Source organism: Tuber melanosporum (genome assembly GCF_000151645.1).
Source record: "Tuber melanosporum whole genome shotgun sequence assembly, scaffold_43, strain Mel28".
Taxonomy (NCBI): domain Eukaryota; kingdom Fungi; phylum Ascomycota; class Pezizomycetes; order Pezizales; family Tuberaceae; genus Tuber; species Tuber melanosporum.
In genome coordinates this window covers 211,598-281,817 of record NW_003299088.1, presented here as the reverse complement: position 1 = coordinate 281,817, position 70,220 = coordinate 211,598, and the positions used below count along the sequence as shown (strand labels likewise).

General features: G+C 47.6%; 7 protein-coding genes; 2 read left to right on the top strand and 5 right to left on the bottom strand.

Moving 5' to 3' along the window:
* Positions 1-38,967: 38,967 nt before the first annotated feature.
* GSTUM_00008185001 (uncharacterized protein) lies at positions 38,968-40,666 on the bottom strand. XM_002839890.2 has 2 exons: positions 40,120-40,666; positions 38,968-40,042 (listed from the first exon to the last, which is right to left on the bottom strand). The coding sequence occupies exons 1-2, from the start codon at positions 40,601-40,603 to the stop codon at positions 39,117-39,119; spliced, it is 1,410 nt and encodes a 469-aa protein (XP_002839936.1). The 5' UTR covers positions 40,604-40,666; the 3' UTR covers positions 38,968-39,116.
* Positions 40,667-41,097: 431 nt separating this feature from the next.
* On the bottom strand, positions 41,098-44,009 carry GSTUM_00008184001 (uncharacterized protein; the record flags this gene model as incomplete). XM_002839889.2 has 7 exons in its annotated part: positions 43,650-44,009; positions 43,523-43,593; positions 43,237-43,469; positions 42,658-43,180; positions 42,204-42,602; positions 42,069-42,144; positions 41,098-42,014 (listed from the first exon to the last, which is right to left on the bottom strand). The coding sequence occupies exons 1-7, from the start codon at positions 43,666-43,668 to the stop codon at positions 41,098-41,100; spliced, it is 2,238 nt and encodes a 745-aa protein (XP_002839935.1). The 5' UTR covers positions 43,669-44,009.
* An 830-nt stretch (positions 44,010-44,839) lies between these two features.
* On the top strand, positions 44,840-47,418 carry GSTUM_00008183001 (uncharacterized protein; the record flags this gene model as incomplete). XM_002839888.2 has 4 exons in its annotated part: positions 44,840-45,068; positions 45,116-46,332; positions 46,380-47,054; positions 47,118-47,418. The coding sequence occupies exons 1-4, from the start codon at positions 45,024-45,026 to the stop codon at positions 47,416-47,418; spliced, it is 2,238 nt and encodes a 745-aa protein (XP_002839934.1). The 5' UTR covers positions 44,840-45,023.
* A 1,419-nt stretch (positions 47,419-48,837) lies between these two features.
* On the top strand, positions 48,838-51,073 carry GSTUM_00008182001 (uncharacterized protein). XM_002839887.2 has 8 exons: positions 48,838-48,998; positions 49,064-49,198; positions 49,274-49,294; positions 49,360-49,514; positions 49,578-50,273; positions 50,331-50,634; positions 50,689-50,879; positions 50,938-51,073. Exons 1-8 carry the CDS (start codon positions 48,914-48,916, stop codon positions 50,974-50,976), a joined length of 1,626 nt encoding a protein of 541 aa, XP_002839933.1. The 5' UTR covers positions 48,838-48,913; the 3' UTR covers positions 50,977-51,073.
* Positions 51,074-51,372: 299 nt separating this feature from the next.
* On the bottom strand, positions 51,373-53,518 carry GSTUM_00008181001 (uncharacterized protein; the record flags this gene model as incomplete). XM_002839886.2 has 2 exons in its annotated part: positions 52,591-53,518; positions 51,373-52,515 (listed from the first exon to the last, which is right to left on the bottom strand). The coding sequence occupies exons 1-2, from the start codon at positions 53,143-53,145 to the stop codon at positions 51,373-51,375; spliced, it is 1,698 nt and encodes a 565-aa protein (XP_002839932.1). The 5' UTR covers positions 53,146-53,518.
* Positions 53,519-54,726: 1,208 nt separating this feature from the next.
* GSTUM_00008180001 (uncharacterized protein) lies at positions 54,727-55,850 on the bottom strand. XM_002839885.2 has 1 exon: positions 54,727-55,850. The coding sequence occupies exon 1, from the start codon at positions 55,496-55,498 to the stop codon at positions 54,842-54,844; it is 657 nt and encodes a 218-aa protein (XP_002839931.1). The 5' UTR covers positions 55,499-55,850; the 3' UTR covers positions 54,727-54,841.
* A 546-nt stretch (positions 55,851-56,396) lies between these two features.
* Positions 56,397-59,616, bottom strand: GSTUM_00008179001 (uncharacterized protein; the record flags this gene model as incomplete). XM_002839884.2 has 4 exons in its annotated part: positions 58,626-59,616; positions 58,506-58,574; positions 57,202-58,421; positions 56,397-57,134 (listed from the first exon to the last, which is right to left on the bottom strand). The coding sequence occupies exons 1-4, from the start codon at positions 59,473-59,475 to the stop codon at positions 56,397-56,399; spliced, it is 2,877 nt and encodes a 958-aa protein (XP_002839930.1). The 5' UTR covers positions 59,476-59,616.
* Between the last annotated feature and the right edge of the window lie 10,604 nt (positions 59,617-70,220).

Here is a 70,220-nt window from a genome sequence, read left to right as displayed (position 1 = left end):
ATGATACTTAAAACAAACCAAGTATCAAAGTAATACTTAAAACAAAATATAATGCAAAACCAAGTATCAAACGATACTTAAAACAAAACATAAAACAAAACCAAGTATCAAACGATACTTAAAACAAACCAAGTATCAAAGTGATACTTAAAATAAAACATAACGCAAAACCAATAACCGAGTACCCGTACCGGTTACAGTTTGGAACAGGGGTGGGAGTGACTTCCTTCTGGGATTGCGAGGGGTCTGCTCCTAGGGTACATGATGGGGTATTGGGGAAGGCTCCATCAGGGAGCTTAAAAGGAGTGGAGAACGGGAGGTTAGGGGAACTGTGTTGGGGAAACCATCTTCCAGGTTCATGGGAGGAGCAAGGCACTGGGGCCGTAGAGATTCAGAGGAAGAACCCTCTCTGCCATCATCCTGCTTATCTATTTCTTCATCTCCGAGGGGAGGGGATCTGGGTAGAGATGGTGGTGGAGGTTGTAGGCATTGGGTGCAGGTCTGGTCAAAGGCAGGGTAGGTGGAGGAGCAGTTGGTGCAACAGGGAACAGAGTTGGAGTAGCAGTTAACAACTAGGTTAAGGTTGCCACCTTTAGGGCAGGTTGGATTCTGGTAGCGGTGAGATGTCTTGGTGTGGTTGAGGATACATATGGGGCAGATAGGGTGGTCTATTTTGCATCTTACTACTTGGTAGCCATAGTCCCAGCAATTCTTGCATTGGGTGAACTTGTTTGAGGAGAAAGCATATTTGATCCAGTATCTAGAGGCATAGAGGATGGTCCTACCCATTATGTTCTCCATATCTGTGGTGTTGAGTAGTGTTTGTATATGGGTATCTACCTAGGTTGTTGATGGTGGTTTAAGGGTATACATATATGGATGAGGATTCAATAGAGGATGCACAAATGCTGAGATTTGTATTTAACTAGCAAACACTATATGAGAAACAATGTGAACTTCCTTTCTCATTCAACCTAATTCAACACGAGGGTGCAACCATGATGATACATGAGGTATTTGCTTTAGAGAGGTGTATTTCCTCTTCTTAAACGTGGAAATGGGCTGAGAGAATCTGTACCTTCTTGACATTGAGAATGGTTTTCCACAAAACTCTGAGCAGGATTTCTTGGTCATTAGGGAGGAAAGAGACGGGGAGAGAATGGATTGCTAGCTCTACTTCACTGAGTGCTGGATAGAAGGAGAGGTAGTGATTGTCACCCACAGGATAGGATTTATTGAGACGGGAGGAGAGGGCTTCGTAGTAGGGAGTGTATACTGTGGCTAGTATATGTGGATCAAGGGGAGGAGAATTACAGTGCCACAGTCGTTGACCTTGGCTGTGAAGGCTTTAGGGAGAGGGCAGTTGGCCTCTTTAAGGACAGTTGCTGTAGTATTCAGGAAGCAAGCTGTTTTGTCTCTACTCTGGATGTAGAAGGCAGGAGATATGTGAAGTATAAAGATCCTTCTCTCTACAGAAGGTAGTGGCCATGGGGCGGGAGGACCAGTCACCTAGGAACTGTTTTCAGAACTTATACTGCTGAGGAGGTTATGTTTCCTTGCTTCTTCTTGTCTTTAGGTGGCACTGAAGTAGCAACATCTGAGTAGGAGGCCTTTGAGGTTCTAGGGGGGAGTTATCTGAGACAGGGATGCCAGGGAGGAATTCAACCAGGTCAAGATATTTCCCATCTCTCCATTGATGTGCATCAGATATTCTGGGGTATTTAGCCGTGAAGGTAGAAGGATTGCCTCAGTATTTGCCTATCGCTGTGTCGTAATTAGAGATTTCAGGATCGTACAGGGTAAGGTACCCTGAGGATAACACTGCAGAGAAGGTGGGAGCAGGAGTATTAGTGGCTGGTTCCATACCATTTCAGGAAGAAAGGTGGAGTAGGGCAGTAGGGGTCAACATAGGTGGTTGAGGTAGTATGGAAAGATTAGCCACCAACCTGGTAGACAGATCCCTGATAGATACTTGAAGGGAAGCCACTGGACTCACCAGAATGCTATTAGGATCAACTAGGCCTCTTTAGGAGGGGAGGTTGTTAGCTATTTGAGAAGAGAGGTTGTGAATCCTTGTGTTGAGTTCATTGACAGTGTGGAAGAGAGCAGATAGACCATGCACAAGTGGGGAGATGATGGGAAGCAGGGAGTACTCTTCAGTGGAGAGGTCTATCACTTCCTGGCGTCTAAGGGGAGTTCAGTGCTCAGGGGGCCATTCTGGCAGTGCTCTCACAGAGGGGATAGGTCTTCCTAGGTTTTCGTGAATAGGGAGGATTGGTATAGCTGACAATGTGTCTGAGGGGGGGGTAGGAGGTGGTGACCTGGGTTGAAACTGGGGTGCTGGAGTATGAGAGGGTGGTGGGGTCCATGTTCTAACAAGGAGAGATTGTCTCTGGATATAGGCTAGAAGAGTTGTGATATGCAAGGAGATTTTTTACCAGATGCTAATGGTGTTGAAGGCAGAAGTAGAATATAAGGGGGGGGGGATATAGGACATGGAGTATGCTGTATTGGAGGTTCTTGTTTTTTATATTTTATTATTTATTTTTTATCATCATGTATTCATTGTTAAGGTACAAGAACTCACATGTAGTGCTAGCTATAGCATAAACAAAACCTTAATTCCAAAATAAACTAAACAAAAGAAACCAAACTAGTGCCACCAAATAGCACGAACAACTCATGTCGCAAAGAGCAAACTGCTAAATATAAAGAGAATTATTTAAATTAAACAAAAAAGATAACCTATCACTGAAGAAAATAAGTAAGAAGAACTTCCTCCTTCTGTACTATTAGGAATACCTAGATCCAATACCTAGGAGTCATCCTAAGTAGGGTAACCTCACTCGGAATTGGAATCCCTAGTTTCTAACACCCTCCTCTAGCTCCCTTACAGGGTCTACAAGTCATTATACATATCAATCTTAGTTGTATCCTGTGACTATAATACTACAGAATTGAACGTGTCAGAATAACACCATATACATCACCGCTGTCAGTCCAACTAGATCCTGTTCACAGGATAGATGGGAGGGGACCTTCAGCTAGGTCTGAGAAGTGGAACAGAGTAAGTCCATCAACTACTCAGAAGGTTACTAGACTTCAAAGATGTAATATTATTAGTATGGGTGTCATGAATGTTGCTTGGTAGGAAAAAGGTTTTCACGTGACGCATGGTTATGAGTCACAGGTACGTTGTGGTTTCACACATATGACTCATTCAAGTTATATGATTTGTTATGTATGGGATTTGTGATGCTTTCATACATAGCTCAAATATGAGTTATGAGACATGCACCTGGCGAGTATACCTTACGAGTATGCCTTGCGGGTATGCCTTGTGTGTATGATTTATGTTTAGCACATAACCTGATTATGAGGTCATGTGTTTTGCACATATGACTCATTTGAGTCATATAACCTATTTATCGTGCTATGATTGGTTTATGAAATTTTGGTATAAGGCCTCATTATGAGGTCATAGGTTTTGAGCATGTGACTACTTCGGTTATATGATTAGTTTGTTATAATTTGGTTTTACCCATGGGACCACTTTAGGTCACATGACTATGAGCAGGAAGAACACTATATAAGGAGGCCAATGGAGCCAAGGAGGATTGGTTCTTCACGCTTTGTACTAAGTACTTTTCCTCCTTCTTTCACCCCGTGTCGGAACGTGAAGGTTCGGTGTCGGTCCAATCAGAGCCCTTGATTTCTATCTCACGATAGGATTCAAGTCTTTAACTTAGATCACCTTTTGGGGGCATCGTTGTTAATCCCTCCCATACGATTGCTGGAAGTTCTTTCTTCCTTCTACCTATCTTTACGTTTGTTCGTTTACGTCGCCTCCTCACGGTCGCAATGGCTACGCGAGCCTTGGTCCCTTCTGCCACGTCCGCTTTACATTTGTCAGTGGTTCTGTCTCGTGCCGTTGAGAAGAACTTCGCCCTGGAGGCCGAAGTCTCTCACCTTCGGCATCACATCTCTGTCCTTTCTCGGCGATTTTATCGCGCTGAAAAGGAGATATCTACCTTGTCGGCTGCCCTGGCCTCTGAACGCGATACTGTTCACGGTTTGGTCACGATTTTGGCTGCTGAAGCTCCTACAGTTATCCCCTCTTCACCTGTCCCCTCAGTTCCTTCGGTTACTACTGTGGTCTCGGTTGGAGGGGGGTGGGCTAGACCCTGAGAGTTCTCAGGGTCATGGGGAGGAGCTCCCTCAGGAGAATGTTGCGCCGGCGGTTATCCCTGTTCCCCCTGCAGCTATGGTTGTGGATGGTGGTATGGGTGGTCTTGTTCCTGATTCGTCAGGATTGGAGGAGGCGTTTGCTCCTGGTGTGGGTAGGGTGGATCCTGGTGTGGTGACACCAGCTGCGGTGGTATCACCCCCTTTGGAGGGCAGGTGCCTGAGTCCTGTGTGGCTGAGCCCGTGGCTGGTCAGGGATGCGCCTCCAGTGGCGTCCCTCCTGTGGTGGTGGGTGGTGATGAGGGCGGCCCGTCCACTCCTGTTGCTAGACCTGCGCCCAGGGTGGGAAGAGGAAGAGAAACAAGAAGTGCCGGGTCAAGCAAGATCAGACCTCACCTGTGCCACTTGTTCCCGACTTGGAAGGGTCATCACCTTCGCCAGTTCGCTATCGCGAACTGGCTGCTACAGAGTCCGCGGTGGGTTCACCGCCTGCGGAACGGGCCGGGGAGTTGGAGGATGAGTTGAGTACTTGGGTATGTTCGGTCAAGTACTGGCGGCTTGGGGACTATCTCGTTCAGGCTACTTCCGTCGAGGTTTTTGGACTGCGCTGCCGGTGTGGTGCACCTCGGATTCTCTGCGATGGTTCGTACCCCCTCGGTTAGGGAGCCCTTGCCCTTTAAGTCGGCTTTCCTGTTGGCTTTACGCGCTTGGGCTTTGGGTGTTTCTTTTGTTTGGGATTGGGGGTGGGTGCCTGGCGGTTGGCGGGGATGTCCCGAGATCATTGAGTGGGGGCATTCGGGAGGGTTTTTACTGTGGAGGGGGTTATTGCGGGGTCACATTTAGGTGGCGGTAGTGGAATTTTTGTATTTTGTATGGGTAACTTGGCTGGCGGGTAGGCTGGGCTGAGGAGGATTTTCTTTACCAATGATGGTTTTTGTACTTAGTGTTCGTGTTGGGGCATGGCGCAGGCATGTTTGAAGTATGGGGCTGGAGGTTTAGTTAGTTTGTAGTTAGTGGTATCCGGGATGCGACAACCTGGGGGCCCGGCGCTGGGGCTCGTCGTATGCCAGTGTTGGCGGTACGAGTTTAAATAAAATTAGATTGATTTCTAAGTACTTTTCCTATTTATTACTTTAACAAATATAAAAACACCTTTACGATCTTTATCTTTATTGCAATGTTATCGTTATACCAAGGAAAGCTGTTCACGAAGAAGAGTGAGAGAAAGCTTCCGATCGGTGTTCCCAATAGAAGACGCAGGTCTTGTATTATCGGTAATATAGGCAGAGGCCTAGTGCTATCATACGACTAAGGAAAGAAAGAGAAGAAGAAGAGAAGGATTGTTCCCCGTCGCCAAGAACTAAGTATCCAAGGAGGGATCATTACATTACAAAGTATCACCTAGTTTGACGCCAAATGATACAAGACTGCATCCTTCAACCCAGACAGGGAAGAAGATATTGACATCAACGATCAAAACCTTAACCTAGGAGGATTCAGCGACGCCTTAGATCACATTTCAGCAGAATGCTCAAGGACAGCAAGCCCAGTAACCCCATCGAAAGGATCACCAGTCGATAGCTCTCCTGCAGGAACTCCACAACCCGAGAGAATATTGGGATCAGTAGTACCTAAGCTACCAGCCCTAGCCGCTCGCGCACCAGGCACTAGTATACTTGGAATGACTGACAATCAGTTTCAGACATTTCTAGCAGCAACATGAAACACAGGACAAGGAAATATCCACCAAATAAAAGCAAAAGAACTCGACACATACCAAAGAGCTGAAGACCAGCCGCGAATATTCCTGGCACAATGCAAAGGGTATTTTGCCGTTAAGGAATATGGAGAACACCATGATGAGATCAAGATTCCATATATGGAATCTCTACTAAGAGGACTCATGGGACAATGGATTATGCCATTCCAGGATGGAAGGAAGCAAAAGGAATGGGTCATGTACAAGGAGTTCGAGGCGACAGTCTTCGAACAATTTGAAGATCTCAAAGTCAAAGAGACAGCAAGACAAAAGTTGGAAAAACTCCAACAAGGAAAACAGACCTTTTTGGCATACTGGAACAAATGCCGACTATTGGAATACGATGCAGAGTTTGATGATGCTAGCCTCTACATCATCCATATGAGAAATTACAGTGAAAGAATCCGAGAAGCATGGGGAATCTCCGACTCGTGTTGCACAGCGGAACGATTTGCAAGATGGGCCATCGATAAAGAACACAAGCTAAACATAGTTCGAAACAACTCAGAAAACACCATAGCACACAGTGTTGCTCAATCATCTAGGAGCGTGGATGGGACTTTCATACTACAAGTAGCTTGAGGTAAAAGTCGAGCTTTACCACCAAGCGAGCCAATGGAATTTGACTAATCAAGGGAAGGACCTGCTCTGAACCTGTCTAAGAAAGAATACGCTAGAAGCATGAATGGGAAACTCTGCATAAGGTACGAAAAAGCAGGATATCGGATATGACAATGCAGAAGCCGACCTGATAATTGATATCAAGGCACCTGGGCTGCCGGAAATAATCGCTTCCAAACTCAAAAGAGGAGCAACATTCACGAAATCATCGCGGAAAATATAGCGGCGGAAAACGACGAGGGTCCACAGTAAATGGTGGTCTGGGAGACCTAAGATGTAGACCTGGAAAGCCCATCAAGTTAGCGAACTACTACATGGTACTATACATGGAAAGAGGAGAAGGAGACAGAGATCCTGTGACAATCAAGACGAAGATAAACAATGAAAAAGACGAAGAAACAACAATATATGCAATGCTCGACTCAGGAGCAACCGAAGATTTCATCAACAAAGAAATTTGCGACAAATATGAACTTCACACCAAAGAAGCAAAGAACGTGTAACAAGTCTACCTAGCAGATGGAAAGCAAAGCGTAATGGGTCCTATAACCCATACGGCGACAGTATGTATAGACATTAACAGCCATAGGGAAATGGCAACGGTTCAGGTAGCAGATCTCAAGAACCATGAGATAGTCCTAGGGATGCCATGGTTACAAAAACATAATCTGACAATTGATTGAAATGAGAACAGGATAATCTTTACCAGTGAACTGTGTGCGACACAATGTCTCAACAGTTCACTTGTGGTTTACTCGACAATAATTTGAGAAGCAGAAGAAGAAACTTTGCATGCAAAGTTTGCCAAGATGTGGCAAGATAAGAGAGTCAGGATACAAAAACTGGACCAAGAGGCAAAAGTGCCTACCAAGGGTTCCAAAGGGGCCGCAGGATACAACCTGTATGGCAACTAAGGAATCAAGATACCTGCTAATGGGCAGGCAATGATAGCGACAGGAATAGCTATCAGACTACCAGAAGGCACCTATAGATGGATAGCAACCCGCAGTGGTCTAGCAGTCAAACATCGACTTATTACCATGGCAGGGGTGATCAACACCGACTATACAGGTGAAATCAAAGTGGTCTTGGCCAACCTGGCTTAATAGGACTAGGAAGTCCAGAAAGGCGATTGAATCGCACAGTTGATCATCAAAAAAATCAACAAAGAGGATCTACACAAAGTAGATCAATTGGAAGAAACCACAAGGGGGGACAAGGGATTTGGAAGTACAAACCAAAACCAGCCTAATACAACAAAAAGAATTGAGATCAAGGAGATTACAGTACAAGTTTTTGGACTGTACTATCGAAGAGGAGATACAATGGGAATTCTGAAATAGACATACGAAGACGAAATAGCGGTCCTAGCAAAAATCAAGATCATCACAGAACTAGCAATCAAAGACAAGAAATACTAAAGCAAAAAAGGAAGGAAAGAATTGATTCCAAAGGAATATCATTAATTCATGAACCTATTCCAAGAAGAGGAAGCTACAGAGCTACCCCCTCGAAGGCCAGGAATCGATCACGAAATTCAGGTAGACAAAGACCTGAAAACGGGAAAAACAAAAAAGATTCCCTACAAGCAGTTATACCTACTAGGAGAAGTGGAGTATGAAGAACTTAGGAAGTACATCGAGCAAAACCTAAAGCGAGGATGGATCAGTGACTTCTTTGCATCACGAGGATCTCCAATACTATTCGTCAAAAAGAAAGATGGAAAAATGAGACTCTGCATGGACTACTGAGCCCTCAATTCGGTTACCAAGAAAGATAGACATCCTCTACCTTTAATTGGAGAAGCACTGGATAGACTACGGTCCGCAAAATACTTCACCAAGCTCGACATCAAGAACGCATACCACAATATACTCATCAAAGCAGCAGACGAATGGAAGACTACATTCGCCTCAAGATACGGAATATTCGAATACTTGGTTATGCCTTTCGGGCTACCAATACACCAGCTTTATTCCAAAAATGGATCACCAAGGTACTCAATAAGTACCTCCACATATGTTGCATCATATACTTGGATGAAGTACTCATCTACTCAGAAAACATGCAACAATACCAGAAGGATATCAGCAATATCATGGCCGCAATACAAGAATTAGGAATGAAGATTAAACCAACCATATGCGAATTCAATAAAGAAGAAACAGAATACCTGGAATTTATCATCAATCAAAGCGGGGTCAAGGTCGACCCAGTCAAAATGGCAGCAATATGGGATTGGGCCAAACCAAACAAGAAAACAGATGTTCAATGCTTTATGGGATTCTGTAACTTTTATCGAAGGTTGATAGAGAGATTTAGCAGGCTTACAAAACTACTCTGTAACCTAATAATGAAGGATAGGAAATGGGAATGGGGAGAAACGGAACAGAAAGCTTATGATGCAATACGAATGCATCTAACATCGGCATCTATACTGGTTCATTTAAATCCAAACCGAAAAACACTGATTGAAACGAACGCCTTATAATATATATGTTAAGGCATACTATCGCAACAATTTGAGGATAGAAAATGGAGGCCAGTGTCTTACCGATCCAAGACAATGACTGCGGTAGAGTGCAACTACAACGTTGCGAACAAAGAACTATTGGCAATAGTTCAAGCATTAAAAGAATGGAGGAAATACGTTGTGAACAACAACCATCCAGTCCGAGTTCTAACCAACCATAAGAATCTGGTCCCGTTCATTACCACGAAGGAACTTAGCAACTGCCAGATAAGCTGGATGGAACACATCAGCCAATACAACTTCAAAATTGAATACCGACCAGGCAAAGAGAGTGGCAAGCCAGATGCTCTCACAAGAATTGCAAGCGACAAACCACAAACAAAAGAAGATGAAAGAATCAAACAAAAAACATGAACACTATTACCAAAAACCTACTTTGAGGCAATAGAGGTTATCCAATTCACATCAATGGAAGACAAAGAAATCAAGAAGGCAAATGAAAAGGACAAAATAATTCAGACAATAAAAGAAGTATTGAAGGAAGGAAAAAAGGAGATGAAGGGAATTGCTCTAGGTTTATGCCAATAGGAGGGTGGAAATATGTGATACAAGGGAAAACAATCGATTCTGGAAGAAGAAAAGATAAGAACAGACATCATACGACAACACCACAATATCCAAACAGCAGGATATGGAGGAATGGCTAAAACTACAGAATTTATCACGAGGTCATTCTATTGGCCAGGACTACATGAAGATGTCAAATGATTTGTCAAAAACTGTGACATATATGAAAGGACAAAACCGGCTAAAGATGCACTATATGGATTACTGAAATCGAACTAAGTTCCCGAACGACCCTGGGAAAGTATCACTATAGATTTCATTACGGAGATACCAGTATTGTAACGATCCCCTTTCAGATAGTTAGTTCTTGGCGACGGGGAATGATACTTATCTTTTCCCTTTCTTTCTTTGTCTTACAATAGCTCTAGGCCTCTGCCTATGTTACCGATAGTACAAGACCGTTGTCTTCTATCGGAAACACCTATCGTAAGCTTTCTCTAAATCGTCTTCGTAACGAGCGCTTCTTGGCGTAATAATAACGTTACACTAAGGATAAAGATCGTAAAGGTGTTTTATATTCGTTAAAGTAATATGTAGGAAAAGTACTTAGAACAAAGCGTGAAGAACCTATCTTCCTCGGCCGCCTCGGCCTCCTTATATAGTGTTCTTCCCGCCTTTAATCATGTGACCTAAAGTAGTCACATGTGCAAAACCAAATCAAAACAAACTAGTCATGTGACCAAAGTGATCACATGCTCAAAACCCATGACCTGATAGCGAGGTCATGTGCGAAACTCCTAAACCAATCATAACTCAATGAACAAGTCATAAGACTCGACTGAGTCATATGCACGAAACCCCTAACATCATAATGAGGTCATGTGCTAAATTTAAATCATATACGCAAGGCTTGCCCGTAAGGCACACTCGTAAGGCATACTCGTAAGGCGCATGTCCCATGACTCATACTTGAGCCATGTGCGAAAGCATCACAAATCCCACACATAACTAATCCTACAACCCAAATAGGTTATATGCGTGAAACAATAACATACCTGTGACTCATAACCATGTATCACGTGAAAACCCTTTCCTCGCTAAGCCACGTTCGTGACAAGTATGGGAAAATTGCAATAGCATCTTGGTCGTGGTGGATCGTCTGACCAAAATGAGTCATTGTATTCCGGTTAGAAAAGATATTGACACGAGGGATTTTATACAAACATTCTTTCAAGAAATCTTCTGACTTCATAGCATCTTAAAGAATATCATTACCAACCGAGGAACACTATTCAGGTCAGGATTGTGGAAAAAAGTGACCGGAAAAATGGAGATACAATACAGGCTAAGCAAGGCATTTCACCCGCAAACAGATAGACAAACGGAACAGGTAAACATGATACTCGAGTAATATTTACTGGCCTATGTCAATTACCAACAAGATTATTGGTACAAATTGCTATCAATGGTCGAATTCGCATACAACAATGGAATACAAGAAACAAGCGGCACAACACCCTTCTTCATGAATTACAGACAACATCCAGAAAGTCAGACCACAGATCATACAATTAACGGTATAATACTGGACAAAAAACAGATATGGGAAAACTACACAAGACATTACAATACGAAATGAGTCAAGCACAACAACGGCAAAAAGAACAATATCATAAGCACCGAAGACCGGATCCAAACATACCACCAGGAAATATAGTAGGGCGAATACCACACAATATCCATACAACGCGACCATCAAAGAAAGTGAACTACAAGAAAATCTGACCATTCAGGATACTGGAAAGGGTGGGTAGCTGAGCTTATAAACTGGACCTTCTACCCTCAATGCGAATACACAACACATTTCACATCTCACTCCTTGAATTACACAATGATAATAAGTTCCCCTCACAAACAATTATTCCTCCTCCTCTGATCAAACTGGATGGAGAACCAGAATACGAACTCGACAACATAGTTGATTCTCACTTCTTCCACAGTCGCCTCCAATACCGAGCCAAGTGCACGGGATACTGGCCCGAACACAATAAAACTTGGTACTATTCACAAAACTTCGAAAACGCACAAGATGTCCTCTCCACCTTCCACTAATGATACCCAGGCAAGCCCGGCCCAGGTGACGATCACATTCAACTAAGACAAAGGCAAGCAAAAACCTCCCACTCTATTGCAATCACATGAGGGATGGGGCGACATCCCCCACCAAACCACATCAACCAGCCCCGAATACTCATTCATGAGGCCGACCAACGAAGAAATCAGGAAAAGGGAAAAACAAGCACATCGTAAGGCCATGTCATGGCCGGTATGCTACGACCATAGATGTCCCACATACCATGGGAACAAGAAGGCTTGGGATGGTTTCTAAGGGAATATAGAAAGTTTGGTCCACGCCCGGACCATACCCTAAAGCGCTGGAAACAGTACTTCAACAATACATGCAAAATGTACGAGATGAAGAAAATCACTGCAGGTTACTACGTGCAGAAGGATAGGACAAAGAAAGAGTTGGAAGGAAAGGATGCTACAAGATGGCAGAGGCCTAGGGCCTCAAGGATGAGGCCCAGGTAGGGGGGAGCCCAAAACTCATCCACAGAGATGGAAGCGGATGTCAGGAGCCTACACAGGTAAATCCGAGAACTCCAGGAATAACTAGGTCAGACTGCAGCCACAATTTCAGCAAACGACAAAACTATTGTGGAGCTACTACAGTTGAATGATGCTCAGAGGCACACAATCAAGATGGTGAACCTCACCTTGGAAACAGTGAGTGTAAGATAGAGGGAAATGTACGACAAGTTCAATAGGCTTCAGAGGTCTATGCATTCGGCAGGACAGTAACTATTGAAGCTTGGGTAAAAAGCCTGATGGGATTCAGGCTTAGATGGAGAGGAGCTAATGTCATGAATGTGGCTTATCAGGAAAAAGGTTTTCACGAGACACATGGTTATGAGTCACAGGTATGTTATGGTTTCACACATATGACTCATTCAAGTCATATGATTTATTATGTGTAGAATTTGTGATGCTTTCATACATGTCTCAAATATGAGTCATGAGACATGTGTCTGGTGAGTATACCTTCCGAGTGTGCCTTGCGGGTATGCCTTGCACATATGATTTATGTTTAGCACATGACCTTATTATGAGATTATGGGTTTCATGCATATGACTCATTCGAGTTATATAACTTATTTATCGCGCTATGATTAGTTTATGAGTTTTTAGTATAAGGCCTCGTTATCAGGTCAAGGGATTTGAGCATGTGACTACTTCAGTCATATGATTAGTTTGTTTTGATTTGGTTTTGTGCGTGTGACCACTTTAGGTCACATGACTATGAGCAGGAAGAACACTCTATAAGGCGGCCGATGCGGTCCAGGAGGATAGGTTCTTTATGCTTTGTTCTATGTACTTTTCCTATTTATTACTTTAATGAATATCAAAACAAATTTACGATCTTTATCTTTATTACAATGTTATCGTTACGCCAAGGAAAGCTCTTCATGAAGAAGAGTTAGAGAAAGCTTACGATAGGCGTTCCCAATAGCAGACAAAGGTCTTGTACTATCAGTAATGTAGGCAGTGGCCTAGTCCTATCGCAAGACTGAGGAAAGAAACAAAAGAAGAAAAGGATCGTTCTCCGTCACCAAGAACTAACTGTCCAAGGAGGGATAGTTACAATGGGCTGTAGGTAATAGGACATTTTTGCACCAAGAGATGGTATAAAATGGTAAAGAATCTCAGTGAGAGACCAATACATTCACATTTCTTCTACAATATCCAGAAGAGCCTAGAACTCGGAGGAACACTACCATAGAAGCTAATGGACTTCACAGAGTGTTGCAACTAGGTTTCAGAATACGTTGTAGTTACGAGAATAACTTCTAATACTATAACAGTAATTGAAATCCCGTTATCTAGAGCAATCAAGAGTTGCTGACCAAGAAAATATTTGTAAATCTGATGGAATAGCTTTCTACAAATTAGTAGGAAGTCCTCCAGAAAATATCTATCAGTTGAGTAAGAAGTTATGAAGGTTTAAATTCAGGTGACCTAAAAAGATTGTAATTACGACTACCTTCCCAGATGCAACCCGCAGATGAAACTGATTATTTCATCAATGACAAAGACAATTAGAGCCAACTCAGTTTAACTTGAGAACTAGGCCACAAGTCTAATGACTCTAATGATCAGATGACTACTATTGGAAATAGTATAGTTCTGAGTTAGTTATATCAAGATACTAAAGAGGGTGTGGTGACTTCCAGGATCTCCAGGTGTTCATAACCTGTAAAGAATACTCAACTTTGCGAGTCATGATCAGAGAGGTATATAGTTTTATGATTAATAGATATAGTCTGCGAAGACTCAGATACGGGATATAAATATTGCAGTGCCTTCTAAGCTTTAGACATCATCAAGCATCGGAGAAGAGACCTTAACAATATAATATTGTTTTACAATTCTATCTTACTTTACAGAATTTACTTCGCTCTTAGTAGTCAAAATAAAACAAGTGAACTCAAGACTTCTTAGACAATGTACGTCTAGTGAAATGACTCTTGGTTAGTCCAGACAATTCTGAAGTCTATCAGATTTTCTCCCTCTAACATGTACTAAACAGAAGTTAAAGAGTTTAATGACGGAATAGGACTGCTTCTGGGCTGGGACAGAGTGCCGAGATTCCTAAATGCAGGCATCTCAGAGGGGAAACCAATTGAGGTTGCAGAGATATAGGCAGACAAGCTGTGTAGGAGGGCTAGTGATGACTGAGGGGCTCTTCATAGCACTGGCTCTCAACCCCCATGAGGTGGAGGTTCCAGGCTCTTGTATGAGAGGGGCAGGTGAGAATAGCATGATGGAAAGTCTCAGGTTCTACCTTGTAATAATGGCAAATTTCCAGGGCATCCAGGTCTCTCCAGGAGTAGTACATGGCCAGGTGACTCTTTCCTGACCTCCTCTAGTAGATGCATCCTGCAATGAACTTCCCGAGTCCCATGAAGGGGTGGGGCATCAGTCTGGGGAAAATGCATAATGGGGAGGAGGTGGGTACTAACTGGTTCAAGTATTTATGAGACACTGGTGGAAGCCCCTTTTTGAAGATAAGGAAAGGGAGGTCACCTGGGGCTGCAGAAGAGAGTAGCAAAGGGAGGAGAGCGGCAGATGCTGGGGGAACATAGGGGAGATGTCCAACAAGCTTGCCCACTCTGCGGGCTACAGCGTCTAGCAGAAGGTGTCCCTATACTGGAGGAGTCGGTTCTAGCTTTTTCTATTTCAGAGGCTGGTAACCTGGTGTGAGGCCTGTACCGGAGGTCTGTTTTTTTTCTTTTTGTTTTTTTTATAACTATTTGGTTACTTGTTTAAAGTAAAAGAACATTGCATGCAGTACGAGCTATAGTGTTAAAAAAATACCTCCACCCTGGATCAAGAAAAAACCTATACAACCAAGACTTACTAGTATGGACCCAACCATACACACTCTATAGGCAATCAACTCAGGTGCCTGGCCTACAAGCCTCATGACTTAAAAGCGAAAGGGTCCCGCATAAAAGTCAACTAAAAGTTCGAAGAAGATTCCTTGTCCAATATGGACCACAAAGGAAAGTAACATCTACCTACTCTACTGCCAGATTTACCACTTTTAAAGAACTACCCACGAAGTGAGTAGCCGGCGAAAAGCCCTAAGGCTAAACACCCCCAACGAGCTGTACCATAGATATAGTGCAATACTATGACCCACCAATAGAAAATAGAGGCCATGGTACCAGGCTAAAAGAGTGGATAGTTGGAAGAGCAGATAGCATCCAGTAGAAGGATGCCAGCCAAAGATTGCCCGTGGGCAGGCAGCAGGCCGAAATCTCTGAATACCACACGACAGAGGGAGGAGGTAGAATGGTACCAGCAAAATGAAGTGAGGTAGTAGGATGCGAGGTAACGTAAATGAAGTAGGGAGGTGGAGGGAGGGCCCAAGGCTCCAGAGCAAACCCGACTATAGAAACTGAACTGTTGCTATATTACTGCATCTCGCATGTATTCCCTTGTTCTGGGAGAGATAGTGTCACTTAGTGGAGAGTATCCTACCGGCGGAAAGAAATTGGAAGGGCAAGGGTAGAAAGGTGGTTGTAACTTAAACTGAACGACTAGGCGTATATGATCATATCTCACAGTGAGACAAATCCTGAAGTTACTAGCTGAGGTGTTCCCCAACAGGGATTGTGCAAGTAGGGAGAAAGACTTCCACCACTGCTGGTACAGACTGGAAACAAAGAGAGAAAGCCAGCCATGCTAAAGCTAAGCGAGCCCCCAAGGAGGACAGGACTACTGGGTGAGACTCAGATAACTTTCCCATCAAGTGAACAGAGAACAAGCTACAGAAAGGCAGGGGAGGCAGTTGAAGAGAAACTATACCTCTAGGGAGGAACCGTCAAGGGGGCAGATATGAGGGTGGATAGCTCACGATAGTTGACCATGATGTTGTTAAACTATATGGGAGGAAAATGGAAGTGACAAAGTGTGCTATATCGGAGGTTCTTTTTTATTTTATTTTGTTTTTATTTTGTTTTTTTATAATCATTTAGTTACTTGTTTAAGGTACAAGAACATCGCATGCAACACTAGCTATGGCGTTAAGAAAACCCCTCCACCCCGGACCAAGAGAAAACTGGTACCCCCAAGACTCTCTGGTATGGGCCCAACTGCATACACCGCAAGAGCGACCAGCTCAGGTGCCCAGCCCGCAGGCCTCACGACTTGAACGCGAAAGGGTCTCGCCTAGAAGCCAACCAAAAGCCCAAGAAGATTACTCGAGCGAAAGAAAACCCCACCCACTAACTACACGTAGCCAACAGGAAGAAAACCAAACAAGCTAGGCAGGAAAGCATAAGGAAAAACTCTATCCCGTGAACTACTAGACCTGTAAGGGCCACAAAGAAAAATAACAACAGCCCACCATATCACCAGATATGCCGTTATTTAAAGAACCGCCCCCGAAGTGGGTGGCCAGCGACGAGCCCTAATGCTGAGCGCCCCCAGCCAGCTAAGCCATAAAAGTAGTGCAATACCATAGCCTGCCAACCAAGAACAGAGGCCACAGTGCCAGACCCATGGAGTGGATGTTTGGCAGAGGGGGTGCCGCCCAGCAGTAGGGTGCTAGCCAAAGATTAAGCACGGGTAGGCAGCAGGCCAAAACACCGGAACACCACGCGGTGGAGGGAGGAGGTAGTAGGGTACCAGCCAAGGAGGGAAGGCAGTAGGGGGCGAGCCAATGTGACAGAAGTGGAAGTAGAGGAAGGGCCAAAGGCGCCTGTGCAAACCTAACAGTAGACTGAACCGCTGTATTACCACTTCTCTCATGTAGTCCCTTGTTCTTGAGAGATAGCATCACTAAGTAGAAGGGATCCCACCGGCGGTGGGGTAGCAGAAGAGAGAGGTGAGGAAGGTAACTGAAACTTGAAACGTGTGACTAGGAGAGTATGGTCAAATCTCACCACGAGACGGACCCCAAAGTTACTAGCCGAGGCTTTCCGCAACAGGGATCGTGTAAGTAGAGAGAAGGACGTCCACCACTGCCAGCACCCTCTGGAAGCAAAGAGAGGAAGCCGACCATGCCAAAGCTAAGCAAGCCCCTATTAGCAAGACCGGACTACTGGGCAAGCCCAAATAACTCCCCCATCAAGCAGACAAGAAACAAGCGAGGCCAAAGTGGGAGAGGATGAAAGAGTTAACCATGCCCCTAGGCAGGAACAATCGAGGAAGCAGAGGAGAGTGGGGGGGGGCCCACGATAGCTGACGTGGTATAGTCAAACTATGTGGGAGGGAAATAGAAGTGACGGAGCGTGCTGTATCGGAGGTTCTTTTTTTTCTTTTCTTTTTCTTTTTCTTTTTTTGTATATATAATCTTATTTATTTATCCATTTTAACGAAAGTAAGGCCGGGGGTCATATCAGCTCGCGCCATGTAGACCCGCACCTCCTTCCCGCCTTGTTCTCAAGCAGCCAGAAGAAAAGCTATGACCCCAGAAAGGCTAATACAGGCAACCAGGTGCCCAACCCTAAGGTCCCACGACTTGAGCGCAGAGGGGTCTCGCCTAGAGCCACCAACACCCAACCAGCCCTCGGTTTAAAAAACTCCCCCACAAGTCTCCCACACAGCCATCTACAACCAGTAAAGACAGAAAGCCCAGAAACCCATGCTTCAAAGCAAGGAAAACCCCCATCCCGACAGCACACCCTCTACCGAACAGAAGAAAACACAAACCAAAGAAACCCCAAACCAAAGGCCGAAACCAATCCCTCACCTACAACAACCAAATTCCCAGACAGACCAGTTTGGATCCACCCATGCCGCAGGAAGTCGAAATAGAGAATAGGCAGGTCTACCTAGGTGGCATAAACGTATGCCTTAGGTATATAGCCCTTCGATCGCGAGCAGGAGAAATCAGAAGGAGTGAGCACCCGCTGTAAGCAGGAGGTATTGGCAGAATAAAAGCCCCAAGCCGTCCATCCGGGAGGGCCAGGAGGGTCTGCCCCAGGCAGTAAAAGAGAGTGAGGCAGTGGGATGCCAGCCAATAGTAGTAGGTTATCAGCTGACGCGACCAAAGAGAAAAAAGAGAGCAAGGGCCAAAGGCCCCAGTACTGACCCAACTGAAACCAAACCATTGCGATATTACCACGTCTCTCATATAGTCCCTTGTTCTCTGAGAGATAGCGTCATTTAGTGGAAGGGATTCAACCGGTGAGAGGGAGGCGGAAGGGCGAGGAGAAGAAGGCAACCGTAACTTGAACTGAGTCACTAGGATGGTATGGCCTATCTCACCGCGAGACAGACCCCAAAGTTACTAGCCGAGGCGTTCCCCAATGTGGATCCTGCAGGTGGGGAGAAGGACATCCACCACTGCCAGCGCCATCCAGAAACAAAGAGAGGAAGCCAACTGTGCCAACACTAAGCGAGCCCCTATTAGCAAGACAGGAATACTGGGTGAGCCCAGATAACTCCCCCATCAAGCAGACAAGAGGCAGGCGAGGTGAGGGCAGAAGAGGATGGAGGAGTTAACCATGCCCCTAGGCAGGAACCATGGAGGGGGCAGAGGGGAGTGGGGGGGGCCCACGATAGTTGATGTAGTGTTGCCAAACTATGTAGAAGGAAAATAGGAGTGATGGAGCTTGCTGTATCGGAGGTTCGTCTCTTTTTTTTTTTTTTATAATCATTTAGTTACTTGTTTAAGGTACAAGAACATCGCATGCAGCGCTAACTATGGTATTAAGAAAACCCCTCCACCCTAGACCAAGAGAAAACCCGTACCCCCAAGACCCTCTGGTATGGGCCCAACTACATACACTCTTAGAGCGATCAACCCAGGTGCCCAGCCCGCAGGCCTCACGACTTGAACACGAAAGGGTCTCACCTAGAAGCCAACCAAAGGCCCAAGAAGATTCCTCGCCAGAAAGAGAACCATACCCACTAACTGCACATAGCCAACAGGAAGGAAACCAAACAAGTTAGGCAGGAAAGCATAAGGAAAAACTCCATCCTGTAAACTACTAGACCCGTAGGGGCCACAAAGGAAAACAACGACCCCCACCGTACCACCAGATTTGCCGTTTTTAAAGAACCACCCCCAAAGTGGGTGGCTAGCAACAAGCCCTAAGGCCGAGCGCCCCCAACAAGCTAAGCCAAAGAAGTACTGCAATACCATGGCCTGCCAATCGAGAACAGAGGCCATGGTGCCAGGCCCAAGGAATGGATGTTAGGCAGAGGGGATGCCACCCAGCAGTATAGTGCTAGCCAAAGATCGACAACGGGCAGGCAGCAGGCCAAAACCCCAGAACACCACGCAGCAGAGGGAGGAGGTAGTAGGGTACCAGCCAAGGAGAGAAGGCAGTAGGGTGCGAGCTGACGCAACCGAAGTGGAAAGTGGAGGTAGTGCCAAAGGCCCCAGTGCAAACCCGACAGTAGACTGAACTGACATAGTACTGTGTCTCTCATGTAGTATCTTGTTCTCCGAGAGATAGCATCACTTAGTGGAAGGGATACCACTGGCAGTAGGGAGGCGGAAGGGCGAGGTGAGGAAGGCAACCGAAACTTGAACTGTCCGACTAGGAGGGTATGGTGAGATCTCACTGCGAGACAGACTCCGAAGTTACTAGCCGAGGCGTTCCCAAACGGAGATCGTGTAAGTAGGGAGAAGGACGTCTACCATTGCCAGTGCCGCCAGGATGTGAAGAGAGGAAGCCGACCATGCTAAAGCTAAGCGAGCCCCTATTAGCAAGACAGGACTACTGGGCTGTATCGGAGGTTCTTTTTCTTTTTTTTTCTTTTCTTTTTTTCTTTTTTTTTTATAATCATGTATTTATTGTTTAGGTAAAAGAACTCGCACTCAGCGGTAGCTATGGCGTAAACAAAACCTTAATCCCAAAACAAACAAAAACAAATGAAACCAAACTAGAGCCTCCAATAAGTACGAACAACCCATATCGCAAAGTGTATAAACAGCTAGCTATAAAGGGAAACTTTCAAACTAAACATAAAGAAATCCTACAAACAAGGAAAACAAAAAGGTGTATCTTCACTCCACGGCTTAGGCCAAGAACGAGAAGCTGAGTGAGGAAGTGGGACTGGTGATAGGATAGGCCATGGAGGGGGGATCTCTGAGTACAGGCATTTCCGGGGGGAAGCCGACTGAAGTGGCTGAGATGTAGGCGGATAGGCCGTGAAGCAGTTCCAGTGATGTCCAGATGGATTCCCCTTTGTCCAGGCACTCGACTCCGGGGAGGTGGGTGTCTCTGGCTCTGTCATGCGAGGAGCATTCGAGCTTGGCATGGTGGAAAGAGTCAGGCTCCTCCTCGCAGTAGGCGTACGTGTTGAGGGAATCCGGGTCTCTCCCGGAGTGGTGGCAGACCAGGTTGCTCTTTCCTGACCTCATCTGGTGGATCCTGCCCGCTATGAATTTCCCCAAGCCCATGAAGGGGTGGGGCGACAGAGTGGGTGAGTAGACATATCGGGGTGGTGGCGGGTACTGTTTGGTCCATATGTTCAGGAGGAACTGACGACAGCCTTTCTTGAGGGCTGCGAAAGGAGGGTTGCCACTGGCCACAGGAGGCAGGGGCTCAGAGAGCAGGGCAGATGATGCTGGTGGGACTCTAGAAAGATGACCAACAAGCTTTCCCACATGGTAGGCTATTGCGTTAAGTGGGAGATGCCTCCTTACCGGAGGGGATGGCTCAGGGGTTTTCCAATTCAGGGGCCTGTAGCCAGGCGTAAGCCCGACCGTCAGGGTGCGGTGGTCCTCCAGGGAGCATAATAAGAGGTAGTAGGGAAGAAACAGTACAGCCATGCAGTGGCCGGGTTTCTTTCCGGGGGGAAGCACACTAACCTAAGCGCCGCCAGGCACTGACGGTGTTCAATAAGGCATTGTATCGGGAGAAGGGCTGACTCACAGGGGAGAATACCAGTAGGGATCTCAGAGTAACAGTTGGTGACCCATCTCTGGACCTGTCTCTAAAAGACAGCAAGCCGGTCAGTCATGGCGGCAGTGGGTGAGAAGAGATCTGCACCGAAGAGGAGTATGGATATGAGAAGGGAGGATGCTAGCCTGTAGTAGAGGAAGGGGACGAGCCCCTTACCGGGACCTGACAGCCTCTTAAGCATGGAGAAGGCACCCTGGGCAAGTGTCAGACGTTTCGAGAAGTGGGTGTTGGTAGCCCACCGGAGAGAATAGGAAGCCGGCTCAAACCAGTGTCCGAGTCAATGGACCACTCTGGAGGGGCGGAAAAGTAGTCCATCAATGATGATTGGTAGAGTCGATGCGAGGTCCCCTTGCCTGTGCATCCTCCAGTGTATGAGTTCAGTTTTGGGTACAGAGAAGGAGACCCCAAGACGCCTACCCCTTTGAATCAACATCTTGACTAGATGTTGGCGGCGTTGGACATTCCTTCTGTAGGAGTTGGAGGCAACAGTCACCACAAAGTCGTCCACATAGGACAGGATTAACCCACGTGGTACCGGGAAGTGGAGAGACGAGACATAGATGACGAACAGAAGAGGTGATATTAGCGAGCCTTGTGGAGTGCCAACCTGAACCGGTTTGAAGACCCTGGGCGATCCCTGGAAAACAAGATGGCATTGCCTCCCTGTCAAGAAGGACCTAACCCTGGAGCAGAGGTATGGAGGTATGCCCTTTGAATGCAGCATATCGAAGAGGTCATTCGGGGAGATATTGTCAAAGCCTCCCTTGATATCAAGGAACAAGGTGGACTCAACCAACTGGGGCCATTGCAGCATTTGAACTTCATGAGCCAGAGTTACGCAGGCATCTGGGCTGAATCAGAGGTTTTTTTTTTTTTTTATAATCTTATTTATTTATCCGTTTTAATGAAAGTAAGGCTGGGGGTCATATCATCTTGCACCATGTAGACCCGCACCTCCTCCCCGCCTTGTTCTCAAGCAGCCAGAAGAAAGACCGTGACCCCAGAAAGGCTAACACCAGCAGCCAGGTGCCCAACCCGAAGGTCCCACGACTTGAGCATGGAGGGGTCTCGCCTAGAGCCACCGATACCCCACCAGTCCTCGTTTTAAAAAACTCCCCCGCAAGTCTCCCGCATGGCTATCTACAAATAGTAAAGACAGAAAGCTCAGAAACCCATCCTTCGAAGCAAGGAAAAACCCCCATCCCGACAGTACACCCCGCACTGAACAGAAGAAAACCCAAACCAAAGTAACCCCAAACTAAAGGCCGAAACTAATCCCTCACCTACAACAACCAGATACCAACCCAACCCGTGCCCCGCGCTTGGGACAAACCAATGGCCAGGCCTCGTCCGTGAAGTCGAAAAAACAAATAGGTATGCCATATAGGTGACATAAATGTATGTCTTGGGCATATAGCCCACGGTCGCAAGTAGGAGAAACTGAAAGGAAAGAGCGCCCGCTGTAAGCAGGAGGCTGTATCGGAGGTTTTTTTCTTTTTTTTTTTTATAATCATGTATTCATTGTTTAGGTACAAGAACTCGCATGCAGCAGTAGCTATGGCGTAAACAAAACCTTAATGCCAAAGTAAACAAAAACAAAAGAAACCAAACTATTGCGTCCAATAAGTGCAAACAACCCATATCGCAAAGCGCATAAACAGCTAACTATGAAGGGAAACATTCAAACTAGACATAAAGAAATCCTACAAGTAAGGAAACCAAAGAAGTATGCTTTCACCAACTGCTTAGGCCGAGGCCGAGGAAACAAGTGAGGAAGTGGGGCTCTCAACTGGTCGGGCCCCGGAGGAGGAGTATCTAAGTGCAGGCATGTCGGGCAGGAAGCCAACCAAGGTGGCGGCTATGTAGGCGGATAGGCCGTGAAGCAGTTCTGGCGATGTCCGGAGGGGTTCCCCTTCGTCAAGGTACTCGACTCGTGGGAGGTGGGTATCTCTGGCTCTTTAATGGGAGGGGCATTTAAGAATGGCGTGGTGGAAGGACTCAGGTTCCTCCTCGCAGTAGGGGTACGTGTCGAGGGCATCCGGATCTCTCCATGAGCAGTGGCTGGCCAGGTAGCTCTTTCCTAACCTCATCTGGTGGATCCTGCCCGCTATGAATTTCCCCAAGCCCATGAAGGGGTGAGGCGACAGAGTGGGCGAGTAGACGTATCGGGGAGGAGGTGGGTATTGTTTGGTCCAAGTGTTTAGGAGGAACTGACGACAGCCTTTCTTGAGGGCTGGAAAAGGAAGGTTGCCAGGGGCCGCAGGGGACAAGAGCTCAGGGAGGAGGGTAGGCGATGCTGGCGGGACCCAAGAAAGATGACCGACAAGCTTGCCCACAAGGTGGGCTATTGCGTCAAGTGGGAGATGCCTCCTTACCAGAGGGGATGGCTCGGGGATTTTCCAATTCAGGGGCCTGTAGCCCAGCATAAGCCCCACCTTCAAGATGCGGTAGTCCTCCAGGGAGCGGTAGCAAGAGGTTGTAGGGAAGGAGCAGTGCAGCCATGCAGTTGCCGGGTTTCTTTTTGGGGGGAGGCACACCATCCTCAGCACCGCCAGGTGCTGTCAGTGTTCAATGAGGCATTGTATCGGGGGAAGGGCTGACTGGCAGGAGAGGATACCGGTAGGGGTTTTGGAGAAGCAGTTGGTAACCCAACGCTGCTGTATCGGAGGTTCTTTTTTATTATTATTATTATTATTATTATTATTATCATGTATTCATTGTTTAGGTACAAGAAGTCGCATGCAGCGGTAGCTATGGCATAAACAAAACCTTAATCCCAAATCAAACCAAAACAAAAGAAACCAAACCAGTGACTCCAACAAGGGGGAACAACCCATATCGTAAAGCGCATAACCAGCTAGCTATAAAGGGAAACACTCAAACTAAAACATAGAAAAATCCTATAAGCAAGGAAACAAAACAAGTGTACTTCCTCGTTCCGCGGTTTAAACTGAGGGCGAAGGGCTGAGAGGGGAAGTGGGACTCCCAACGAGTTGGACTCCGGAGGAGGGATCTCTGAGTACAGGCATGAGCAGTGGGAAGCTGACCAAAGTGGCGGAAATGTAGGTAGATAGGCCGTTAAGCAGTTCCGGTGATATCCAAATGGGTTCCCCTTCGTCCATGCACTCGACCCCAGAGAGGTGGGCGTCTCTGGCTCTGCTGTGGGAGGGGCAGTCAAGAATAGCATGATGGAAAGACTCAGGCTCCTCTGCGCAGTAGGGGCACATGTCCAGGGCATCCGGGTCTCTCCAGGAGCGGTGGGCGGCCAGATAGCTTTTTCCTGACCTCATCTGGTAGATTCTACCCGCTATGAATTTACCCAATCCCATGAAGGGGTGGGGCGACAGCGAGGGCATGTAAGTGTATTGGGGTGGTGGTGGGTATTGTTTGGTCCACACATTCAGGAAGAACTGATGGCAACCTCTTTTGAGGGCTTGGAATAGGAGGACGCCAGGGTCCACAGGTGGCAGGGGCTCAGGGAGGAGGGCAGGTGATGCTGGAGGTACAGGAGAGAGATGACCTACAAGCTTGCTCACACGGTGGGCTATTGTATCAAGTAGGAGATGCCTCCATACCGGAGGTGACGGCACGGGTGTTTTCCAATTTAGGAGCCTGTAGCCCGGTGTAAGCCGCACCGTCAAGACACCATGGTCCTCCAAGGAGCGGTAACTAGAGGTTACAGAGAATGAGCAGTGCAGTCGTGCTGTGGCCAGATTTCTTTCTGGGGGGAGGCAAACCATCCTCAGTGCCGCAAGGCGCTAACGCTGTTCAATAAGGCATTGTATCAGTGGAAATGCTGACTCACAGGGGAGGATGCCGGTAGGTGTCTCTGAGAAACAGTTGGTGACCCATCGCTAGACCTTTCTCCAAAAGACAGCAAGATGGTCTGTCATGGTAGATGAGGGTGAGAACAGGTCTGCACCAAAGAGGAGTATGGGCGCGAGAAAAGAGGACGCTAGCCTGTAGCAGAAGAAGGAGGCGAGCCCCTTACCAGGACCCGATAGCCTCTCAAGCATGGAGTAGGCACCTTGGACAAGTGCAAGATGTTTCGAGAAGTGGGTGTTAGTAGCCTACCGGAGGGAGCAAGAGGCAGGCTCAAACCAATGGCTGAGCCAACGACCACTCCTGAGGGGCAGAAAAGGAGTCCATCAATAATGATGGGGAGATTGGATGCGAGGTCCCTTTGTCTGGGCGTCCTCCAGTGCATGAGTTCAGTTTTGGGTACAGAGAAGGAGACCCCAAGACGCCTGCCCCTTTGAGTCAACATCTTGACTAGATGTTGGAGGCGTTGGACATTCCTCCTGTAAAAACTAGTGGCAACAGTTACCGTGAAGTCGTCTACATAGGACAGTATCAACCCACACGATACCGGAAAGTGGAGGGACGAGATATAGATGACAAACAGAAGAGGTGATATTGGTGAGCCTTGTGGGGTGCCAACCTGAACTGATTTGAAAACCCTGGGCGATCCCTGAAAGATAAGGCGGCACTGCCTTCCTGTCAGGGACGACCTAACCCATGAGCAGAGGTATGGAGGTATGGCCTTCGATCGCAGCATATGGAAGAGGTCGTTCTGGGAGACATTGTCAAATCCTCCCTTGATATCAAGGAACAAGGTGGATGCAACCAATTGGGGACATTGCAGCATTTGAACTTCGTAAGCCCAAGTTGCGCAGGTATCGAAGGTGCTAAGCCCTGGAAGGGAGCCGCATTGATGGGGGTGGAGCAGACCAAGTAATCTAGCCAGGGGTGAGAGGCGGTTTGCTATTATCCTCTCAAGTATCTTGGAGACCGTTTCAAGGAGGACAATTATCCGGAAGGAAGCAGGGGTATCGTCAGAGGGCTTGCCTAGTTTGTCTAGTACCACACCATTCGCCATCTTGAGTGATGCCAGGTGGAAACCGAACGAGAGCAACGGAGAGAGAAGCTCAACCAGTAGAGAGGGACAGGATATATTAATCTGCTTCCAAATGGAGTATGGAAAAAGGTCGGGACCAGGGGCCGAGGAGGAAGAGGACTTGCTGGGAGCCGCTGCTATCTCTGTCTCCAACAGTGGGGGTGCATCTTTGAAGGCCCTGAGGATAGGGGGGCAAAAAGGAGGAGGCCTAGGAGGGAAGAAGTGAGAAAGAAGGGCGTCGTTCAGCTCCATTAATGAGGTTGCCTGTAGAAGGGATGGGAAGCATTCTGGGTGTTTTCCGAATGCAAACCTCTTGGCCGTCCACACATTTTGGGGGGTAGCACTCTCAAGAAAATGTGACCAGTGCTCCTTCTTAGCCCTCTTGATAGCCTTGAAATAGGCGTTTTTGACCAAGCAAGCAGAGGCCCGAGTGTCATTTGAAGGAGATATACGGGCCTCTCGGGCATGAGAATTGTAGACTTTCGTCAAGTCAGACAAGGTGTCAGACTACCAGGGCTTTGATCTTGTAGAGGGCTTTTTCATGGGTGTATGCCTGGCCAGGACTAACCGAATCCTGCCAAGGTTGATGTCGAGCCCTGTATTGGAGGTTTTTTTTTTTTTTTTTTTTTTTTGTAATCTTATTTATTTATCTGTTTTAACGAAAGTAAGGCCCGGGGTCATATCAGCTTTCGCCACGCAGACCCGCACTGCCACCCCGCCTTGTTCTCAAGCAGTCAGAAGAAAAACCGTAACCCCAGAAAGGCACACGCCAGCAGCCAGGTGCCAGCCCCTAAGAGCCCAGGACTTGAACATGGAGGGGTCTCGCCTAGAGCCACCAACACCCAACCAGCCCTCAGTTTAAAAAACTCCCCCACAAGTCTCCCACGCAGCCATCTACAAACAGTAAAGGCAGACAGCCCAGAAACTCATTCTTCAAAGTAAGGAAAACCCCCATCCCGACAGCACACCCTCCACCGAACAGAAGAAAACACAAACCAAAGAAACCCCAAACCAAAGGCCGAAACCAATTCCTTACCGACAACAACCAAATTCCCAAACAGACCAGTTTGAATCCACCCACGCCTCGGGAAGTCGAAATAGCGAATAGGCGGGTCTACTTATGTGGCATAAATATATGCCTTGGGCATATAGCCCTTCAATCGCGAGCAGGTGAAACCAGAAGGAGTGAGCACCCGCTGTAAGCAGGAGGTATTGGTGGAATGAAAGCTCCAAGCGTCCGTCCGAGAGGGCTGGAAGGGTCTGCCCAAGGTAGCAAAAGAGGGTGAGGCAGTAGGATACCAGCCAACAGTAGTAGGGTACCAGCCGACGCGACTGAAGAGAAGAAGGGAAGAAGGGCCAAAGGCACCAGTGCTGATGCAACTGAAACCAAACCATTGCCGTATTACGGAGTCTCTCATATAGTCCCTTTTTCTCTGAGAGATAGCATCACTTAGTGGAAGGGATCCCACTGGTGATAGGGAGGCGGAAGAGCGAGGAGAAGAAGGTAACCGTAACTTGAACTGAGCGACTAGGAGGGTATGGCCATATCTCACCACAAGACAGATCCCGAAGTTACTAGCCGAGGCGTTCCCCAATGGAGATCATGCAAGTGGGGAGAAGGACGTCCACCACTGCCAGTGCCATCCGGAAACAGAGAGAGGAAGCCAACCATGTCAAAGATAAGTGAGCCCCTATTAGTAAGACAGGACTACTAGGCGAGCTCAGATAACTCCCCCATCAAGCAGACAAGAGACAGGTGAGGCGAGGGCAGGAGAGAATGGAAGAGTTAACTATGCCCCTAGGCAGGAACTATCGAGGTGGCAGAGGGGAGTAGAGAGGGCCTACGATAGTTGACGTGATGTTGCCAAACTATGTGGGAGGAAAATAGGAGCGACAGAGTGTGGTGTATCGGAGGTTCTTTTTTTTTTCTTCTTTTTTTTTTTATATATAATCTTATTTATTTATCTGTTTTAATGAAAGTAAGGCCTGGGGTCATATCAGCTTCCATCATGTAGACCCGCACCTCCACCCCGCCTTGTTCTCAAGCTGCCAGAAGAAAAACTGTGACCCCAGAAAGGCTAACACCAGCAGCCAGGTGCCCAACCCGAAGGTCCCACGACTTGAGTGCGGAGGGGTCTCTCCTAGAGCCACCGATACCCAACGAGTCCTCGGTTTAAAAAGCTCCCCCACAAGTCTCCCGCATGGCTATCTACAAACGGTAAAGACAGAAAGCCCAGAAACCCATCCTTTAAAGCAAGAAAAAAACTCCATCCCAACAGTACACCTACCACCAAACAGAAGAAAACCTAAACCAGAGCAACCCCAAACCAAAGGCCAAAACCAATCCCTCGCCTACAACAACCAGATACCAACCCAACCCTTGCCCCTCGCTTGGGACAAATCAATGGCCTGGCCTCACCCATGAAGTCGAAAAAACAAATAGGTGCGCCGTATAGGTGACATAAACGTATGTCTTAGGCATATAGCCCATGGTCACAAGCAGGAGAAACAGAAAGGAAAGAGCGCCCACTGTAAGCAGGAGGTATTGGCAGAAAGAGAGTCCCAAGCCGTCCATCCGGGAGGGCCGAAGGGGCCGCCTGAAGCAGCAAAAGAGGGAGAGGTAGTAGGGTACCAGCCAACGCGACCAAAGAGAAAAAGGGAGAAGGGGCCAAAAGCCCCAGTGCTGACGCAACCAACCAAAACCTATCACCATATTACCGCTTCTCTCATGTAGTCCCTTGATCTCTGAGAGAAAGTGTCACTTAGTGGAGGGGATCCCACCAGCGGTAGCAAGGTAGAAGGGCGAGGTGAGGAAGACAACCAGACTTGAACCGTGCAACTAGGAGGGTATGGACAAATCTCACCACGAGACAGACCCCGAAGTTACTAGCCGAGGTGTTCCCCAACAGGGATCGTACAAGTGGGGAGAAGGACATCCACCACCACCAGCACCGGCCGAAAACGAAGAGAGGAAGCCGACCGTGCCAAAGCTAAGCGAGCCTCTATTAGTAAGACAGGACTACTTGGTAAGCCCAGATAACTCCCCCATCAAGCAGACCAGAGACAAGCGAGGCCAAAGCTGGAGAGGATGGAAGAGTTAACCATGCCCCTAGGCAGGAACCATCGAGAGGGCAGAGGGGAGTGGGGGAGGCCCACGATAGTTGATGTGGTGTTGCCAAACTATGTGGGAGGAAAATAGGAGCGACAGAGCGTGGTGTATCGGAGGTTCTTTTTTTTTTTTTTCTTTTTTTTTTTTTTTTTTCTTTTTTCATAATCATTTAGCTACTTGTTTAAGGTACAAGAACATCGCATGCAGCACTAGCTATGGCATTAAGAAAACCCCTCCACCCCGGCCCAAGAGACAACCCATACCCCCAAGACCCTCTGGTATGGGCCCAACCGCACACACTCCAAGGACGATCAACTCAGGTGCCCAGCCTGCAGGCCTTAGGACTTGAACATGAAAGGGTCTCGCCTAGAAGCCAACCAAAGGCCTAAGAAGATTCCTCACCCGAAAGAAAACCCCACCTACTAACTACAAGTAGCTAACATGAAGGAAACCAAACAAGTTAGGCAGGAAAGCATAAGGAAAAACTCCATCCTGTAAACTACTAGACCCGTAGGGGCTACAAAAGAAAATAACCACTGCCCACCGTACCACCAGATTTGCCGTCATTTAAAGAACCGCCTCCGAAGTGGGTGGCCAGTGACAAGCCCTAAGGCTGAGCGCCTCCAACCAGCTAAGTCACAGAAGTAGTACAATACCATGGCCCGCCAATCGAGAACTGAGACCACGGTGCCAGGCCCAAGGAATGGATGTTTGGCAGAGGGGATGCCGTCCAGCAGTAGGATGCCAGCTAAAGATCGACCACGGGCAGGCAGCAGGCCAAAGCCCCGGAACACCACGCAGCAGAGGGAGGAGGTAGTAGGGTACCAGCCAAGGAGGGAAGGCAGTAGGGTGCGAGCCGACACGACCGATGTAGAAAATGGAGGAAGGGCCAAGGGCCCCAATGCAAACCCGACTGTAGACCGAACTGACGTATTACCGTGTCTCTCATGTAGTCCCTTGTTCTCCAAGAGATAGCGTCACTTAATGGAAGAGATCCCACCGGCAGTAGGGAGGCGGAAGGGCGAGGTGAGGAAGGCAATCGAAACTTGAACCGTGCAACGAGCAGGGTATGGTCAGATCTCACCACGAGACAGACCCCGAAGTTACTAGCCGAGGTGTTCCCCAACAGGGATTGTGCAAGTGGGAAGAAGGACGTCCACCACTGCCAGTGCCGCCAGGAAGCGAAGAGAGGAAGCCAACCGTACTAAAGCTAAGCGAGCCCCTATTAGCAAGACAGGACTACTGGGCGAGTCCAGATAACTCCCCCATGAAGCAGACAAGAGACAAGTGAGGCCAAAGCGGGAGAGGATGGAGGAGTTAACTGTGCCCCTAGGCAGGAACCATGGAGGGGGCAGAGGGGAGTGGGGGGGCCCACGATAGTTGATGTGGTGTTGCCAAACTATGTGGGAGGAAAATAGAAGTGACGGAGCGTGGTGTATTGGAGGTTCTTTTTTTCTTTATTTTTTTTTTTTTATAATCATTTAGTTACTGGTTTAAGGTACAAGAACATCGCATTCAGCGCTAGCTATAGCGTTAAGAAAACCCCTCCACCCCAGACCAGGAGAAAACCCGTACCCCCAAGACCCTCTGGTATGGGCCCAACCGCACACACTCTAAGGGCGATCAACTCAGGTGCCCAGCCCACAGGCCTCACGACTTGAACGCGACAGGGTCTCACCTAGAAGCCAAACAAAGGCCCAAGAAGATTCCTCGCCCAAAGGAAAACTCCACCCACTAACTACACGTAGCCAACAGGAAGGAAACCAAACAAGCTAGGCAGGAAAGCATAAGGAAAAACTCCATCCCGTAAACTACTAGACCCGTAGGGGCCACAAAGGAAAATAACCACTGCCTACCGTACCACCAGATTTGCCGTTATTTAAAGAACCGCCCCTAACCGGCTAAGCCACAGAAGTAGTACAATACTATGGCCCACCAATTGAGAACAGAGACCACGGTGCCAGGCCCAAGGAATGGATGTTTGGCAGAGGGGATGCCGCCCAGCAGTAGGGTGCCAGCCAAAGATCGACTATGGGCAGGCAGCAGGCGGAAACCCCGGAACACCACGTGGCAGAGGAAGGAGGTAGTAGGGTACCAGCCAAGGATAGAAGGCAGTAGGGTGCCAGCCGACACAACCGAAGTGGAAAGCGGAGGTAGGGCCAGAGGCCCCAGTGCAAACCCGACCAAAGACCAAACTGACGTATTACCTTGTCTCTCATGTAGTCCCTTGTTCTTCGAGAGATAGCGTCACTTAGTGGAAGGGGTCCCACCGGCAGAAGGGAGGCGGTGAGGCGAGGTGAGGAAGGCAACCGAAACTTGAACTGTGCGACTAGGAGGGTATGGTCAGATCTCACCCTGAGACAGACCCCAAAGTTACTAGCGGAGGCATTCCCCAACAGGGATCGTGCAAGTGAGGAGAAGGACGTCCACCACTGCCAGTGCCACCAGGAAGCAAAGAGAGGAAGCCGACCGTGCTAAAGCTAAGCGCGCCCCTATTAGCAGGACAGGACTACTGGGCGAGCCCAGATAACTCCCCCATCAAGCAGACAAGAGACAAGTGAGGCCAAAGCGGGAGAGGATGGAGGAGTTAACTGTGCCCCTAGGCAGGAACCATCGAGGGGGTAGAGGGGAGTGAGGGGGCCCACGACAGTTGACGTGGTGTTGTCAAACTATGTGGGAGGAAAATAGGAGCGACGGAGCGTGGTGTATCGGACGTTTTTCTTTTTTTTTTTCTTTTTTTTTTATAATCATGTATTCATTGTTTAGGTACAAGAACTTGCATGCAGCGGTAGCTATGGCGTAAATAAAACCTTAATTCCAAACAAACAAAACAAAAGAAACGAAACCAATGCCTCCAAAAAACGCGAATAACCCATATCGAAAAGCGCAGAATAGCTTACTATAAAGGGAAACATTCAAACTAAGCTTAAAGCGAGATCCTACAAATAAGGAAACCAAACAAGTGTGCCACCTACTCCTGCCTAGGCCGAAGAGGAGGAGCTGAGTGAGGTAGTTGTACTCCTGACATGGCAGGCCCCAGAAGGGGAATCTCTGAATGCAAGCATGTCCGGGGAGAATCCGGTTGAGGTGGCGGAGATCTATGCGGAAAGGCCGTGAAGCAGTGCCAGAGAAGACCAGATGGGCTCCCCCTCCTTCAGCCACTCAACCCCCAGGAGGTGGGCGTTTCTGGCTCTGACCCGGGAGGGGCAGCTGAGAATGGCGTGGTGGAAGGACTCAGGTTCCTCCTCACAGTAGGGGCAGGTATCTGGGACGTCTGGGTCCCTCCAGGAGCGGTGGCTGGCCAGGTAGCTTTTTCCTGACCTCATCTGGTGGATGTGCCCTGCCACAAACTTCTCCAGCCCCATGAAGGGGTGGGGCGACAGTGTGGGCGAGTAAGGGTAATGGGGTGGTGGTGGGTACTGTTTGGACCATACATTTAAGAGGAACTGCCAGCAACCCCTCTTAAGGGCCAGAAAGGGGGGGTCTTCAGGTGCCTGTAGGGGCAAGGGTGAAGGGAGGAGAACAGGTGACGCTGGTGGGACGCGGGAGAGATGTCCAACAGGTTTGACCTCTCTGTGGGCTATTGCATCAAGCGGGAGATGCCTCCTTACTGGAGGGGATGGTTCGGGGGTTTTCCAGCTCAGAGGTCTGTAACCCAGAGTAAGCCCTACCGTTAAGGCTCGGTGGTCCTCCGGGGAGCGGTAAGAGGATGTCGTAGGGAAGGAAGAGTGTAGCCGTGCAGTACCTGGGTTCCTTTCTGGGAGGAGGCATACCAACCTCAGTGCCACCAGTCGTTGGCGGTGTTCGATAAGGCATTGGACCGGTGGAAGGGCCGATTCGCATGGGAGGATCTCAGTGGGGGTCTCAGAGAAACAGTTGGTGACCCATCGCTGCACTTGTCTCCAAAAGACAGCAAGACGGTCTGTCATAGTAGATGAGGGTGAGAACAGGTCCGCACCAAAGAGGAGTATGGGTGCGAGGAGGAATGACGCTAGCCTGTAGCAGAGGAAGGGGGCGAGCCCCTTACCGGGACCCAACAACCTCTTGAGCATGGAGAATGCACCCTGTTCAAGTGCGAGGCGCTTCGAAAAGTGGGTGTTGGTAGCCCATCAGAGAGAGCAAGAGGCCGGTTCAAACCAATGGCCGAGCCATCTGACCACCCCAGAAGGGCAGAAAAGGAGTTCATCAATGACGATGGGGAGAGCGGATGTGAGGTCCCTTTGCCTGGGCGTCCTCCAGTGCATAAGTTCAGTCTTGGGTACAGAGAAGGAAACACCAAGCCTCCTCCCCCTCTGAGTCAACATCTTGTCCAAGTGCTGGAGGTGTTGGACATTCCTCAGGTAAGAGTTGGAGGCAACAGTAACCACGAAATCGTCCACATAGGACAAGATAAGACCTCGCGGTACTGGAAAGTGGAGGGACGAAACGTAGATTACAAATAAGAGAGGAGAGATTGGTGAGCCCTGCGGGGTGCCCACCTGAACCGATTTGAAAACTCTGGGCGAACCCTGGAAGACGAGACGGCATTGCCTGTCTGTCAGGAAGGACCTAATCCAAGAGCACAGATACGGTGGTACTACTTTCGAGCGCAGCATATAGAAGAGGTCATTAGGTGAGACATTGTCAAATCCTCCTTTAATATCAAGGAACAAGGTGGACGCTACCAACTGGGGGAGTTGTAGTGTCTGGACTTCATGGGCCAGAGTTGCGCAGGCGTCGAAGGTGCTGAGCCCCGGAAGGGAGCCGCATTGATGTAGGTTGAGCAGGCTAAGAGATCTAGCCAGTGGTGACAGGCGATTCGCTATTATCCTTTCCAGGATCTTAGAAACTGTCTCCAGGAGGACGATTATACGGAAGGAGGCAGGAGTATCGTAGGAGGATTTGCCAGGCTTGTCTAGAACCACGCCATTTGCCATTTTGAGTGACGCCGGGTGGAAACCAAACAAGACCAGCGGAGAGAGGAGCTCCACCAACAGAGAGGGATGGGATACATTAATCCTTTTCCAAACAGAGTACAGGAAGAGGTCGGGACCAGGGGCCGAGGTGGACGAGGACTTGCTGAGTACCGCGGCAATGTCTTCCACCAGCAAGGGGGGTGCGTCTGTGAATGCTCTTAGAATAGGCGGGCAGAAAGGAGGGGGCTTGGGAGGGAAGAAATGGGAGAGGAGGGCTTCCTTTAGCTCCATTGGTGAGGTTGCCTCTGGGAGGAACGGGAAACATTCTGGTGGTTTGCCGAAGGTGAACCTCTTGGCCGTCCACACATTTTGGGAGGTTGCGCTCTCAAGGAGCCATGTCCAGTGTTCCTTTTTAGCCTTCTTGATAGCCTTGAAATAGGCATTCTTGGCCAAGCGAGCAGATGCTCGGGTGTCATTCGATGGGGATTTACGTGCCACATGGGCACGAGAGTGGTGAACTTTCCTCAAGTCAGACAAAGTGTCTGACCACCAAGGTTTCGATCTTGTGGAGGGTCTTTTCATAGTCGTATGTCTGGCCAGGACTAGACGTATCCTGCCAAGGTTGATATCAAACCACATGTTAAGTGCTTGCTGTGTCAGGAGGGGGGGAGGTGGTGGAATCGTGAGGGAGCCGAGGTCCTCCAGGACCTTGGTCCAGTCTGTAGCTTTCCAGTATGGCATAAGTTTGGGGGGGGAGAGAAGTGGAGACGTCAAGGTTACTAATATTGGGACGTGATCCAACCCAGTGGACTGGAGGGAGGCATCCCATGTTTCCACATAGGGTGCGAGGTGTTGGTTGGCGAAGGCTAAGTTGATCACAGAGGGTGCATGGTCTTGGCCCAGTGAGAAACGGGTGAATACTCCAGGGGTATTCAGGAGGGAGAAGCAGCATTGCTGGGACAGATCCGCATAGGAAGTGGAGGTTCGGATTTCCAGTTTTCCTTAAGGGACAGTCGGGATCCCACTGGGGATAGTGGATATTGAAGTTGCCCACCACAAGGGTGGGGAAGTCGAGAACAGGGAAAGCTTCCTCTGGTGAAACAGAGCGGTAGAGTGATGATGACGTCCAAAGAGAATAAAGATTAACCAGACGAAACCTCTCATGGGAGGAGTCAAACAAGCTAGATGGTATGTAGACATCCACTGCCATCAGGGCAGGGTTGTCGAAAAACATAGAAACCAATGAAACAACATCAAAAAAGGAACTTAGTGCAAAAACTGCCACCCGTGGCTTCTCCCCTAGAGCCATTGGGGGAGAAAAGGACTTGAAGCCAGCAAACTGTAGTAGCTTTCCACGAAAGAAGGGGGGATCTTGAAGAGCAACAAGCACAGGAGGGGAGGACAAAGCAATTAAAGAATTAAAGAGAGAAAGAAACATATTCCAGCTACCCATGCAGTTGTGTTGAACGAGGGAGAAAGAGCTAATGCTCCGCTGAGGAGTAGTAGAAACCGGGGAAGGAGGGGGAGTAGAGTGGTCATCACGCATTAACGGGATGAACCCGCCGGTGGTTTGGGGACTGGGGTGGGAGTGACGTCCTCCTGGGTACAGGAGGGGTCAGTTCCTTGGGGGCGCAATGGAGTGCTGGGAATGGGGAAGACACTTCCAGGTCTTCTGAAGGGGGTTGAGAAAGGGAGGCTAGGGGGGGCTCTGGTTGCAAGACCATCTCCCAAGTCCACGGAAGGAGTAAGGCTTTGGGGCCGAAGAGGTCTGGAGGAAGGACCCTCTCCTCCGTCGTCCTGCGTATCCATTTCTTCCTCCCCGGGGGGAGGGGACTCAGCGGGTGGTGAGAGAGGGGACTTCAGATATTGGGCGCATGACTGATCAAAGGCGGAGTGGACTGAACAGCAGTTGGTACAGAAGGGGACGGAAGTGGGGCAGCAGTATGCCACTGGTCTGAGGTTACCACCTTTGGGGCTTGTCGGGTTCTGACAGCGGTGGGATGCCTTTGTGTGGCTGAGGGCATATATCGGGCAGACCAGGTGGTCGGTCTTGCACCTGGGTGCCTGGTAGCCGTAGTCCCAGCAGTTCTTGCATTGAGTGAATTTGTTCGCTGAGAAGGCCAGTTCAATCCGGCAACGGGAGGCGTATAGGTTAGTCCTGCCCACCATCTTGTCCACATCTGTGGGCGCGACCGTGATGATGCATGAAGTGTTTGCTTTGGAGAGTCTAATCTCCTCGTCCTGGACGAGGAATCGTGCTGAGAGGATCTGTACTTCCTTGACATTTAGGATAGTTTCCCTTAGGGTGCCCAGCAGGGCCTCCTGATCGTCAGAGAGGAAGGAGACAGGCAGGGAGTGGACTGCCAGTTGCACCTCATTGGGCGCAGGGCGGAAGCAGAGGTAGGGGTTTTCGCCCACAGGGTAGGCTTTACTGAGACGGGAGGAGAGGGCCTCGTAGTAGGGAGTGTATGCGGTCGCCAGTGTGTGAGAATCAAGGGCAAACAGGGTTACCGTGCCTTGGTCATTGACTTTGGCTGTAAAAGCTTTTAGGAGGGGGCATTTGGCCTCTTTAAGGACCGTTGCCATCATGTCAGGGAAAGAAGCCGCAATTTCTCTACTCAGAGCATGGTGAGCAGTGAGGGAATGAGGTGTAAAGAAACTTCTTTCAGCAGCTTGCAGTGGCCGAGGAGCAGGAGGACTAGCCGACCTGGGAACTGTTTTCGCGACTTGTGCTGCTGAGGGGGCGGAGCCACCTTGTTTCTTTTTAGACCTTGAGGGCCCTGAGGACGTGGCCTCAGAATAGGACGTTCTGGTTTTACCAGGGAGGGGGTCCTCTGGGTTGGGAATTCCTGGGAGGAACTCAGCCTGGTCAGGGTATTTGCCATCCCTCCATTGCTGTGCTTCCCATGTCCTGGGATATTTGGCCGCGTAGGCAGCAGGGTTGCCCCGGTACTTGCCTATCGCAGTGTCGTAGTTGGGGAGGTCTGGATCATAGAAAGCGGGGTATCCCGAGGGTAATACCTCAGGGAGGGTGGGGGCAGGGGTGTTGGTGGCTGGCTCTTTACCCTTTCGGGAAGGCCTAGGAAGTAGGGCAGTGGAGGCCAACACAGGCGGTTGGGGTGGAGGAGCGGGGTTTGCCACCAACCTAGTGGACAGATCCCTGATGGATGCTTGGAGGGAGGCCACGGAGTTCGCCAAAATGTTGGTGGCATTGGCCGGGGTGTCATTGGATAGTAGTGTGTTGGCAATCTGGGAAGATAGGTCGTAAATTCTCGTATTGAGCTCCTCGACTGTTCGGGAGAGGGCAGACATTCCATGCATGAGAGAGGAGACTAGGGGAAGCATGTAGCACTCTCTGGTAGAGAGTTCCAGCACCTCCTGACGGGAGATCGGGGGCAGGCTTTCGGGGGGCCAGTCTAGCAGGGCTCTCGCAGAGGGGATCAGTCTGGCTAGGTTTTCGTGGATAGGGAGGATCGGGGCAGCCAACGATGGTCGTGTAGGAGGGTGTGAGGCAGCGCCCTGATTGGACACAGGCGTGCCTGAACGTGAGTGTGCGGAGGGGTCCATGGCCCAGCAAGGAGAGATAATCCCTGGTTATAGGCTAGGAAGATCGTGAAAGTATAAGGGGCTTGTTCACCAGATGCAGATGGTATTGAGAGCAGAAGTAAAACGTAGGAGGGGGGAAAGAAGAGGGCGCGGAGCATGGTGTATCAGAGGTTCCTAGACCTCGCTATTTATACAGACAGCTCACTCAACCCTAACCCTGTGTGACTCATACCTTTATATCACTATATCCTATAACTCATAATCATGAGTCATATAAAATCCTTAGTTGCCTTGTTATGAGTCAACTGCGCAACATACCTAAACCAATCATAATCCTTATAATAAGTCATGTGTGCTAAATGCATCACATGCGTGAGACTCATGACTTATAAATATGAGTCACGTGCAAAAGTCATAACATCATATGACTCACAACTGTGAGTTATCACATAACAATAAACCCCTATGACTCCCAAGTGCAAGTCATGTGAAAATTCTTTGTTCCTCCTTATCAATCTGCCTTGTCACAATCTGGTTTGTGACAATCCTGTACAACTAACATTTCCTGTACACTAGACTTTTATTATGATAATCAACTAAAGTAAGGGATAGTATTTCGATGTAGTTGAAATTTCTTTAGAAGATAAGGCCTTTACTATTAGCCAAGCATATGTAGTAGTATTTTCCAGTACTTTAAATTTCTACAAGCTTAAAGCTTTAATAAGTAAAAATATATTATGAAATAGTATTACAAAAAAAAAAAGTCTTCAGAAATCCTATATTTCTATTAAAAGTTATGCCTAACTTTGTGATAGGAGACACTATGATAACACAAATGACTCATACCAGTAAAACAATTTATCACCAATTGCCAGTATGACTACTTAATTCATGATCTACCTGGGTGGTAACACACGGGTACTCACTTGTGATAATAATTTTATTATTATTATGGTGCCGGTCCGCCAAAACTTGCCCCTATCATACTCAAAGTTCTTTTGGAACCCCCAGACATACTGAATTATTAACATTATACTCGAGGGAAGACCTTAACAGCAATTCCTCTGGTAATTTTGCAAAGAATCCCTTTTCGAAACCTCCAATTACTTTATCTTATCCCTATTTTATCAACACACCCAGGATAACAATTGGAATCATGTTTTAGTAAGCTTTTCGATAAAGTTGCGCAGCATCTGTAACAGCGGCAACTTCTGCATGACCTTGGATGAGAACAAAAATTATGGACTGGTCCAAACCTATGATTTAAGTAACCTTATCAGAAGAAACCCAATTGTATGTTCTCAACAAGAGGTTGTTCCGGGTTCAGGAATTTTGGATTGGCTGAGGGCAGGATTTGGCTGTCCGGAACCGTACTAGCCAATGTTCTCTCCATTCAAAATCACGGGTATTAGGAAACAAGTTAATGCTCTAGCAATCATGGAACTCGTTATACCACGCTATCATCCGCGTATAACTAATCTAGCCTACACACACATATACATAATGGGCGCCCAATTGACCCATACCGATATCCCATATCCAATCCCTATGCGATAAAAACTGGAAAACTGTGCATCATGCAATATTCCCACTTTCTCCACTCTCATCCTCACTCTCGTCCTCTTCATCTTCCCTATCCTCATCTCCATCCAACCCCCAAACATCCACCCTATCCTCCATTTCCATCCATTCATCACCCTCGCCCTCTTCTCCTTCTGTTCCCCTACTCATCAACCCTACCTCCTCATCTACTGCCCTCTCCTTCGCCACCTCAAGCTTCTCCGCCTTTTTCAACCCCACCCAAAGCACGCTCCCCAAAATACACCCGCTCCCCACCAAACTCCCCCACCCAGGCGTTGTCCCCCAGACAATCCGCTCCCACACCAGTGCAAAAAGCATCTGCGTGTAAACCATGTTAGTAGCACGACCAGCTTTCTCGACCTGTAATCCCAGAGTGAGAAAGTACTGTGTCCCAAACCCGCTAATACCGACACCTAGGAGAAGTGCCCATTGAAGCAGCGTATGCGGCCAGATTAGCCCCCCAATTGAAGGTATGAGGAGTGAGGATGTGAGGGAGATGATGCAGCACCAGAGTGAGAAGTAGATCATTACTATCAGAGCGTGTGCACGGTGACCTATCCAGCGAATAGTCGTGAAGGCAGTTGAGATGCCGAGAACGCCGAAGAGGGCTACCAGGACTGCGATTAGGCGTTGGTGAGGGGTCACTGTGGGAATTTCTCGAGCAAGGAGGAGTGAGCGTGGGGTCGGCGGGGAATGGACGGTACTGGGATCATCTGGAGAATCCGTAGGGTCTCGGGAGAAGAGGGAAGTGGGGCGGGCGATTAGGACAACACCAAAGAGGGAGAATATAGATGCGAGGAACTCAGTTTTGGTGAATGACTCATTCAGGTAGGGGATCAGCGAGCAGGCCAACGTGGTTACAATGGGTTCTAGGAAGGTAATCACCGCCGCATCTGAGAGGTCGAGGTATGCTAGTGAATCTACGGTGTTCCACAACTATCAGCATCATATTCCCAACCAAGCACCGGGTGGAGGGAGAAAAGAAAATGCTACAAACAGTATAACCCAAACACTCCGAAAAATCCCCCAAAACCTCTCGCGAGCAGCAACCACCTTACCCCCAATGGACCCCACGGCGCATGCTCCACACTCCGGGAAACTATTAATATACCAACAACAACCGTCGTGACACTCTGCCTGAAAAATAATATCTGCATAGCATGCATTTTCTGCTCCGGGAATGAAGCTTCCAGCACCCTAGTGCAAAGACTCATTGTGGAGCCAAAGAATTGCGAGAGTAGGACAAGTAGTAATCCCCGGCTATTGTATATGACGGACTTGCTCCATATCCATGCCCTGTGCACTCGAAGTCTTGGTGGATGGCGAGGAGGGAGCACACGGTCGGCGAGCGAGAGTGACGACGTTGAATGTGTGGATTGTGTGCATAAAGGTATCAATACGGAATCATTGTCTATCTCTACCGCAGTCGGTGTGAGTGATCGTGAGCGGGAGGATGAGCCCTGTTTTGGTTTTCGAGACATGTCTATTCTTCTCTCTATGCTTTAGTGATGTCTTTTGAGAATTGGTCTTGAAGTAATCGGGTGGTGGGGGTGGAGTCTCAATTTTCCCATGACTCCGTCGCTTTCTGCATTCCCAACTAGCCATCATTCCCCTACCGTACTGCTTCAATAACTCTGCTTGGTCTGGTGGATTTGCTAAGGGTTACGCTACAATGTCGGCAACTAAATTAGACTGAGTGTGGATGGAGCTCCTCAAACCTGTTGGGTTGTGTGGGGCAGGACCACCGGATTGTAGGAAGCTTGTGTGCGGTATGATACAAATGGTGTTGTACATCATGGCACAGGTATGATATCATACGAGAGAGCAGCCAATTGGAGCTTGACCCTAGCCCAGCGAGTGATTTAATGTGATTTTACATGCATGGTATTTTGGGTCTCGAGAGTGTGGAGTCCAGAAAATTTCACATAGTACATTCCACTTCCAAGATAACAGATTAGAAGATTTGCGTTCAGCTTTAGTCTACGTAACCTTTTCTATCCCTCAGCATAAAATGAAACATGAAATACCAGACCAAACTCCGCCGGGGGCTTATAGAGAATCTGCGAAAGAAAATTGAGATGAGAAAACGTGGTGTTTGTTTTTGGATGTTTAAGGTTAGACTAGTCAATGTTAATGTATAGATATCCGAAAGAGAAGGAACCAACTCACATCTGAGATCCCACCCGATCTTGGGCCCAAGACTGGGGAGTTCTTCAGCGACGCTCTGGACGTCTTTATCCCCTCTGCCGGATAGACAGATGACGATATCCTCGCAAGGTTTCATTGTCTTTGCCAACTCCATTCCGCCAAAAATTGCGTGCGCACTCTCGAGGGCAGGAATAATACCTTCGAGTTCAGAGAGTGCTCTAAAGCCTTTGAAAGCCTCGGCATCGGAGGCAGAAATGAACTTTGCACGGCTGCTATCTTTCCAGCTTGCGAGCTCTGGCCCAACTCCAGGGTAGTCTAGCCCAGCGGAAACGGAATGCGTGTCAGAAATCTGACCTTCAGAATTTTGAAGAATATAAGTGCGGACTCCGTGAAGGACACCCTTGCTACCACCAGCAAGTGTAGCTGAGTGTCTAGTAGTATCTAGACCATCTCCGCCAGCTTCTACACCCAACATTTTTACCGAAAGATCCTTCGCAAAGGGGTAAAACATTCCTGCGCAATTCGATCCACCTCCCACACAAGCTACAACCGCGTCAGGCAGTTTCCCCCGCTTCTCCATGAGTTGTTGTTTGGTCTCATTCCCAATGACGCTTTGGAAGGTTCGAACGATTGTAGGGAACGGATGCGGGCCAATGGCTGATCCAATCAGGTAATGTGTTGTCGAAAGGTTGACAACCCACGAACGAAGCGCCTCATTGACAGCGTCACGTAGGGTACGAGATCCTGAGAAAGCAGGTATAAGCATCTTCTAGTCATTAGGGGGGAGAGATTTCTTACCAGCTTCTACAGATATGACCTGAGCCCCTAGAAGCTTCATTCTGAAAACATTCAAGGCTTGACGCCTCACATCTTCCTTTAAAAGGTTAGCGGACCTTTGAGATATTAAAATTCGTCAAGACCAGTTCAACTTACAGCGCCCATATAAACTGTGCACTTCATACCAAACTTGGCACAGACAGTTGCGGTTGCTACACCATGCTGCCCGGCCCCAGTTTCTGCAATAATCTCGGTCTTACCCAGCCGCTTAGCAATAAGAATTTGTCCGATAGCATTATTGATTTTATGAGATCCTGTGTGATTGAGGTCCTCTCGCTTCAACCAGATATTGGCGCCTCCGCACCTCTTGGTAAGATTTTCTGCTAGATGAAGTTGCCCTGGGCGACCCATATAGGGGTAGTGCGACCGAAACTCTTCCCAGAACTTAGGATCGTTATTCGCTTCGATAAAGCCACGCTCTAGCTCTGCAAGGCAATCCATTAAAGATTCTGGTACGTATTGACCGCCGAATTCGCCAAAGCGAGAAGGGATTGACTATCACTGTTAGAAAACTTCTAGTAATACAGAAAAGGTGCCTATCTAGACTTACCTGAGGGCTAGCTTCACTACCGACGTTCAAAGCATCGAGCTGGTCCATTAAGCCTGGGCCTGTCTCCACATCCTTTTCAGCGATGACACCTGTAGGATGGACATCAAGTGGTTCTTTGGCCTTTCCCATGGTTTCCACGATCCCGACTTCACGGGTGGTTGAATCTTTGCCATCCCTACCAACCACCATTTGGCAATACTCCTTAACTTTCTCATTGATCTCTTCGGGTTTTGATTGGGAGATAACATTGATCACTTGTGAGCCAATAACGATACCCTCAGAAAACTGGCCAACCGAAACGAAGTGATCACGGGTGGAAACTCCAAAGCCGACTGCGATGGGAACGTTTCTAGATGCCACATGTACACGCCTACATAGATCACCAAGGCCAACGTTCAATGCACCCGATGCGCCAGTTGTCCCCATACGAGAAACAACGTATATGAATGAGTCGGCTATACTGCAGAGAAACTTCAAACGGGAAGGCTTTGTAGATGGAGCTATAAGCGGAACATAACTCAAACTATGAACACCCTGTCAGTCGGAGCAAATCCATTGATCCCTCGGAGCCAAGCATACCCTTCACTATTACAGAATCCTCTGAATTTTACAGCTTCCTCGGGAGGTAGATCGCAAATGATGAAGCCATTAACACCGGCCTCCCGACAATCCTTGACAAGTTGTTGCTCGCCGTAGCTCAAGACCGGGTTGTAGTATCCCATGAAAAGGACCGGGACTTTCAATCCTTTCCCACGAGCGTCGCGAACTACCTTCAAGGCTGTAGTAGCTGACATACCGTTTTCCAAGGCAATCTATAGCACACATTAACTACCGATAGGAAAATGGATGATTTTTTTTTACACACAGTATTCGCCTTCTGAATAGTCGGTCCATCGGCAATTGGGTCGGTGAAAGGTAGGCCAATTTCAATTATATCTAATATCATTAGGTTCACAAACCAGAGTTAGGATTGTGAAAGGAATCAATCATACCAGAACCCCCAGCCTCCATTGCTAGCATCAGACCTACAGTCGCCTCAGCTGTCGGAAACCCGGCAGTAACATAAGTCACCAAAGCCGTCTGTTTTTGCAACGATTAGCGGCGGCAATTGAAATTTTTTGGTATGCTCTAGAGAAAAGGGAAACTTGCTCTTCCTTCTGCCTTGCAAGTAGCGAACGCCTTTTTAATTTCTTCCATGATAGATTCCCTGGCCCCAGACGATTAATTTTGTTATATAGAGGGTTTTGGAAAAGTATGATAGGCGAATGTTTGTTGCGGAGTAAAAAGAGGGAAGGGGGAAGGGGGCGGTGGGTCGGGAAGTTTTGGGCAGTGTTGGAGGGGCAGAGTACTATACTCGTAGGGGTTTTGGAGGGGCAGAAATCTAGTAGGTGGCACTTATCAGTACGGTACCCTAAGCTACCGTACCATACCAGACTGTATCATACTGCGAAAAAGCGTAGGGTTAGGGCCGCTACGCCCCTCGGGGACCGGCCCGGAGAAAAGTTACAGATTCATAATTATGATCATAGTCAGGTAAATGTCTTAGGTTCTATGTACCGTACTATTTCTTGCGTAAAACCAATCCTCCGGTTCATGGCCTACAGCATTTAGAGTACTGTATAGTCTAAAGCTCTCTGTGTCGCTCATTTTGAGATCCTATTTTCCTCCGAGTTTTACAATACCGTAAGAACGTAAGCCCACCGCACGGCGCTGGAAACAGGATGTACTACACTAACCCGGTTTTCGCCAATATGGTCGGGAGTCCGTCACCAAGTATCACTATCTATTTATCTTCCATTGTGACAATTTGCTGTGGAATACTTGTACAAAATGACCGTTTCCTTCCGTTTGACCATCATTTTTACAGCAGAGACAGTCAAACAGACACTTAGGTTTCACTATCATAATAACAGTTATGATACTATGATAACCTCATGGTACAAATAATATCACAGATTACGATACCGGTATTGTGACACTACTCTCAAGTGAGGAACTTCAGTCTGAGCTTCTTTCCCTTCCTCTTGGGGCACTAGTCCGAGTGATGCCCCATGACTTTAGGGCTGAGACTCTCCCTTAAAATCTGCGCCAAGACATTTAGGAAAAAGTATGACTGCTTCGGGATAGCCGGGTTCTTAAATATATTTTTTTCGGCCCTCCGAAAACACCACATCCACGCCCCCCAGGACTCAATTGATTAGCCAGCAAAGATGTTGTCCTCAGCATTGGTTACGCGGTCGAGAGGGGTGAAGATGAGCCTCTGCCTCTGTTGTCCCCCTCGAGCTCCTGGGGTGTCTGGTGCTTCCCCGCTCCGGGTTCCTGGCGCGACTCGTTTCCGGAGTAGAGGTTCTTCCCGGTATAAGAATATGGCCCATAAGAATCTCCCTAGCCAGAGGATGACCGCTTTTAGAGTGAGTATCGTCACTTGGGCTGGCGCATGCAGGGCTGATATTTGTAGACCCCTAGGAATACTGCATACAATGGTCAACCAATACCCACAGTCGAAGGATTCCTCCAAGCCAGAACTGCCCTGCAGGAGAGAGGGGGGAAACCTGTTGAAAAAAGGGCCGACAAGGCACCTGTGCAAGACTACCGGGGGGTATACACACTTACGGAGCAGGTGTTGAGGAGATTGATCCCGCCACTATGCCATTCGCCAGACATGCATTGCTGGTATAAGGAGAATCCAATGCCCCCAGAGGAGCTCCGAACTCGCTATCTTGCCTTTGTCGATGAAGTTTTGGCAGGATTTACGGTCCAAGATTATACAGCTACGGGCAGCTCTTTGCCAACGCCAGAGAAAATCGCAACGATACACAAAAAAGGAAGTGGATTGGACAACTACTTTGTTGATTCCTTTCTACAATATATTGGCCAAAAGGATTTAGCCAAGAAGGACATTCATATGATCAATATTAAGAAAGCTGCAGATATGAGGTTCCCTCAAGAATGGTATCCGATGGCAAGGCAGTTTAAGAGAACTTGGCATTTACATGTTGGCCCCACCAATTCTGGGAAGACCTATAACGCGTTGAAGAGACTGGAGGAGGCCGCAGATGGAATTTATGCCGGCCCGTTGCGTTTGTTGGCTCATGAAATTTTCGAAAGGATGAATTCCAAGGGAATCCCGTGCAACCTTGTTACGGGAGACGACATGCGGATTGTCTCTGAAACAGCAGCTATATCTTCGAGCACCGTTGAGATGGTGGATTTGAATCGGGAAGTTGAGGTTGCTGTTCTTGACGAGATCCAGATGATTGGAGACGAAGACAGAGGATGGGCATGGACCCAAGCACTTCTTGGAGTACGGGCAAAGGAGGTCCACATGTGCGGAGAAGAGCGAACAGTAGATCTCATCAAGAGCCTTGCGGCTAACGTGGGAGATGAGTGTATAGTCCATAACTACAAGCGCTTAGGGCCGCTTGAAGTTATGAAGGAGAGTCTAGGGGGCGACTTGACGAAGATTCAGAAAGGAGACTGCGTCGTTACGTTTTCGAGGAAGAGCATCTTCGCAATGAAGAAGGAAATCGAGAAGGTTACGGGGTTGAGATGCGCCGTTATATATGGAAGTCTGCCTCCAGAAACTAGAAGCCTGCAGGCAAGGTATTTTAATGATCCCGAGAGTGGCTACGATGTATTGGTGGCTTCTGATGCTGTCGGAATGGGGCTTAACCTGTAAGCTCCCTCTCACTTGTTTCAGGCAATTTTCTCATCTATTATAGGAGTATCAAGCGTATGATATTTGAAACCACAATCAAATGGAATGGCTCAGAATATGAACCTATCAGTGTTCCTCATATCAAGCAGATCGCTGGCCGAGCTGGTCGTTACAAGGTAGCTGTGTCTAAACACAACATTCAAGCCGATGAGACTATCGCCCCACTACCTGCTGCTCCCTCAGTAGGTCTCGTTACAACACTGGACGAGGTAGACTACAAATCTCTCAAATATGCCATGTCAGTTACTCCAAAGCCGATTGCAACAGCTGGTATCCTCCCAAACTCATCTCAGATTGAGGAGTTCGCATCCCTATATCCCCCGGATAAGGAGCTATCTTTTACCCTCAAAACAATGGATGAGGCCATGCACACACGGAAGTTGTTCCACATTTGCCGGGTAGAAACGCAGATCAAGACTGCGAAGTTACTGGAAGGGATAACGGGCTTGAGAATTCTCGAAAAGTTGCAATTTTGCATGGCCCCTATCGGGCGCAACGTAACAGTCCAAGAAGCAGTGAGGAAGATGGCAGAGTGTGTGGGTTACAATAAGGATGGGAGTCTTCTGGAAATCCCGAACCTGGATTTGGAAGTTCTGGATATCGATAACCCGAAAACTATGCCAGTCTTACAGCGCCTGGAGTCATTGCACAAGACCATCTTGGTGTGGCTTTGGTTGTCGTATGTGATACTCCTGCAGCCTTACTTTCGATAATAGAACTGGTGTACTGATAGAACAAACAGCTGGCGTTTCCCTGCTACCTTCGCTCCGAGAGAAACAGCTCAGGAGCTTAAGACGATTTGCGAAGAGAAAATTGATATTGCACTATCTAACGTACGTTTCGAAAGAGGAAAGAAGCCCAGGTACGAGAGGATAACCCTCGGAGCCTCGATGGATGCGGAGGAAATTGGAAGGAACACAGATGTAGAAGGGCCTCTTAGCGACCTTGGCGATGAAGGCGGGTTCGAAGAGACGGTTTTGCCACACCTGAACAACAATCTGGTCGACTCGGGGAGGTTAAGGCGAGTAGCCGCGGCTAATTGAGGGTGTAACTGGGGGATCCGGGGAAGAAAAGTTGAGCACAGGGTTTGTTTCAAGTGATAGATGGCGTACGGATTTGTTTTACAGCGGGGTGAACCGCAATTGCCCTTTGATAAACTTTTGGGGGATTTGACGGTCAATATGTATATTTATGTACTCCATTATTGTATTCATCGGGTTGAATGAGGATTCTGAAGCATTATTTATTCTTGAAAGCACATCTCTCTCGACTTTGGGTAAAGCTTTGGAAACTTCTTTACGTAGTACTATATATAAAGGTAAGTTTCTTGCCTTCAATTCACTATTATTAGTGATGTCGATACTGGTAAGTTACCACGCACATTCCTACAAATATAATGTATGATTTGATGATAGAATCTGATGTAGGTAACTTTTTAGTATTATGATCGGCACTCGGGTAGTGTTTCGACCAAGCCGAAGATGCAAGAAGAGGGCACACCAGAAACCCTGTTCTCAGACACCTGTGGCGAGTGCTATGATGCCGCAAAAAGTGCTCAAACTACGATAATTATGGTACTGTACATTACAAAAACGTGAACGGAAATAACAAAAACAAGAATAAAAATAGGTCACTGGAGAGGATATATGCCGTACTACCAGGAATTTATGAGAATCTGATGATAGTAACCCCATCCACAATCGGAATTGAAGTTGGGCTTGATAAATCCTTAATTCGATATTGACCTAACTCAGGTAGACATGGAGGGGGTAGACTCAAATACACATATATACCAACTTACCGTACTGGCATCCTACTTTACCAACCACGGCCTAACTTCAACGGCATTCGAGTACTCGTATAAACTATTAGGAAGGCTGGGCTAGGCTAAGGCCCGCAATCTGGCTTCCCGTTTAAGAAGGAGGGCCCGACTGCAAGCATGGGGAGAAAGCTTCAAGTTATCAATAGGAAAACCAGACAAGAAGTACAGTACTTTGTACAGTACAGCTTACTACCGGTGAACCGTTCTTGTGTTCAAGAGAATCGTGGTATCATATGACAACGCACATGAATGCGAAAGGGGGTGCTTATCTGTGCACAGAGCAAAGTTTAAAAAGGGTCATGTATAGAAGTACGGCAGAAGGAGTCATAATCTATGACATAGTCGCAGCCCCGTAAAGGGAATCGTGGACTCTCATTCGTAGTGGGTCGGATGAGGTGCCTCATGGGGGGAGAGTTCATGTCCCGGCTGTGGATAAGTTAATTTACATAAAAATGCAAAGCTGTTCACCTACCATATTCAAACTATTCCTAAGCAAAACGGTATCATACTGTAGCTTGAAACAATCAATTTAGTCCGTGCGCTTGTAGACTATCCTGGTGTAGACTACAAAGGTTACCCTCCCGAATGCGGGGCTCCCAAATACCCCAGAAAAGTTCAACCCGAAATCCTTGGCGCCCTCCACGCAATATCCACCACAGACGACAAGGCCACCCCCTACAGCCCGACAATCCCTCTCTTCCGCTGCATCGATAATAATGTCTGCTACTAGTCTCTTAAATCCTAAAGCTGAATCAGTCCGTCGCGGGGAAGCTCTCCGAGTGAACATCGCTGCTGGTGAAGGTAGCTTCCGCTATATTTATTTGCTCCTGTTTTAGTTGTCATAACTAACTAATTGGGACGGATAGGGTTGCAGGATGTTTTAAAATCGAACCTGGGCCCCTCGGGGACACTAAAGATGCTTGTTGATGGGTCGGGTCAGATTACATTGACTAAGGATGGGCAGAAGCTGCTGCGTGAAATGACAATTCAGAATCCTACAGGTATCTTATCTGCACTGGGATGGGTGGATATTGGAGCAAGGGCTTGAGAATCTTGCTAACGAGTTGCAAATATAGCTGTGATGATTGCGAGGGCAGGTATGGATTTCTATCTGCCGTAGGTTGCTATAAAGCGCATGTTGATGCTAACTCGAGGGTTTTAGCAACGGCCCTTGATGACATCGCTGGTGATGGAACTACTAGTGTAGTACTATATGTCGGGGAGCTCCTGAAACAAGCAAGAAGATATATCGAGGAGGGTTTACATCCCCGTATTATCACTGAAGGTTTTGAGCATGCTAAAGTCGAGGCGCTTAAAGTTTGATCCACCCAAAGACATTGTCATCACCAAGCGTTGCCTAACTTATCTGGCCATGTATAGTTCCTAGATGGCTTTAAGATCGCTCGCGAACCAGACCGCGAGCTCCTACTCTCGGTGGCTCGCACTTCCCTTTCCACCAAACTTAACAAAACCCTTGCCGAATCTCTTACCCCCGCTATTGTCGATGCTGTTTTGACAATCTACAGTCCTCCAGCGAAACCCGATCTGCACATGATAGAAATTATGAAGATGCAACACCGGACCGTCTCGGAGACACAATTGATTCGTGGTTTAGCGCTGGACCATGGTGCCCGCCACCCGGATATGCCGAAACGTGTAGAGAATGCACACATCCTTACTCTCAATGTCTCCTTGGAGTACGAGAAGAGTGAGGTAAACTCCGGCTTCTTCTACTCATCTGCAGAGCAGAGGGAGAAGCTTGTTGAGAGCGAAAGGAGGTTTGTTGATGAGAAATTGAGGAAGATTGTTGAATTGAAGAAAGAAGTTTGCGGAAATGACCCCAAGAAAGGGTTCGTTATCATCAATCAGAAGGGAATTGATCCTTTGAGTTTGGATGTTCTTGTAAAGAACGGTATCTTTGCTCTTCGACGGGCCAAGAGGAGAAACATGGAGCGTCTACAGTTGGTATGCGGTGGTGTATCTCAGAACAGTGTTGACGACTTGACCCCCGATATCTTAGGTTGGGCTGGAACCGTTTATGAGCATACACTTGGCGAGGAGAAGTACACCTTCATTGTATGTCCACCTAAGGTCACTCTTGGCTTTGTTCTCGGAAGCTAACCGAAGGAACAGGAAGACGTCAAGAACCCAAAATCTGTCACTCTACTCATCAAGGGTCCCAACGCACACACCATTACTCAAATCCAAGACGCAGTCCGTGATGGGTTGAGGAGTGTTTATAACATGATTGTCGACGGCTCGGTCGTTCCAGGAGCTGGCGCTTTCCAAGTTGCCTGCGCAGCGCATCTTACCGGCGAAGCCATGCGAAAGTCCGTCAAGGGCAAAGCAAGAATGGGGGTACAGGCATTCGCAGACGCTCTATTGGTTATTCCCAAGACCCTTGCGGCGAATGCTGGTTTTGATATTATGGACTCCTGTATTTATTCGGTTTACCTCACTTCTCAGAGCTAGATGCTAATGATGGGTGTAGTGGCGGCTCTGCAAGACGAACAGGCGGAGGGCAACATTGTCGGAATCGACCTCAACAGTGGGGAGCCCATGGATCCTGTATCGAGAGGGGTTTTCGACTCTTTCCGCGTTCTCCGGAATTCGATTGCTAGTGCGTCAAGCATTGCTAGCAACCTTTTACTCTGCGACGAGCTGCTTAAGGCAAGACAGATGGTAGGCTTGATAGCACACTTTCCGTCGCTGAAGGACCGGTTGCTGACAATTAACAAAGGGTTCGAAAAGTGGACCGGGCGGTGCACCGGAGGAATAAGTGCGATGATGATATGATATGGAAAATTTTAGACTTCAGATGGGAAAAGGGCTTAAAACTGAACGGATAAATAAAAGGCCTCCCCACATTTGCTTGGTTTATGGCTCCTTCTTTCGTCTCTTCGTCGTGACCTCATTGATCGAGCTATATGTATGGGACGAAATGAATAAATAAATAATCCGTGGATCTGGCGCGCTTTTCCCTGCACTGCTCATGCCCAAAGAAAGACTCATCTCATCATCCCCCACCACAAAAAAAACCTACCGTACTGAAAGATGCAACCCAAAAATAACACAATAAAAAAATTAACATGAGAAGGCTAAGTAGCAGCACACAGGAACCAAAAACGGATCGTTCAATAGAAGAAAGAAAGTAAAAGAGGGAAAAAGAAAAAGACTAGTCCCCCTCCACCTCTTCCCCACTCAACCCCCTCCCAAACTCCTTCTCACTAGCACTCCACTCTTTCCTCTCCTGTACCATCCTCTCGACAAATGCGCCCGTGAACTTCCACACCTCAGCGCTTCCCAAATTCCACGCCTCAACAGCCCACCTAATCCTAGCAACCTTCTTGTCTTCCTCCATTTTCCCCACCTTCCCGCCAAGCACCTCACCAACCGTCTTCCGAAACACGACATTCCTACGCTCGTCCCCGGCCGGCTTTTCAATCTTCAACTCGGCCTCGGAGGCGAGCGTGAATCCGAATATCCACGGGATCTCCTCCTCGAGGACGGGCGCCTCAGCCGAGACCCACAGACTCGAGAAGTTCGCCCCAGCGTGGGCGGCGACGATCTCCTTGATGGCGACGACGCGGGTGCCGGGGCCCACAGCCTTGTCCAGCGGGGGCGTGGTGGCCTTGTGTAGCCATGCGTCTCGATCCCGCGTCTGAACGCGCACGTAGCGGATGCTGCGTTGGGTGTTTTCCGATAGACTAAAGGTCGTGTCCATCAGCGCGTAGTAGGTGTACGGATGCGGCACGGCGGCGAGGAGGAAGGTGGAGGGGTCCTTAGAGATGAAGGGTTTGACTGCCACGGGGGGGTTCTTGCAGAAGTTGCAGGGGCGGTTGGATGGGCAGGAGCCCGGGATTGGGTTTCCGGGTGGGCAGAGGGAGAGGCGAGCCGCTAGGGTTGTTATGGCCGCGTAGGCCGGTTGGAGTTCGATGGGTAATGGAGAGAGGAGGGTTATGCTAGCGTTGTAGATTGACAGGAAGGTTTCGTGCAGGTGCGAGTTTATGAGGTCGGGGAGTTGGGTGGCGCTCAGGTCTGGCCAGCGGTCCGCTACCACTGATGGGGTGTAGTCGGCGAAGGAGCGGGGGTGGGGTTCGATGCGGATTAGGCCTTCTGGGGCGGTCTCTGAGATTTCTTCGATGGATGAAGTGTTGTTGGTTGCGGTGTCGGTGATATGCTTTAGGAAGGTGTCGATTGAGGACTTGTCGCCGGCGAACAGACGGTTTCCCCAGCCTTCGTACCTGGTCACGCCGTCAAATTCACAGCGACGGAGGGCAGTGAGTCCGTAGTCGTCGCGGGAGGCCATCGGTATGATCTATCTCGAGAACAATTAGATGAACTCCCAACCTAAATCGCTTCCCCCTATAGAAAAAACCGATATCACACATACCCTATAATCCACCAAAGCTCCCCCCGTCCCAACCCTCCCCCAGGCCAACCACTTCATAACCTCCCTCTCAAACCCCTCGTTAAACCTCCCCCTGACAAGCCTATAAAGCCCATGCTCCTCCGCCTCCGCCCTCCCAAGCACCAACGGCCTAAAGCCCTGCGCCCAGAACGCCCGCCTCCACGCTAACAACACCCTATCCTCCTTCGCGTTGCTATCATCGAAGAAGGTATAAACAGGACACCTCTTCTCCAGCGGCGGCAGCGCACTCCTCTCCTCGTTCTTAGCAATGTTACTGCTAAAGGGATTGAGCCACTTCCAGCTGGAGAACCAGCCCTCGCTGGATGCCGTGGAATTCGACGGCGGTGGCGGCTTGTGCGTTGCCGGCTTGAAGAGGTTCAAGCCGCTCGGCGCGTGCTGTTTGATCTCGGACTTTAGGTTTGGGAGCGAGAGCTTCCGCGCTTTTTGCGGCGTCAGATTTGTGGGAAGGAGGAAGTTGAAGGTTAGGCTTATTATGGAGATGGTGCCGAGGAGGAGGATATAACGTCTCGCTGCCATTTTTTGGCGGGGTTTTTTCCGGTGGGGGGGAGTTGGTTTTTTGATGGAGAGACGACGATGGGGGGTGGAGGGTGTATATTGTCTAGTACGGTACGATTGCTATCGTACAAGTACCGGTATAGTAGCGCTATCCTATGATACCAATCCCGCAGCTGGAGGTGGTGGTGGTGGTGGACGCAACTGGAAGGGGTTAGCTCAAACGGTAGACCCTTGGGGTACCGGTGCTTGTTGTGTCTTGAGAACTGGAATAATCGTGCCTCACACACCAGGAAGTCCAGAATCTCCCCTCTCTGGATAAAAGGGGGGGAGGCACCCCGAAAGAAATAGTCTAAATAAAAAAACCCCAACTTTCAGCCCTCCGCCGAGACATATGATACTCGCATTTTCCCGTGGTTATGGGTCCCCGCCAGGACAGGGCTTTATAAGACTCAAGGTTGTTCTGGGTGCCAGGCATCTGGAATCGACCAATCAACGGCAAACACACTCTAAAAAAATAATTAGCAAGAATAGCTTTTCCTTCGATCCCGTCGACCGGTGTCAGGGAAGAGAGACACAGACTTCGCATGAACGATAGGTCTACTCGAGCACCGGTACGAGTACTGGAGTATGTGTCCCGTCAAATATAAACCCCAACTCTCTGGGCAAACTCCCGCCCGGCGCTAGAGTCGCCTCAGCAGGGAAAATGCGGGGTCGGAAAAACCATGTTGGCTTCGCCACTGGGGGCACACAATAGTCTAACATGTCATGGTTGTCTCTTCCGCATACCGGTAGGCGGTGTCTGTACTTGTACTAGTAGACTATGTGCTATTTCAAATTGACTGGTGTCGATTTGCATACGAGTACTGTACAGCATCAAACGAATTCAATAACCATGAGTACTCGAGTATCAGAGCTCTCCTCCTCCTCCAGATGGCGACCTCCTGCTCCAAGGCTGAACCTTCCCCAGATCTCCAAGTGCCAATGGTGGGATCGGTTGGGAAGCCACTGATACCCGTAGACTATTGAGCTCTGAATCGCGGCTCCTATCGGCGGGAGCCCCTATTGGATTAGGTGTGACAGTTAAAACACGCCTAACATATCATATCTTAGATATTCCAATCCTCCAGCTCCAAATCGCGTAAATGGATGGGCTTCGTCTGTAAAGTCTCGTACTGTACAGTACATCAATCATCCCCTTCAGACTAAGGCTTATTGGTGGAAGCGTCCAAGAGCCACTGTAACGTAAGACCTTGTGCATCCGTCAGAAATAATTGGCGGTATGATAACCGTACAACCAAAAATGGCTGATATCAAGCACTCACGACTAGCCCTGGAGCAATATAATACAATAGACGAAGTCAATGTCATAACGTACCGTAGGCAATTTCCCAGAGTTTCTGGGCATGATATCATAGAAACCATGGATTTCACCCACTCCACCATGAGGGCTATCATAACAGCTCAGGATCTATGAGTGGATTTGGGCAACAGCCTGTCTTGGTGGAAAACAGCGAACGGCAACTAGGAAAGTTAGCCGCACTAACGGGAAGAGAGTAACTATACTTCTGAAAAACCTATATAATACCAACGGGCCAAATCGCTAAACCCCCCCCCCCGACCCAAGCATAAGCCTACTGTACCGATCCGTCAATTAATCAGGTTAAAATCTAATAATATTACATGTTGCAAATCATCCCCACTCACTCGCTTTCAAATCCTAAACGGTGCCCCCGAGCCTCCTAATATCCCTCCCGACACTCTCAATCCTGCGCAGGAGCGCGGCGTACCTCTCCACAAGCCCAGCCATATCCGCCCCCGCAGCGCCATACCGCTCCAACTCCCCCTCAGCAACCCTCTTTCTAGCCACAAGCCGCAGATTCGTATCCGTCAAGTGCACCCTATAATTCTCTAGCGCGCCAACAGCCTCCTCATCATACACCTCACCCAGTGCATCAAACCGCACAACCCCAACCTTCCCACGCATGCTCTCGGCAAGCAAGGACAAATACATCGCCTTCGCCAACGTCCCCTTCTGCAGGGCTCCGCACGCGCCCCCGTCAGAAGCGGAATGCGAGAGGGCACGCAACGAGAAGGCGGCGTAACCATCCGCAACCTCGAGGATTAGCCTGCCCAGTCGGCCCCGCTGCGCGACGAGCGATTGGTGATTGGCAAATATCTGGGTACGTAGACGGGCGGCGTTGGCCGGGAGGTGGTCTATCGCCATGGCTACCCCCCCACCCCCTGTTCCCACTTCTACATCTAGGTCGGGCTGGACAAGTGAGATTAGGTCTTTAGCGGACCGATCTAGGAATAGAGAAATATCGTGCGCGATGGGTTGGATGTTATCATGGAAAACGGATAGCGCTTCGGACATGCTTGCGCTTGCGCTTTTGGTGTTGGTGCTTGCGGAGGAGGAGGAGGTGAGGAGGTCGAGGACCTCTGAAAGGTCTTCTGGTAGTTGTCGGGTGCGAAGGGTAGTGTGCTTTAAGGAGTTTTGGAGCAGGTGTTGTTTTGCTAGTTCGGCTCTGTAAGTGCGGAGGGATTGGTCAAGGGTCGAGGAGGTGGGGGGTTGTGAATTGTGTGAAGGTAGTGGGGGCGGATGACGGGTGCTGGCGTCTGGGTTCAGGTGGTTGGTTGTTAGGTCTGTGTAGAGTGTTGAAAAGAGGGGGTTTGCCGAGAGGGTTTCGGGGGAGATTGGGGGGAGCATTGTTGTGATTGTCGTGTGGTGTTAATGTTTGAAATGAAGGTGGAGTTTGAAGGCCGGAGGAAGGTTTGGGGGGCTGTCTAGCTGGGTGTTTGGCGGTATTATGGCAGGGCCTTGGCAACTTTCTCGCTTACTACTCATACAGGCATGCATACGAGTACTGTAATATGGTACCATACAGCGTGAGCGCTCCCAAATCTCCGATCAAGCTCACTCTACAACTTGACAGCAGAATTAGCTACCGTAATTCCAATACAATCCCCCCCCCCAAAAAAAAACACAAAAAAAACAAAGACCAACCATTTTGCCGTACCAACCAGCCCTGTCCTATCCTGTCTGTCCTCTACAAAATTTAGTCTAACCCACGAGCAACTTTCTCGAAAAAGAAAAAGAAAACAGAGAACATATAAATATATATACTACACATGATATTACAAATAGATATCATATCCCCTGTAGGTAGAAGAAAATAAAAAAAATAAAGGCCAAGATCAAGAGTGAGGAAAGAGATGAAGGGGGGGAACTTTTCTAAACCAATCTATACTGCTCCAATCCAATCCAATCCAATTCAGTCTACTCTAACCCTTCCAGTCCCCTTCGACTCCGTCGGATCTCCAGTTCCGAATCCCCAGTGAGGCTTCCTCTTCCTCTTGCCAGACTTTTCACCATACTTCTCGTCAAACTTGCGGATTGCTGTGAGCGAGGACATGTCGTCACTAATACTCGCCGTGATCTCTTGCAGCGCTGTTTGGAAATGCCTGTCATCCAAAGTGCGCTTCTCAGGGAAGGTAAATGACTGCTTTTCAGCTTTTGCTTTCGTAGCCGCAGCGTTCTCCTCACGGACACAGGCTAATGCGGCGGAGACGCAGAGGTTCTTCAGATCTGAGCCGGAGAAGAGGGTTGTTTGCTCAGCAAGTGATTGGAGTGATACCGATGGCGCGAGGATTTCGGCTGCGAGGTGTATCTTGAGAATCTCTTGGCGGTCTTCGACGGTAGGCAAGTCTACTAATATTCTCCGCGGGAGACGGCGGAGGACTGCATCGTCGAGGTCGAATGGACGATTCGTGGCAACCATGATGAAGGCGTTGGATTGCATATCTGCCCATTCTTTCAAAAACTGGTTTATGATTTCTCGGTGGGTGGTGCGGGTAGAGTGACTGTGGCGGCTACCGAAGATTGCATCGGCTTCGTCGATGAATACGACACAGGGTGAGAGTTTCTTTGCTAGGGAGAAGATGGCTTTGACATTTTTCTCGCCCTCGCCGACGTACATGTCGAAGACTTCGGAGCCGGAGACCTCTAATACCTATATTGTTCAAGAATCCGATATTAGTATTAATTCATGCAAATTTGGGAGAGATGATGGAACGTACTGTGGCCCCACTCTCCTTTGCTACCGCCCTTGCTAGTAAGGTCTTTCCGGTCCCGGGTGGCCCATATAACAGCACACCCGGTATCCGGTCAGTAGCCAGTACACCATATTTGAAGGCCTCGGGTCTTATCAAGGACAACGAAGTTAACGTCTTTAATGCCTCAATGGTTTCTTCTGGAGCTCGGACGGACGAGAATACCGTGTGAATCTCGGCCGGGTCGATGACACCCCCCAGTAACTTCTTTTCGTGCGCAGTGCAATTCTTAGGTATCTTGGGCCTCTTCCTCAACGGCTTTCCTTCTAGTGCTGCAGCCTTCTCCGCTTCATCCTGCTCAATCTCATTCATCATCTCCGCCAACTCCTGTTCCGCCCGATCAGCGGTCATAGCCCATTGAATCTTCGCAGAATCACTGCGATCGAGAATCTCGATAGCCTGTTTAATATCATGTCGAGTAGCTGACGTCCTCCCATTCAATTCACCAAGTATTAACGTACAGAGCCGGTGAACGTGCTCAAAATTCCATATATTGGCGCCAGCACTTGGAACGGTAATGCCAAACTCCTTCTCTGCTTCCGAGCCGATAGGCATAGGCTCTATTGTTACCGACTGCCCGTTTTCCCCACTCTTCCTGCGCAGTAAATCACCTAGATGTCGTATGTTAACTTCTCGGCAACGGGTCATCTTATCGTCGCGATACCTCGGATTCAGTGGATGGGCGGGCACGATAATAGTTCTCTCGAAGGAGCTACCAGACTGCAGTTGTGCTGTCAATACACCGGACTTTGTGAGGTAGTTTTCAACCCCCTCTTCTGCTGAAGAGGTGCCGATGACTACTATGTTTTCCCCGTTGTTTCGTCGTTTCAGTACAACTTCATAGAATATTCGGAGTATTGCCTGGCCGGAGTTGTTTCGCTCAAGCTCACGAAAGTCCCGTACATGGATGATGGTTTTCTGATTTGGTGGCACCCCTGAGGATTGGGTATCACTAGTGGGCTGTCCTTTTGTCCGTTTGATCCGATTCGCAGAAATCACAGATTCAAGAATGCTCCATATCTTTTGCTCGTTCGCCCTCTCAATAGATTGTTCAGAAACTTTTTCCGGATCCGGCGGAGCCGTAATAGAGAAGAGAGGAGAGGCAAACACTGGAACTTGTCCGAATCCTAACAACTGAGTCAATTGGGTCCAGTTCGTTGGTGCCCGCTGAGCAGGAACGAATGTTTCTTGTGGTTCAGTCTCCTCCTCGTAATCCCCCTCCTCCCCCTCCTCCTCCTCCTCCTCCTCTGCGGATTCTTCAGCTTCTTTACTCTCTTTTGGGGCAAAGATGTCGTACCCCAAAGAGCGGATGGAAAACGATGAGATAGGAGAAGAAGTTCCTAAGAAGCTTTTAGACTTTCCTGAAAAGTCAAATGGTAGAGTATACCAACCCAACCGCGAGTCCCCCACAGACTCCCCAAGCAATTCCTCAAGATCTAGTGGGTCAATCCTGATCACGTCCGCCCCCACATCCTGGGCTACTTTGTTGACTATCGCATCCAATTGGTAGACACTACCGCCAATAGGACTGTGAAGTATGCAATGTGATTTCAGCGCAGCTAGGCTATGAGAAGACAAACGCTTCGGCGACGCCAACCCGGCCCGTAAAGTCGCCACAACCTCCCTCCATACATTCTCTTCCAGCAAATAGCGTGTCAATATCTGTTTGTTTAGACCTTCGGGAGTAGTATCTGGTGGTGGATAATCCAGCGACGCTCCTGGTAACGTCGAAGGAACATAATCCGATGAGCTGGAAGTAATGACAGCTTTAGGACCGAGAGCAGCCTCATCCTCCAGCAATCTCACCCGCTGATCCACAAACCATTCCGGAACCTTCAACGGTAAAACTGCATCATCCCTTAGCTTTACCACCGGCCGTCGCTTCACACCTGCTGGTCTCCCTCGTGCTCGAGGTCGGCCGTCAGAATCTCCGTTGCCCCCGTCCCCTCCCGTTTCCGTCGCGACAACCCTTTCTGCCACCGGCTCCGTAGCGTAGATCGACTCCCCCTCCAGTGTGGCTTGAATGTCATCGCTTGTTGGGTCCTGGGAAACTGGGGCGCTGGCTGGTATTTTCTCAGTCCGCAACTCTGTAACGGAAATCGGGGAAGTCTTCGAATTATTGAGTGCATTCCGGGAGAGGTGGAAGTGTCTTATCGTACGTGGGCGAGGACGCTTATGCAGTAGTGCTCGTCTGGATAAGGGAACTAGCGACGACACCACTCGACGGGTGATGGTATGCATCACAATGTCAGTGGGGGCAAACTGATGGGGGTTTTGCTGAACTAAGGTTGTTCTTGGAAAACGTTGGTTGGTCTTTTTGGCGAAGGACTTTACATCTAGACTATTTTTTTCTTGTTCCTCCAGAGCTTGGCTGCTTGTGTCATGGACTGCGGGCCTGCGGCACCCAATTGGCTTATCTTATCTTATCTTATCTTACAATCAATCCATTGCAATTCCATTTCCTCCTTCCTTCCTGTGTGCTACAGTTCCGGACAACAAAAGAAGAGAACAATACATGAACGACAGCAACACAAGATTGATGTTATGTAAAAAATAAGAGCATGGAAACAAAGAGAAACAGTGTGAGAATAAAAGTATGGCTTTATTTTGTTAATTAAGAACATGGTGAGGGCAGGTGGTAGATAAAAAGAAGCGAAAATTTTGTATGAGTAGAAAAAAAGTGAAAAGCCAAGAATGTGCCCAAATAGGAAGATCAAGTGATATCTGATGTTTTGTGCCAAGATGTTACATAAATGCTGAAGAAGAATAATGCAAAAAGTGGTAGTGGTTTAAACGAAGAAGAGAAGAAAATTGTTTTAGAACAAGAATAGTCACAATGCTTCTATCAAAGAAGCGGATTGTTAGGTGGAGACAACCTGATAGACTTCAAAGTTGTCTAAGTCAACTAAGATTCGTTTCTGTAGATGGAGATTGTCTAAGAAGGCTTGAATTCACTCGTTTCGATTATAACTACTAAGAGCGAAGTAAAACAGGTAAAGTAAGAGTAATGATCTCTCCTCGGATAGTTAATTCTTGGCGACAGGAAACGATACTTCTCTTCTTCTTCTCTTTCTTTCCTTAGTCATATGATAGCACTAGGCTTCTGCTTTCATTACCAATAGTACAAGACCTTTGTCTTCTATTGGGAACTCCTATCATAATCTTTCTCTAACTCTTCTTCTTGAAGAACTCTCCTTGGCGTAATGATAATGTTGCAATAAAGATAAAGATGGTAAAGGTGTTTTATATTTGTTAAAGTAATAAGTAGGAAAAGTACTTAGAACAAAGCGTAAAGGACCTATCCTTCTCGGCTGCATCAGCCTCCTTATATAGTGTCCTTCCTACCCGTAGTCATGTGACCCAGAGTGTTCACATGTGTGAAACCAAATCATAACAAACTAGTCATGTGACTATAGTGGTCACATGCTCAAAACCCATGACCTCGTAGCAAGGTCATGTGAAAACTCATAAACCAATCATAACACAATAAACAAGTCATATGACTCAACTGAGTCATATGCATGAAACCCATGACCTCATAATGAGGTCATGTGCAAAACATAAATCATATGCACAAGGCATACTCGCAAGGTTCACTCGCAAGGCATACTTGCCAGGTGCATGTCTTATGACTCATAATCGAGTCATGTGCGAAACATAACAAATCATAACATAATAAATCATATGACCCAAATGAGTCATATACGTAAAACAATAACATACCTATGACTCATAATCATGAGTCATGTGAAAAGCTTTTCTATGCCAAGCTACGTTTGTGACATTAGCTTCTCTCCCCCTAAGCCTGAGTCCCATCAGGCTTGATCCCCAAGTTTCAATAGTTCCCATTCTAGCTGAACGCATGGATTTCCAGAACCTATTGAGCTTGTCATCTGCTTCCCGCCATCTTACCCTCACTGTTTCCAAGGTGAGGTTTGCTATCTCAATCGTGTGCCACTGGGCATCTGTCAGCTACCTCAGCTCCACGATCGTTTTATCGTTTGCTGAAATTGTGGCCTCAGCTTGGCCCAGTTGTTCTCGGAGTTCTTGGATTTGCCTGTACAGGCTTCTGGTATCCGGTTCCGTTTCCGTAGATGAATTTTTGGCTCCCCCCTCCCTGGGCCTTATCCTCGAGGCCCTAGCCCTTTGCCATATCATGGCATCCTTTCTGTCCAACTCTTTCTTTATTCCATTCTTCTCCGGGTAGTATCATGCTGTGATTTTCTTCATCTTGTGCATCTTGCATGTATTGTTGAAGCACTGTTTCCAGTGCTTTAAGGGATGGTCCGGGTGCTGGACCATATTTTTTGGATTCTCTCGGGAACTATCTCGAGCCTTCCTTGTCCCCATAGTGTGTGGGACATCCATCGTCGTAGTATACCCTCTATGACATGGCATTATGCAGTGCTTGTTTTTCCCTTTCCTTCAGTTCTTCGTCAGTCAGCCCGGTGAATGAGTATCTGGGGCTGGTTGGTGTCGTTTGTCGCGGGCTATCCCCTCAGCCCTGTTGTGGTTGCAATGGCACGGGAGCCTTTCTCTCGCCTTTGTCTTGGTTGAATGTGATCATCAACTTGGCCAGGTATGCCTGGGTATCGCTGGTAGAAGGTTAAGAGAGCATTTTGTACATTTTCGAAGTTTGGTGCTTAGTAACAAGTGTTATTGTGTTCGGGCGAATATACTGTCCACTTGGCTCTGTATTGGAGGGGACTGTGGAAGAAGTAAGAATCGACAATTTCGTTGAGTTTGTATTCTGGTTGTCTGTCGAGTTCGATCTGAGGAGAAGGAACGCTTATTTATGAGGGAAACTTGTTGTCGTTGTATAATTCGATGGGTGAGATGTGGAATGTATTGTATATTCGCATTGAGGGTGGAAGGTCGAGTTTATAAGCTCGGCTGTCCACCCTTTCCAGTATCCTGAATGGTCCGATTTTCTTGTAGTCCAGTTTCTTTGATGGTCGCGTCGTATGGATATTGAGTGGTATTAGTCATACCATATCTCACGGTTATATGTTTGGATCCGGTCTTCAGTGCTTATTATATTGTTTGTTTTGCCGTTGTTGTGCTTGACTCATTTCGTATTGTAATGTCTCGTGTAGTTTTCCCATATCTGTTTTGTTGTCATGAATGTGGCTTGGCATGAAAAAGGTTTTCACATGACACATGGTTATGAGTGACAGGAATGTTATTGTTTCACACATATGACTCATTTGAGTCATATGATTTGTTATGTGTGGGATTTGTGATGCTTTCACACATGGCTCAAATATGAGTCATGGGACGTGTGCCTAGTGAGTATGACTTGTGAGTGTACCTTGCGGGTAAGCCTTGCACATATGATTTATGTTTTACATATGACCTCGTTATGAGGTCATGGGTTTCATGCATATGACTCAGTCGAGTCATATGACTTGTTTATTGCGTTATGATTGGTTTATGAGTTTGCACATGACTTCGCTATAAGGTCATGGGTTTTAAGCATGTGACCACTTTGGTCACATGACTAGTTTGTAATGATTTGGTTTCGCACATGTGACTACTTTGGGTCACATGACTACAGGCAGGAAGAATACTATATAAGGAGGCCGATGTGGCCGAGCAGGATAGGTTCTTCTTGCTTTGTTCTAAGTACTATTCCTCGTCCTTGCTGTCGCTTCGCCCAGAGTGTTTCTCTCGCACTCTTGGTGGGCCTTAATGCCTTGGATTCTGGGGGAGATATCTGAGTTCGCTCAGTAGTTCCTGGGGTCTTTGGTGTTGAGGTCTGTTAGGTGTTGCGTGGCGGACTACGTGTTTGCTTCTCGTTTCGTTGCCTGATGGCTTCTCACGATGCTGTCACTTTGAGCACTTCATCACTGTCGCTTACAAGTCCCTTTCGGTAAAATGACTATGGCTTCCTGTCTATTGTCTACTCGCAGGTTTGGCGTTCGTTTGGGGCGATTGAACATTGTGTTTGGGGAGATCACCCGTGTCATTCTTTAGGCCAGCCCATGTCTTTTGTTGGGTTTTAATGGAGTTCTTAGTTCTTGCGATACAAAACGCCCTTGAGGTAGACTGATGACCTTCCCAAGAATCAACGCATCATACCCGCCGCATCAACCCACTGGGGAGGGGGCCTTGCTGGCCCCCCCCTCCTCATTACTACATGTTTCTACGGTCAGAGTCCTACGATGTTGTTTATCCCCGTTCCCTTAGAAGTTTTGTCCTTGCGGCATATACAGTGGTTCAGCCAGGTGTCTCCTCCTTGCTATGGTGGGGATGGCTCTGACCCTGAAAAATCTTACGCCCTGGTGTGGTTTTCATTGCTGCCTGAGGTTGTGTGGGACGATTAGCTACCAGGCACTCTTGTTGTCTGTGTGTTTGGGTGGTTCGGTTGTAGTCTGTAGTTGGCAGCTTCACCCATTGCAAGTGGGGCCTACGTTCTGTTTGTTTGCTTCTGTTCGCTCGCCCTTTTCCTTCTTGTTACGTCAGTTGGGGGTGCCTCTTGCCCGTCGTTCGGTCCGTGCCTGTTGCCGGGCCTGTGGGACTGGCTTTGGCTGGCTCTACTTACCTTTTTCCGACTCAGTTAGACTTCGGTTTGGCTGGGTTGAATGGTGTGGCTGGTGCTGGTGCCTTTGGGTATTGGTGCTGCCTCCTCTGTGGCTCCCGGCTTTGGCTGGTGGGCTCCTCTCGGCTATATGGAGTCGAGGGATGTGGCTCTGTTGGCATGGCCAAGACCAGTGGCTGCCTGATGGGGTTAGGTATAGCTGTCCTGTAGCTGTCGGATGGTTAATCTGTCTGAGGGGCTGAGGGGGCTAGATGGGCTCTGTGGCGCCTGGTGTGTGGAGCTTGGGGGGGCTGATTGTGGGGAGAGAGGTACCTGCGAGTACTAGTCAGGCATGCGTCAGGTTGGGCTATATCTCATTAAGTGTTTCCGACTTGATGGGGCTGTTGGGTGAAGCTGCTAAGTGCTGCAAAGCTCCTCGACGATCCGGATGGTTGATGGCCACCTGTGTGGATAGTGGGTTGCGACCACCTGGTTGGACTTGTTTGGGTCTTGTATGCTGGGCTTTGTGGGGTTTGTTTGGTTTCTTTGGTTTGGCAATGGGTATGGCTGGCGGGAGCAAGGCACCATGGGTAGGAGATAGGCCCCACTGGTTATTTAGGTCTGTCCGCCCCTCTATGTATTTCTTTTGTGTTTGTTTTGGGGGACAGGCAGCAGGTACAGGTCCTCCTCACCATTACGCTCTTCGGAGGCACTTGGCAAAGTGGGTTCATAGGGTCGACGGCCTAGCATGTAGATGCGAGAGGTGGACATGTTGGTCACCTCCTTTCTGCCATTGTGCTACCTGTAGTTTATATTTGTTTGGTGGGGTTTTTGTTGGTTTTCTATTGTGGTGGAGGTTTTTGCGGAACGCTGTTCAGACTGGGTGGTAGTGATTTTATATTTTGTTGGACGAGGAATCTGCTTGGGTCGGTCTCTTACTCAGCTTCGGCTACGCTTGGTGCTGGTTGGCTTCATACCAGAGGGGCACCACGGACTTGGACCGAGGTGGGCACTGGGTTGTTTGATGGTCTGGTAATTAGTTCTCGTGCGGGCATGACTCGGGGATGGCAGGTACGGGGTCGTAGACTTAGTTAGCTTAGGATTAGTGGTATACCGGTTAGTGGTATCCCTGTATCGGCGGAGGCTTGTAGTATACCAATGTTGGTGGTACGAGTTTAAATAAAATTAGATTGACTTCTAAGTACTTTTCCTACTTATTACTTTAACAAATATAAAATACCATTACGATCTTTATCTTTATTATAACATTATCGTTATGTCATGGAAAGCTCTTCACGAAGAAGGGTTAGAAAAAGCTTATGATAGGCGTTCCTGATAGAAGACAGAGGTCTTGTACTATTGGTAACTTAGGCAGAAGTCTAGTGCTATCGTAAGACTAAGGAAAGAAAACAGAAGAAGAAGAGAAGTATCATTCTCTGTCGCCAAGAACTAACCATCTAAGGGGGAATATTTACATTTGTCCGGTAATATACCGTTAATCGTATAATATGTGGTCTGACTTTGTTGATGTTTTCCGTAATGCGCAAAGAAGGGTATTGTGCCGATCGTTTCTTGTTTTCTATTGTTGTAAGCGAATTCGGCCATTGATAGTAATTTGTACCAATCATCTTGTTGGTAATTGATGTAGGCCCATAAATATTGTTCGAGTATTGCGTTTACTGGTTCCATCTGTCCATCCATTTGTGGGTGAAATGCTGTGCTCAGCCTCTTTCATGTCTCCATTTCTCCAGTTACTTTTTTCCACAATCCTGATATAAATAATGTTCCTCGGTCGGTAATGATATTTTTCGGGATGCTATGAAGTTGGAAGACTTCTCGAAAGAATGTTTGTATAAAATCCCTCATGTCCATATTTTTTCTGACCGGAATAAAATGACTCATTTTGGTCAGATGATTCACCACGACCAGGATACTATTGCAATTTTCTGATATGGTTAGGTCCATGATGAAATCCATAGTAATTGTTTCCCATGGTCAGTTGGGAACTTCGTTTGACTTTAGTAATCAATATGGTGCGTGTTTACCCGTTTTCATCCTTTGACATATATTGCAATTTTTGACATATCTTTTGACATTTTTGCACAGTCCTGGCCAATAGAATGACCTTGTGATGAATTCTGTAGTTTTAGCCGTTCCTCCGTGTCCTCCCATTTAGCTATCTGTGTGTTGTCGTATGATGTCCGTTCTTATCTTTTCTTCTTCCGGAATCCCTTGTTTTCCATCGTACCACATGTTTCTATCCTCCGATTGGCATAAACCTAGAGCAATTCCCTTCATCTCTTTTTTTTCTTCCTTCAATGCTTCTCTTATTGTCTGAATTGTTTTGTCTTTTTTGTTTGCCTTCTCAATTTCCTTGTTTTCCATTGATGTGAACTGGATAATCTCTATCGCCTGGAAGTAGGTTTTTGGTAATAGTGTCCGTATTTTTTGTTTGATTCTTTCGTCTTCTTTTGTTTGTGGTTTGTCGCTTGCAATCCTTGTGAGAGCATCTGGCTTTCTGCACTCTTTACCTTGTCGGTATTCGATTTTGAAGTTGTATTTGCTGAGATGTTCCATCCACCTTATCAGGCCGTCATTCAATTCTTTCATAATTATAATTGGGACCAGACTTTTGTAGTCTGTTAGAACTCGGACTGGATATTTGTTGTTCAAAATGTATCTCCTCCATTCCTTTAATACTTGAACTATCGCTAATAGTTCTTTGTTCACAATATCGTAATTGCACTCTGCGGGAGTTATTTTCTTAGATCGGTAAGACACTGGCCTCCATTTTCTGTCTTCACATTATTGTGATAATATGCCTGAGCATACATATTTTAAGGCGTCCGTCTCGATCATTGTCCTTCGGTTTGGGTTGAAATGGACCAATATGGGTGCCGATGTTAGATGCATTCGTATTGCATCATATGCTTTTTGTTCCGTTTCTCCCCATTCCTATTTCTTGTCTTTCTTTGTTAGGTTATAGAGTGGTTTTGCAAGCCTACTCAATCCCTGTTTGAACCTTCGATAAAAGTTGCAGAATCCTATAAAGCATTGAATATCTGTTTTGTTGTTTGGTTTGACCCAATCCCACATTGCTGCTGTTTTGACTGGGTCGACCTTGACTCTGCTCCGATCGATGATAAATCCGAGGTATTCGGTTTCTTCTTTATGGAATTCGCATTTTGTTGGCTTAATCTTCATTCCTGATCCTTGTATTGCTACCATAATATTGCTGACATCCTTCTGGTATTGTTGTATATTTTCCAAGTAGATGAGTATATCATCCAAGTATACGATGCAACAAAAGTCAAGGTACTTACTGAGTACCTTGTTGATCCATCTTTGGAATGAAGCTGGTGCATTGGTTAGCCCGAAATGCATTACCAAGTATTGGAACATTCTGTATCTGGAGGCGAATGTAGTTTTCCATTTGTCTCCTGCTTTGATGCGTATGTTGTGGTATGCATCCTTGATATTGAGCTTGGTGAAGTACTTTGCTGATGGTAGTCTGTTCAGCACTTCTGCGATCAATGGCAATGGATATCAATCTTTCTTGGTAACCGAATTGAGGGGTCTGTAGTTCATACAGAGTCTCATTTTTCCATCCTTCTTTTTGACAAATAGTATAGGAGATCCTCCTGATACAAAGAAGTCTCTGATCCATCCTCGCTTTAGGTTTTGCGTGATGTACTTTCTAAGTTCTTCGAGCTCCGCCTCTCCTAGTGGGTATAACTTCTTGTAGGGAATCTCTTTTGTTTTTTCCATTTTCTTGTCTTTATCCCGCTAAATTTCATGGTCAATTCCTGGTCTTCGGGTTCGTAGCCCCATATCTTCCTCTTCTTGGAATAGATTCGTGAATTGATGGTATTCCTCTGAAATCAATTCTTTCGTTCTCTTTTTGCTTTAGTATTTCTTGTCTTGGATTGCCAGTTCCTTGCTAATGTGGATTTTTGCTAGAACCGCTTTTTCGTCTTTGTATGTCCATTTGGGGATTCCTGTTGTATCCTCTTTTTGATAGTATCATCCAAAGGCCTGTCCTGTGATTTCCTTGATCTCAATTCTTTTTACCGTATCAGGCTGTTTTTGGTCTGCACTTTCAAATCCCTTGTCTCCTCTTGTGGCTTCCTCCAGTTGATCCACTTCGTGCAGATCTTCTTTGTTGATTTTTTTGATAATCAACTGTGTGATTCAATCGCCTTTATGGACTTCGTAGTCCTCTTGAGCCAGGTTAGCCAAGACCACTTTGATTTCACCTGTATAGTCAGCATCGATAACTTCTACCTTGGTTATGAGTCGATGTTTGACTGCTAGACCACTGTGGAATGCTATCTATCCATAGGTGCCTTCTGATAGTCGAATGGCTATTGTAACCAGTACGGGTACTCGGTTATTGGTTTTGTTTTATGTTTTGTTTTAAGTATCACTTTGATACTTGGTTTGTTTTAAGTATTATTTGATACTTAGTTTTGTTTTATGTTTTGTTTCAAGTATCGCTTTGATACTTGGTTTGTTTTAAGTATTGTTTGATACTTTATTTTGTTTTATGTTTTGTTTTAAGTATCGCTTCGATACTTGGTTTGTTTTAAGTATCATTTGATACTTAGTTTTGTTTTATGTTTTGTTTTAAGTATCGTTTTGATACTTGATTTGTCTTACCAAAGAATATCGCTTGATATCTTTAATTAGCTTCATTCATGCTAGACATGGACAAGACTTGTGTATTTAAAGACCACCTGATCCCACAATAGAAAAGGCAGACTTCTAGAGACAGTATTTCAATATACTTGGTTGAATAGTTACTTCTTTATTCCTCAGTACACCCTCAAAGCCTCCTTTAGTTCTCAGCTCTTGCCTCCTCTCTTGAAGAGCAGGCCACATGCCAACTCTCGTATCTATTACTAATAACATAATTAGTACCTTATGAACACGTTACATTTTTTTAACCTTAGCAGGGGGTTAAGAGCCTGTCCCTAGATTTAGGCCTGATTGACCTATCGATATCTACCTTAGAACGCTAGCGGAGAGAAGTGGCCGAATCATGGCATATTTGGCTTCGTCTCAAAATCAACATAGAGTTATTGATGACTAAGAGTGGGAAGCAAATCCCAGGGCAAGACCTTACATGAAAAAAACAACCCTGGTGCTCTGCTAAGGAGCCTGGAGAACCTGCAAACACGGAAGACACACAACCTCCAGGAGAATTCCCTTCTACTCCACCAAGGAAGCCTTTCTTTGAACCTCCAATCGATCCTGAATCTAGTAGCAAATCAGACATGGCTAGTACAGGAGGAGGACCCTCTGGAGGAGGAAAATCTCGGGCTCGGCCTGAAGAATAGGAAGTACCCGCAGTATTTGAACCTCCTACGTTTAAACTCCACCTTCCAGCAAAGTTTACAGGAGAAGGAAAAGACCTCAAACCCGAAGCCTTTGACCGATGGGTGACGGAACTCATACAATATCTTCTCCTTCATGGGAAAGATGTGGAAGACACTACAACCAGACTATATATTGGATCATTCTGTGAAGGAAAGGCAACTGACCTATACTACCAATACTATAAAAAATACGGCAAAATGTAAGATTAAGAGGATCTACAGTTCTCGATTACCTGAAAGGCCAATTCCAATCCTCCATCACAAATGACCTCCTATACAACAAATTCAACCAGCTCTACCAAGTCAATGCAACGCATATTAAGAGAATCAAAGATGTAGTTACGGATCTGATGATGTATAAGGACTGCATGAAGAAAGGAAGTATTTCCAACTACATCCTTAAGCGACGATTCTATGATGCCATGCATCCTACCCTCCGGCAAGAGGTAGAATCACTTGAGGAAGATGACGATAATATTGCAATAATAATTGTAAGAGTAGAACGAAAGGATACCATCCTCCATGAAACCAAAGCATACAAAACACAGACATCCTCCAGCAGTAATAGGCAACCACGACCCAAGCCCTCCAACAACTCTGAAGAGGATATCCTATGGGTTTTCAAAAAGAAATCAAAACCCTCCAAAGAATTAAGACAACAGAAAGGAGAATGTTTTGAATGTGGAAAAACAGGACACATGGCAAAGAACCGCCCTATTAAGAAAGTGAAAGGAAAGGCAATTAAGCAAGAAGCATCAGCTAACAATGTTGAGAGCGATAGTGATGATACTCAATCCAGTGAATATGAGGAGATCCATATGGGATATATCGATGTGGAATGCAATAGTGTCCGACCACCTGCTATATTTAAAACACACACCATCCTAGAAGATACTATCCTGATCAATGGCAAGAAGGTACTCATTCTATTCGACACTGGCGTAATTCGAAGAGACATGATCAGCAATACCTTTGTCTCTGTCCATGGACTCCCAATCCATGACCTTCACTAGCTCATACTAGTCAATATGGCAGTAAAAGGATCACGATCAATAAGCCATAAAACCTGCAGCGCAACAATTCTACTT

Excerpts from the sequence above, each read along its gene's own strand:
- GSTUM_00008185001 (XM_002839890.2), bottom strand. The coding sequence starts at position 40,603 with ATGTCTCGAAAACCAAAACAGGGCTCATCCTCCCGCTCACGATCACTC. Across the intron at positions 40,043-40,119 it reads CGGAGTGTTTGGGTTATACT|ATTCACTAGCATACCTCGAC; the intron begins GTTTGTAGCATT and ends GGAACACCGTAG.
- GSTUM_00008182001 (XM_002839887.2), top strand. The coding sequence starts at position 48,914 with ATGTCTGCTACTAGTCTCTTAAATCCTAAAGCTGAATCAGTCCGTCGC. Across the intron at positions 49,515-49,577 it reads CTAAAGTCGAGGCGCTTAAA|TTCCTAGATGGCTTTAAGAT; the intron begins GTTTGATCCACC and ends GGCCATGTATAG. Across the intron at positions 50,880-50,937 it reads TGCTTAAGGCAAGACAGATG|GGTTCGAAAAGTGGACCGGG; the intron begins GTAGGCTTGATA and ends CAATTAACAAAG.
- GSTUM_00008180001 (XM_002839885.2), bottom strand. The coding sequence starts at position 55,498 with ATGTCCGAAGCGCTATCCGTTTTCCATGATAACATCCAACCCATCGCG.